The sequence below is a fragment of the Capsicum annuum genome, chromosome 1 (genome assembly GCF_002878395.1).
Source record: "Capsicum annuum cultivar UCD-10X-F1 chromosome 1, UCD10Xv1.1, whole genome shotgun sequence".
NCBI classification, from domain to species: Eukaryota; Viridiplantae; Streptophyta; class Magnoliopsida; order Solanales; family Solanaceae; genus Capsicum; species Capsicum annuum.
The window spans coordinates 17,965,327-18,026,933 of record NC_061111.1 but is presented as its reverse complement, the minus strand read 5'-3'; the positions used below and the strand labels follow the sequence as shown (position 1 = coordinate 18,026,933).

The window sequence follows — 61,607 nt, the reverse complement described above, 5'->3', positions numbered from 1 at the left end:
AAATTTTCATGCCTTAAGGTGGACAAGATTTGTCCGTTTTAACCTTAAGTTGGCCTCTCGCAGGTTTATCCTTAAAAGGATCTCAAAAGTTCCATGCCTTAAGGTGAGCAAAATTTGTCCCTTTGCACCTTAAGTTGGCCTCTTACAGGTTTATCCTTAAAAGGATCTCAAAAGTTTCATGCCTTAAAGTGGAACAAATTTGTCCCTTTGCACCTTAAGTTGGCCTCTCGCGGGTTTATCCTTAAAAGGATCTCAAAAGTTCCATGCCTTAAAGTGGACAAAATTTGTCCCTTTCCACCTTAAGCTGGCCTCTCGCGGGTTTATCCTTAAAAGGATCTAAAAAATTTCATGCCTTAAGATGGACAAAATTTGTCCCTTTGCACCTTAAGCTGGCCTCTCGCGGTTTTATCCTTAAAAGGATTTTAAAATGTCCATGCCTTAAGGTGGACAAAATTTGTCCCTTTGCACCTTAAGCTGGCCTCTTACATTTTTGTCCTTAAAAAGATATAAAAATTTCCATGCCTTAAGGTGGACGAAATTTGTCCCTTTGCACCTTAAGCTAGACTCTTACGTGTTTATCCTTAAAAGGATATAAAAATTTACATGCCTTAAGGTGGATAAAATTTGTCCCTTTGCACCTTTAGCCGGCCTCTTACGTGTTTATCCTTAAAAGGATATAAAAATTTCCATGCTTTAAGATGGACAAAATTTGTCCCTTTTCACCTTAAGCCGGCCTCTCGCGGGTTTATCCTTGAAACAATATCAAAATTTTCATGCCTTAAGGTGGACAAAAATTTGTCCCTTTGCACCTTAAGCTAATCATTGGAAAGGGCCCATAATTAAAGAATACCATTGCATAAGTGCATCAAGTGAAAGGGACCATACTTAAAGAAGACCATTGTATAAGTGCATCGATGAAAGAGCCCATATTTAGAGAAGATCATCGCATAAATGCATCGGTGAAAGGGCCCATACTTAAAGAAAACCATGCCGTCTTCAAAAAAAGTCTTTCGGTCTTAAGGTGAAAGAAGAGAAGTTAAACTCTTACTACCTTAAGCCGGCCAATTATGCGTAACTCTTTCGGTATTAAGGTGATAAAGCTGAAGTTAAACTTCTTACCACCTTAAGCCGGCCAATTATGCATAAGTCTTTGGGTCTTAAGGTGACAGATGCGAAGTTAAACACTTACCACCTTAAGCCGGCCAATTATGCGTAAGTCTTTCGGTCTTAAGGTGACAAAGGCGAAGTTAAACTCTTACCACCTCAAGCCAACCAATGGTTGCATATTGCATATTTGTTTCAACCCTGCAAAAAAAAAGAGGAAATTTAAAAACACAAATAGAAAGGATATTACCTATCAGAGAGTTCGATCTTGAAAATTGTATATCACCAATTTGGATTAAGACAAGATTCCTTGATGAGAATAAAACCCTCAAAATCTAGTTTGAGGCAATCAAATCGCCCTTTGGTGGTGATGGTCCCATATCAAGAAATAATTATTTGGGGAAGCAATGCAAATCTGGAATCCTCTGTCATATAGCATATAAGATCGAATTCGAAAAATCATCTGGAACAATCCAAAAACTGTAAAATAGAAATTTTGGATATATTATACGTGCATGTTTCCTACATCTGTAGGATCAAGCGGATCATAATTTCGATACTCTCACATTGAGATATAATTTTTTGGTGATGTAGCATAAATCTGAAATTGTTGATGCATCAAAACTCAATGTTGATTTTGGGATAACACCTGAAAATATTTAGTGTGTATTAAATTATGAATTTTGGATATTTTATATATCTTTGTATCTAGTTTCATAAGAATTAAGAGGCTTGTGATTTCATCCTTCCTACTTTAAGATATCAAAGTTTTAGTAAAGACGCGCAAATCTGAAATTTTCAGCATGATAAAATTCAGGGCTAACTTAAAAAAATTATCGAGATTTATATTGAAGGAATTTAAAGATGAATTTTGGATATGTTATAGATCTCGAAGTCTAGTTTATGGAATATCAAACGGTTCATAATTTTGATATTTCTATAATTAGATATGAATTTTCTACCACTAATATACTGTGCTGAAAAAAAGTGACGAAAATAAGAAAAAGTAGGAGGGAAAGAAATTACCTCAATATTGTTGATGACTTGAAAACCCCAAAATTGATATTAAAAAGGTGGAGAAACTACCTCCTTTTATAGAATGGTAGGATGGATGTTTTCTTCTCCAATATAAATTCAGATTGGAATAACTTTCATCTCAAATTCAAATTGGAGATTGTTTCTTTCTCCAATATAAATTCAGATTGGGATAGCTTCCATCTCCAAATTCAAATTGAAGATTATTGCCTTTTTCCATACAAATTCAAATTGGAGGTAATTTCCTTTTCCCATACAAATTCAAATTGGGGGTTATTTCCTTCTCCCATACAAATTCCAATTGGAGGTTGATTTCCTTCTAACATACAAATTCAAATTGGAGGTTGTTTTCTTCTCCCACACAAAGTCAAATAGGAGGTTGTTTCCTTATCCAATCTAAGTTTAAATCGGAAGAGTTTTATTCCTGGTTAAGTAAAGCAATGAAAAAGACTTCCAAAACTATTTAAAATTGGATATCATGCCTCACCAACGGGTCTTAAGTATAGAGATTCGTGGAAAAAAAATAAGAGAGCTTTGAGAGACAATGTCAATATGGTTTGACTTTATAGTTTTTTAATGAGGTGTTCTTATGTATGAAAAATCATTGAAGCACGAAGAAAATATGTTTAAATAATCATACTTCAAGTCTAGTCTCCAAAATGTTAAATGTCTCGACAAGTCTTGAAGTAAGGGGCATTTGTGGGCGATGCAATTTTATTAAATTTAAATTCGTACAAAATTTGAATTATATTAAATTCAAAATATATTAGTCCCGAATAAATATTATAGATTAATATAATTGAATTAATTATTTAAGTCTAAATAGGTATGGATTTAAATAAGGTCCGATATTTATTGGGTTAGTCCATTAATTTGGGCTACAAATGATGAGCCCACTTTACTAAGCCCTAAATATTATAATATTCTAGAGGCCCAAATAAGTGTCACGTGTCAAATGACGTGGCATGCGAAGTCAAGTGAAGGAGACAATAGGACTGTGCCACATGTCAAACTGATGTAGCAGGCCCATTAAATAAAAGTCCACAAAAGGCGCCACATCACTTAAATCTGATTGGTCAAAGGAAGTCCATATTCATCATGACTCTTCCTTTCCTATAACTATAAATAGGGGTCTCATAATTCAGAAAAAGGGACCCCCAGAACTCTAACAAGTAGCAAGAGAAAGCTCGTGGATCAAACTCCGCAATTTCTCTAAAAATCTCAAGCATTCAAAGCAAGTTCATCAAGATTCAAGATCAAGACCGCAACATTCAAGAACAAGCTCAAAAGCTCTTGAATTCAAGCACAAGTCAAGATCAAGTCCCTGAAATCAAGAAATTAAGTTCAAATTCAAGATCAAACTTGAAGCCCTTGAATTTATATTTGAAACGGCGAAAATTCAAACTTGAAGCCCTTGAATTTATATTTGAAACGGCGAATCAGAGGATTCATAGAGATTGTAACACTCGCATTGAGATTAATAAAATTGATTGTTGTAATATTTTTTTGTCTCGAATTATTTATTTTCGACCTCAAAAAATTTATTGTCCAACAAATTCTGGCACGCCCAGTGGGACTAAATCTGTCTTTCATCTCTTCTCTCATAAATCAAATATGCAAATTTGTAGCCGCAGGATCATAAACATAGAAGCAGTACTTCAAGACTCGTCTTTGAGTTTCATCAAGTCTACACTCCGATAAGCCTTAAAACAGGGGGCATTTGTAGACATTGAAATTTTGTGGACTCTACAAAAAGAGTTCAATTTTGGTTAGAGTTCTTGGGGGTTACTTTACCCTAAATCTAGCTTGATGGCTACTCAACCTAAACCCTAAATTATGCCTATATAAAGGGGGAAATATCCCTTTAAAGAGGCATCTCCAGTATCCCACAAATTCACGGGATATTCACAATGAGATCAAAAATCTAAAAAGTCCCAACAAATTTATGGGATATTCATAAAGATCAAAACCCTCTCTTCTTGATAATCAAATACATCAACAAGACAAACCCTCCTTTCATGGAGATCAAATTCAAATATTCCTACGTTTGAGAAATACGCCACTAATGGCCCTCGAATTATGAAGAAATTCATATCTAAATCTTCATACATTCAAGAAATATGCTACTGATAGCCCTCGAATTATGGACAAACCCTCCTTTCATGGAGATCAAATTCAAATGTTCCTACGTTTGAGAAATACGCCACTAACAGCCTCGAATTATGAAGAAATTCATATCCAAATCTTCATACATTCGAGAAATATACTACTGACGGCCCTCAAATTACGGATGATCTTTTTATGAATATCCCATAATTTTTTGTGGGATATTGGAGATCCCGATCATTTTACGAATACCCATCAGCTTATGGGATATTCAAGATGCCTGTTTCAGGGAATATGTTACCCTTTAAATAGGCGAGATTTAGGGTAAAGTAGCCTTCTAGAACTCTAACAGAATTTGGATTCTTATTAAAGATTCTACACATTTTAGATGTCTACACATACCCCCTACTTCAAGGCTTGTCGAAGTGTAGATTTGATGACAAGTCTTGAAGTACCAATAGAGCTTCAATCTTTATAAGGTGGCTACAGATTTGCAGATCTGATTTATGAGAGAAGAGATGAAGGGCAGATTTGATCCCACTGTACGTGCCAATTTTTTTGCAACATAATTTAAATTCATGGAAAATAAATTTTAACCACAAATAAAAATATGAAAAAACAACAGTTTTATATTTGAAAAGGTGAAGCAGAGGATTCATAGAGATTGTAACACTCGCATTGAAATTAATAAAATGATTGTTGGGCAGTCTTTACACAAAACCAACTTGGTAAGAATTCCTCTAAAGTCACCGGACGTCGAGGTTTTTGGTGGTGAAGCTCAGTCACCCTCGTCTTCTTTGGGAATTCAGCCAACTTCTGTTTCCTTGGTTTCTTTACCATTCTCCTTCTGGTTGGCTGCTCGGATTACTCCTTTTGCAGACTCATCCTCCTGCGTCTGCGCCTCGTCACCAGAGTCCAACCTTCATCATTGCCTTCGTCAACTGAAGACCTATCAGGCTCTAATATTTTCTCATTATACTCTTCGACACATATTTGGACTGAGTCAAGTGAGCTAAAAGTAATAGAGATTTGATGAGAACTGGCCATCTCATCGTCGAAGAAGATCTTCTTCTCTTTTGCTAGTTGTATGACTTTATATTTAAAGACAGAGCACTTTTCCATAGGATGACTTACGAGCATATGATATTTGCAATAATTAGGGTCATTGGTCCTTCCAGCTTCATTGGGACGCTTCATCTCTGGGAGTTCAATGAGCTTATGCTCAAGGAGTTTATCAAAAATCTAAGAAACATCAGAATCAAGGAAGGGATATTCTTTTTCTTGCATCTCCTTTAAAGTTTTTTGATTCGGACGTGCTCCAGAAGTCGTCTTAACACTTTGCTTCTTGCTTACCTTTGTGGTGACCTTCACAGGAGACACATCAACATTCATGGACTCCTTGTTTTCATTTTTGGGAACAAACTTGCCCCATCTTTTAGGTTCCTGCTTTTTCTTTCACCTTCGAGGGTCATGAATAAGCACTTCTTCGAAAATTTTACTGTCCAACAAATTGGCACGCATAGTGGGACCAAATCTGCCCTTCATCTCTTCTCTCATAAATCAGATCTGCAAATCTGTAGCCACCACAAAAAGATGGAAGCTCTATTGGTACTTTAAGACTCATCATCAAATCTACACTTCAACAAGCCTTGAAATAGACATCTAAAATATGTGAACTCTTCAATAAGAATACAAATTCTGTTAGAGTTCTAGAATGCTACTTTACCCTAAATCTCGCCTATTTAAAGGGTAACATGTTCACTGAAACAGGCATCTTGAATATCCCATAAGCTGATGGGTATTCGTAAAAAGATCGAGATATCTAATATCCCACAAAAAATTATGGGATATTCATAAAAATATCATTCTATATTCGAGAATAAGCCACCAACGGCCCTCGAATTATGGAAAAAATCAAGAGAAAAGAATCAAGGGAGGAACAGATTTGTAACCATAATTGTTTATCAAACTTGATGGGATTTGCCCTAGATACGAGACGGACAACATGAGCTTGAAAGTAGTGTTTCATCTTTTGGATAGAGAAAGCCAATGCCAAACATAACATTTCAATTGGAGAAAACTTCAGCTTATTTGATGTCATCATTCGGCTCAGATAGTAATGTGAGTTTTCTTTGCCTTCACTATTTTCTTATGCCAGTAGTGCTCTAACTAACCTATATTGTGCCGTGACGTAGAGTATCAATGGCTTCCTAGGTATAGGTGCCGCAAGAACTGGTGACTTCATTAAGTATGATTTAATACTCTCAAAGGCATTACTAGAAGCTTGGTCCCATTCGAAGGGAGTGTTCTTCTTCATGAGACGACTAAATAGTTGACATTTTCCAGCCAGGTTTGAGATGAACCTGCTTAAGTATGCAAGCCTTCCTTGAAGTCTTTTTAGCTCATGAATATTTCGAGGTTCGGGCATCTTTAAAATTGTATCGACCTTGTCTTGATCAATTTTAATTCCTCGGTATCGCACAATGAAGTCAAGAAACTTTCCTAAAGTAACTCTAAAGGCACACTTCAATGGATTCATCCTAAGTTGATATCTTTGAAGTAACTCGAATACCATTCTTAGGTCTTTTAAGTGGTCGTCTCTCTTTCTTGACTTCACCACTAGATCATCCATATAGCATTCAATATTTTTATGGAGCAAGCCGTCAAAAATGTTCTGCATAGCCCTTTGATAAGTGGCGCCAGCGTTCATCAAACTAAAAGGCATCACCTTGTAGCACTAAATACCTTTGGGCATATGAAATGCAGTGAGTTCTTCATCCTTTGGCGCCATACGGATTTGATTGTAGTCGGATGAACCATCCATGAAGGACATTGACTCAAAACCAGTGGTGGCATCAATCATTAACTCCGGTATGGGGATTGGAAAATCATCCTTAGGGTATGCATTGTTGAGATCTCGCAAGTCAACACAAACTCGAATTTGGCCATTCCTTTTTCGTAATGGAACAATACTTGAAATCCGCATGAGATATTTGACTTCACGAATAAAGCCAGCTTCAATGAGTTTGTTAACTTTATTTTTTATCAATGGAACCAACTCCAGCCTAAAGCGTCTTTGAGCTTGCTTGACAGGACGGGCACCATTCTTGACTGCCAACTGATGGACCGCTACTTTTGGATCTATGCCAGGCATTTCCTTATAGCTCCAGGCAAAGACATCCATATATTCTTTAAGTATGTCCATATAAGCAATTTCCTCCTCCAATGTCAGTCTTTCTCCTTGGATCTTCTGGAAGTATCCCATAACATAAGTAATCAATGATAGGTTGTCGCCAATCTTCTTTTATAGCTTCAGACACGGCAACGAGGTATTCAACCTTATTTTCTACATCATCATCTGACGGTGGTACTACCCATTCTTGGCAGATAATAACTCGCGTCTGATTTGGAAGAGTTAAGGTTGAGGCCAAAGCAGCTAAGGCATCAGCTTTCTTATTTTCTCTCCTTGGAACATGTTGGAAGGTTACTCCTCCAAGCCACCCCATCAACTTCTATGCATAATCATGATATAGTCGTAGCTCAGGCTTTTTGACTTCATAGCTTCCCAAAAGTTGCTTGATCACCAATTGGGAGTCACCAAAGACTTGTAATTGCAGTTGTTTCATGCTAACTGTCATCTCAAGTCCAAGTATTAAAGTTTGATACTCAGCAACATTATTAGAGCAACGATTTGTTAGGGTAAAAGAATATGGGATAACCTCTTCTTGTGAAGTGACGAACATTACACCGGCACCAGCTCCATCTCAATGCGCGGCACCATCAAAGTACATCTTTCATGGGGATCTAACATTAACTACCATTTCATCTTCATCAGAGAGTTCATCGCTCAGCTCCCAGTCATTAGGTATTGGGTGATCTGCCAAGAAGTCAGCCAATGTTTATCCTTTTACAAGCTTTTGGGGAACTTACACAATCTCAAACTATTGAAACTAAAGGTACCACCTTGCAAGTCAATCACTTAGTACTGGTTTTGACATCACAAGCCTAATGGGATTTTCCCTAGACACGAGATGGACAACATGAGCTTGAAAGTAGTGTTTCATCTTTTGGATAGAGAAAGCCAATGCCAAACATAACATTTCAATTGGAGAATACTTCAGCTCATTTGGTGTCATCATTCTGCTCAGATAGTAAAGTGAGTTTTCTTTACCTTCACTATTTTCTTAACCAATAGTGCTCCAACTGACCTCTCTTGTGCCGTGACGTAGAGTATCAATGGCTTCCCAGGTATGGGTGTCGTAAGAACTGGTGGCTTCATTAAATATAATTTAATACTCAAAGGCATTACTACAAGCTTGGTCCCATTCGAAGGGAGTGTCCTTCTTCATGAGACGACTAAATGGTTGACATTTTCCAGCCAGGTTTGAGATAAACCTCCATAAGTATGCAAGCCTTCCTTGAAGACTTTTTAGCTCATGAATATTTTGAGGTTCGGGCATCTTTAAAATTGCATCGACCTTGGCTTGATCAATTTTAATTCCTCGATGTCGCACAATGAAGTTAAGAAACTTTCCTGAAGTAACTCCAAAGGCACACTTCAATGGATTCACCCTAAGTTGATATCTTCGAAGTAACTCATTCTTAGGTCTTTTAAGTGGTCGTCTCTCTTTATTGACTTCACAACTAGATCATCCACATAGCATTCAATATTTTTATGGAGTAGGCCGTCAAAGATTTTCTACATAGCCCTTTGATAAGTGGCGCCAGCATTCATCAAACTAAAAGGCATCACCTTGTAGCACTAAATACCTTTGGGCGTACGAAATGCAGTGAGTTCTTCATCCTTTGGCACCATACGGATTTGATTGTCGCTGGATGAACCATCCATGAAGGACATTGACTCAAAACTGGGGGTGGCATCAATCATTAACTCCGGTATGGGGATTGGAAAATCATCTTTAGGGCAGGCATTGTTGAGATCTCGAAAGTCAACACAAACTCAAATTTGGCCATTCTTCTTCCGTACTGGAACAATACTTGAAATCCACGTGGGATATTTGACTTCACGAATAAAGCTAGATTCAATGAGTTTTTTAACTTCATTTTCGATCAGTGGAACCAACTCCGTCCTAAAGCGTCTTTGGGCTTACTTAACAAGACGGGCACAATTCTTAACTACCAACTGATAGACCGCTACTTTTGGATCTAAGCCAGGCATTTCCTTATAGATCCAGACAAATACATTCATATATTCTTTGAGCATGCCCATATAAGCAATTTCCCATCCACTTCTAGAAACGCACTCAGGTAAGTTGGTCTTGGTTCTTCATCGGTTCCAAGATTAACTTCTTTCAAGGGATCTATTGCGGCCTTTACTCCTTCTTCAAGTTGCGATGGAGCATCTCCAGCATCTTATCCAATTGAGGATCATCATCGTTGATGGATATATGATAACACCAAAAGGAATCTTTTATCTCTTCATCAACCTTTATTTGAGATGAGACATCTTTCTCGTTCTGGGTCATAACATGATATGAGGAGCCAACACACTCTTCATCTTCTTCGCGTTGCTTGGTATAAACCACAGTATGTGCCTTTGCTTTTAGCACCTCATTGCATGAAACTACCAATTCCGTCTGTCGCTTCATTCTAGAAGGAATCAAATTTTAGAAATCCTTCCGTATTCTTAGTGAAGAGTGCATCATCGTGCTTTGAAGACTCCTCTTATATTTGTTGTTTTTACTCTTATTTAGAGGTCATAACCTTTCGAACACAGAAGTTCTTGTAGTTGATTCTCCAAGTTGGTCAAAGATAGAAGCCCTCTTATTGGATGCAGTGGAATCTTCTTCTACAGTGATGTAATTGCTAACTGCCCTTCTTATGGAGATGCGAATTGGAGTTAGTTGCATATATCCTAGGCCTTCACATTCCTGCCTGGTCGTACCTTCCAATGGAAGTTTGCCCAACTTTGATGGCTCATTTGGATTGTATTTAGCCTTTACAAATAGTTTGTATACATTTGGATCGAAGCCATCCTTCATACGTTTCGTAGGGAGTGTCATATCTTATGGTAGATTTTGATCCACAAACTCTTTAAGAAGTCTTGAGGATGGATTTATTGCATCAATCTTCCTGATAGGTAAATTTAGCCTCTTTAGCACATTATCTTGGGAATCCGATGGGTGATCTTTTTCTTTCCTTACTTTCGGTACGTAATGAAGAATGGGAGTTACCTTTTTTCATAAAAGCGACGTATTCTTTATTTGAAGTGGAGAGAGGCTTCTTGGTGGCAACTTTTTCGACAATCACCGCGACCTTCTTAGATGTAAGATCATCATACTTGGTCTTGCTGACATCTTCAACCTTTTTCTCATCCACAACATGCTTTTTTAAGTAGAATTTTACATCGGCAAAATGTGACTCAGCTTTTGTAAATGGCTTGTCATCGACAACTATCTCTCTTTTCACTCCTTCTTCGAGGTACTTCAAGCATTGATAGTAAGAGGATGAGATAATTTTGTTCCCATGCACCCAAGGCCTACCAAGCAATATATTGTATGAAGTTTTGGCATCGATCACATGCATCAATGGGTTTGATTGAAAATCATCCATACGAATCCCCAACTTGATACATCCCATGGCCCTCTGACCCCTTTGATTGAAGCCTTGGATCATTATATGGTTTTTGTCCAGTTTGCTAGTAGCGATGCTAAGTTCTTTCATCGTGCGGATAGGTAGGATGTTGACTCCAGACCTATCATCTATCAAGATTCTATTGATCTTCTTTCCTAGAATTTAACCCACCATGTATAAGGAATGGTTATGTAGAGCCTCTCCAAGCAGAAGATCATTATTTGTGAACGTGATTTTTGTATCACACACATGTGCCTCTTCGCCAAGAGTTTCAGCAAGCTTTCCTGAAGGTGAAGGAACCTCCATGGGTAGATTCTCGCCCTTTGCCCCCTCTTTGGAGGTATTAAAACAAGACGCCTCAAGGTTGACTTGGATAGTCTTTACATGAAACCAACTCGGTAAGAATTCCTCTAAAGTCACCGGACGCTGAGGTTTTTGGTGGTGAACCTCAGTCACCCTCATCTTCTTTAGGAATTCAACCAACTTCTGTTTCCTTATTTTTTTTACCATTCTTCTTCTGGTTGGATGCTCGGATAACTCCTTTTACAGACTCATCCTCATGCGTCTGCGCCTCATCACCAGAGTCCAACCTTTATCATTGCCTTCGTCAACTGAAGACCTGTCAGGATCTAATATTTTCTCATTATACTCTTCAACACATATTTGGACTGGGTCGAGCGAGACAAAAGTAATAGATATTTGATGAGAACTGGCCGTCTCATCATCGAAGAAGATCTTCTTCTCTTTTGCCAGTTGCATGACTTTATCTTTAAAGACAAAGCACTTTTCCAGAGAATGACTTACGAGCCTATGATATTTGTAATAATTAGGGACATTGGTCCTTCCAGCTTCGTTGGGATGCTTCATCTCTTGGAGTTCAATGATCTTATGCTCAAGGAGTTCATCGAAAATCTTAGAAACATCAGAATCAAGGAAGGGATACTCCTTTTCTTGCATCTCCTTTAAAGTTTTTTGATTCGGACGAGCTCCAGAAGTCGTCTTCACACTTTGCTTCTTGCTTACCTTTGTGGTGACCTTCACAAGAGACACATCAACATTCATGGACTCTTTGTTTTCATTTTTAGGAACAAACTTACCCCATTTTTCGGGTTCCTGCTTTTTCTTTCCCCTTTGAGGGTCATGAATAGGCGCTCCTTACTTTCCAGTAGAAGACATGCTCAACTCCATGTCATGAGCACGAGTGGCTAACTCTTCAAAGGATTTTGGTTTAATTCCTTGCAAGATGTAGAGAAGTCCCCAGTGCATTCCTTGGACGCACATCTCTATTGCAAAAGCTTCACTGAGCCTATCTTTGTAGTTTAGACTCGCATTTCTCCATCGATTGATGAAGTCGATAATTGGCTCATCCTTTCTTTGCCGAGTATTTGCGAGCTTTATCATGCTCACTGTACATCTTATGCTATAAAACTGATTTAGGAACTTGTGTTCCAATTGCTCCCAACTATCGATGGAGTTAGGCTCGAGGTCTGTATACCAATCAAAGGCATTTTCCTTTAGGTAATGAACAAACTGTTTGACAAGATAGTAACCATAAGTTCCAGCATTATTACATGTCTCGACAAAGTGTGCGACATGTTGTTTTGGGTTACCTTTGCCCTCAAATTATTGAAATTTAAGGGGTTGATAGCCAGCAGGCATTTTGAGGCTATCTATTCTTGCAGTGTAAGGCTTGGCATATGCAAGGAAAAACTTGGTGACAACATCATACTTGTCTTTGAGGGTCCCTTTAATAAATTTCCTCAATTGCCCAATCGGGATCATTCCCTCAGCAGAAACTTGCACCTCTTTAGTCGATGGTGTTTTTGTTTCACAAAATTTTCTATCTTATGAACCTCTGGAGCTTTTCCCGGTGGATGGCTAGATTCTCCTTCTATCAAGCCTTCCACCCTATCCACTATCTTATCAATCCTAACTTCTTGATTCTGAATATAGTTAGTCAGGACTTCAATTGCCTTTGTTAGATTCGCAAATTGTTCCTCCATAGACGAGGCATCAGTTACCATTGCTTGCATGATTATCGGAGACATTGGAGAGTAACATGGATTTTCACATAAGTTGATCCTTGAAGTGCTCAGCTTCTGTGGTGTAAGTAGAGATGACGCATTTGTTGAACGATCATCGCTCTTTGCGCCAGAGTATTTGGAACCGGAATGTTCAAGTAGAGCTAGAGTCTTCTTAAGTGATTTTGCCACACTGCTTCCTCCTTCCGAAGCACTTTTATTGGACTTCGTTCCTTTTGGGGTTGAAGATCCAAAAACTGGAGCTGGAGCGGACAACACTGGATGTGTTTGTTGTCCTAGCAAGCCTGCCTTGCTTCTTGTGACAGCTCCCAGGCTTCCGAAAGTAACACCAAGGATGCTTTCTACTTCAGCAGAGAACTTTAAATCTGCATCCTTGGAAGCAGTTGATTGAGAATTGACCTTCTTGGAAGTCATTTTGTTGTTCTTAAACTTTGAAGTATGAAAAGTTGAGATGAGAGGTAGAGATTGTCCCACTGGGCGTGCCAGAATTTGTTGGACAATAAAATTTTTGAGGCCAAAAATAAATAATTCGAGACAAGAAAATATTGCAACAATCAATTTTATTAATTTCAATACGAGTGTTACAATCTCTATGAATCCTCTGATTCGCCTTTTCAAATATAAATTCAAGGGCTTCGAGCTTGATCTTGAATTTGAACTTGATTTCTTGATTTGAGGGACTTGATCTTGACTTGTGCTTGAATTCAAGGGCTTTTGAGCTTGTTCTTGAATATTGCGGTCTTGATCTTGAATCTTGATGAGCTTGATTTGAATGCTTGAGCTTTTTTAGAGAAATTGTGGAGTTTGATCCATGAGTTTTCTCTTGCTACCTGTTAAAATTCTGGGGGTCCCTTTTTCTGAATTATGAGACCCCTATTTATAGTTGTAGGAAAGGAAGAGTCATGATGAATATGGATTTCCTTTGACCAATCAGATTTAAGTGGTGTGGTGCCTTTTATGGGCTTTTATTTCATGGGCTTGCTGCATCAGTTTCACATGTGGCACGATCCTATTGTCTCCTTCACTTGACTTGGCATGCCACGTCATTTGACACGTGGCGCTTATTTGGGCCTCTAGAATATGGCAATATTTTTTGCTTAGTAAAGTGGTTCATCATTTATAACCCAAATTAATGAACTAACCCAATAAATATTGGACCTTATTTAAATCCATACCTATTTGGACTTAAATAATTAATTCAATTATATTAATCCATAATATTTATTCGGGACTAATATATTTTGAATTTAATATAATTCAAATTTTATATAGATTTAAATTTAATAAAATTGCATCGCCCACATGTTATACACTATTATACCTCATTATAACAAGGACGAACATTGTTAATATGTGTGTGTGATTTGTATAAGGTTGTATATACACACTGTTGCGAAAGAAATCACTTTTGCAGTCCCAATTTATGTGAAGATATTTCACACTAAGTTTAAAAATAAAAAGAAGATTTTTGAAACTTATAGTCTAAACTAAGTCATAAATATTTGTATTACTATAAATCATTTTGAACAAAATAGAAATTTAAATTGAGATAGAAAGAATATATGTTTTTTGGTTAATGAAAGAATATATGTTATGGAGATGTAAGCTAATAATATGATTACATGGCTACAAAGTGTTGTGCTTGGAATAATAGAATGTTACATTACATCAAAGCAATGTAGGTTGATGATTGATCTTTCCCTTGCATGTCCATTCAACTTTTTTACATGATTAAATTCTTACAAATTGTACATTTATATTCTTGAGAGAGTGGGAGAGGTCATAAGGAAAGAAAATTATTTAGTCGTGCAATAGTTATGTTTAATTTAAAAGGGAAATTACGTTTGCTTTTTAAAGGATCTTAATGTGGTGATTTAACAGGACCTGTCTCGCCTAGCCTTTTCTAATTGCTCAAGGACGGTCCTTAAAAAGTACAAAAACATCTTTCCCTTTTCTCGGATTTTATTTGATATCTGATATTTGTATTTGAGCTCAACTAAATTTGGATTCGCTCGTTGTATGGCCAATTTCGAGAGCACTGTTGGGACCTCCCAAGATAAATTTTTCATTTCCAACTATTTGAATTCGAGACCTCTAATTAATAAACACCTAGGCAGGTTACTATGATTAAAGTGTTTTGTACTGACATTTGGTTAAATAATTAATAGCGATTGCACATGCTTGGTTTCAGCTTTCTTTAATATTATTTTTGGGGGGAATATCTTGTAATTTAGCCCGTTATAACACTACCATTCTTATTACTTGCTACATTACTATATATACTGTTTCTTCATTAATTATTAAACACAACAACAGTCAACAATGTAGCACATGTATGTTGCTACTAATTAAACTGAAAAAAGATTATCCTTTGTCTAGTTGATAAATGAACAGACAGTATATATACAATATATATTGATTTTCAAATGATGTAACTATATAAAATTGAAAGATTTATGGGAGCGTATGTATTTATTAATGAAATAAGGTAATTGAAATACCAATGCTATTAAAATAGATTCATATTTTAAAATGCTACCAAAACAAAACTAGCTCATTACTGACCTTGCCTGTTTGCTAAGCTTGGTCAGAAGAGAAACCTTGGGGATCTTATCATGAAAACATGAAGTAATTTGGAGTAGATTTTAATTAAATTCCAAATCTGGAGTTTTCGAGTTTGTTAGTTATTTGAATTGGATGTTGTTCCAATTGATTCTAAATATCAAGAGGAGTTCGATCAAAACTTAAATTTGAAGTGATATAAAATAAATTTGAGCTAAATGTGAGTTAATTAGGGAAATGACAGAAACGACACTTCAAATTAAACTATTTCCATGAAAAGACCGTGGAATTTAAATTTCACTTTCTAGTCATTTCAATTTACTGACTTGTTCTATAGCGTTTCTATACACATTCAATACAGTTTTTATACAAATCTTATACATATAAATATTCTATACGAAAATTATACAGCTTTGATACACAATTTATACCATAACTGTACACTTTTTTTACACGTTTTATACAACAATTATATAATTTTCATACACTTTCTATATATTTTTTATATATATATTTTATACATATGCATATTTGATAGAACTATACAATTTCTATACATATACCTTATATAGATACATATTCTATTTAACAATTATATCATTTTTATATAATTTAATTATTATTTCTAAACAATAAAAAATAAAGCAGTATATTTGATCAATTAAAAAATTTACCGCAAAAAAAAATAGAAATATTTTTAAAAGGGTTGAATTGTCCAAGTTGAATATACTGTATCAATATTGTATATAGACTATCAGTATTGTATATGAACTGTATATGGACTACGTAGGCCAAAATGACCCAAATTGGAAAAGAATAGCAAATGGCCAGAAAGTGGCATTTTTTTACCCGATTGGACATTATATGTCCATATGCCCAAACTTGGGCTATTCTTTTTTTAAAAAAAAGCCTATACAATGTCTTTTTCCCTTAAATTTTAGAAGAGGCTCAAGAAAGAAAATGATAGTCATTTTTTATATAATAGGCTTATAAAAAATGTTGTATAGTTGGTGTATAATATTGTATATCAAATTTCTAAACATTATTGTAAGAGAAAAACCAAAATTTTGTATAATACTATATAGGAGTGTATAATGCCTGTATAACAAATTTTCAAACACCCCTATAAGAACATAATGAATTATGCAATTAAAAACTTTAAAAGTTTAACCATGTTAATGTTGTAGGATATACGTTTGCACAATTATTTCGAGGGCGTCCTTTGAAACTTTTTGACATTATAAAAAAATTTCGAGACATATTTTCGTAAGGAAAACATTTTTCTGAGAAAAACGATAGTTTAGTAAAAGGATAAATGGTGATGAATCCAAATTGTCATTGATGCTGCTTTCACAATTTTTGTAACAACTTCTTCTCACCTTAACCTTCATGGGTTAAGGAATCGTCGATAGCTTCTTCTTGTGCTTCGCAGTGGCTCTCCAAAAATATAAAGTATCCAAACATATTGAAGCTATGGAAAGATTCATTTTAGTGTCACTCGTAATAAATTGTTGTTGTTTTAAGATATAGATGGTAAAGTTCATAGTTATACCCTCCTTCATAGAGAAGTTCACCATTTTTTGTGCAATACAAAAGTTTGTTCCATAGTACAAAGCTTCTGCAAGTATTTGGCAAGTTGCAAAGGGTCATTAAACGTTTCCAACCATCTTGTCGAACCTCATTCTTCTGCAGTTGATGTTACGGATTAGCCCCCCTCTTCAAGCCAGCAGCTTTGCTCAGCATTTTCTATCGACTGTCAGCCTGTAGAGATGATTCATACGTCCAATTCTTTACTCAAGTTTTTCCCTCCATATACACTAAGGCACCCTTCCATAGTAGTCTTTGATGTTGGAAGTTTTTTACTTCACCACACCTGAAGATATATCGAAGTATAAGATTGTAGTTGTTGTACATATGAATTGGTTGATTCTGTCATTCTCATTCTGAGACCAATATAAATATTCTTGAGTGGTAATCCCTTGACAGAGAAAATATGTACGCGGTAGTACTGGATAAACGGAACTTATTTTTATTATGTCCAAGAAATTGTTAGACAAAGAGTACACAACATAAAACAAACTATAAATTAATATAACCTTGTAATCATATCATAACACAAATTAAACCGCAAGCATTAGGTTTTTCCTATTATTCTATTTCACTTAAGGACTGTCACGAACCAAATAGTCATAAGTGACACCCACACTAATTTTCCTACGGGAGAACCATCTAAACTGAACCATTACCCAAATACTTAGTCAATATTAGATAATATTATTATAAAACTTAACATAATAACAAATATCCAGGACTAATTATTATTAAGGCGGATTTTCAAACAAACTACTTACTAAAATTCCCAGGACCTGAAAGTCATTGTACAAGAACTACTAACAAAGATCATATCTAAAGTGATATCCAAAAATAAAGTAAATAAAGAATGTTTCATTGCCCGAAAGATGGACAAGAACAAATAAGATGACCCATGGCAGCCTGGAGACGGAGTGCTCACCCTTGGATCAAGATTTAACTCTAGAGATGAGGTCATGTCTGAGCCTAGAATACTTTCTGCACTCAACAAAAGAAGAGTACAGGATAGTATCAGTACAAACCATTATGTACTGGTATGTATCATAGGTCAACTCAATTTAATAGCATGTACACAACATAAATCAAATAACAAGTAGACAGACATCGTCACACAACAAATATTCAATGAATCAACAATACAACAACAACAGGTCAAACAGTGCTCACAAACAAGCCACATAACCATCAAGAGTATCAACCATAGTGTAAAACATCCACAGAAATAACGCAAATATGTACACACATGCTATGGGACTTATTCTTGCCCAAATAGTCATGACCTGGAGCGAACAATCTATGTTCATGAACCATACCGGTGTGGTACCCGATCCAACATAAATATAAACGTACCGGCATGTTACCCAATCCAACATAAATATAAACGTACCGACGTGGTACCCGATCCAACATAAATATAAACAAGTATTATCAATATCAATTTACACAACCTCACAACATACAACACAATGTACCAAGTTTTCAAGTACACTTAAAGTCATAAGACAATTCTATCAAATAAATTTTCAATAAATATTTATACACGAATCAACAATCCAAATATCAACAATTTCAAGCATGTCCGAATACCAATTCACAAGTATCCAATTTAGGAGCATACGCACAATTAAGTTGAGTCTAAACTCCAATTAAACCGTAACCTACCTCAATCAAAGAAACCAAATGCAAGCTACTTTACAATGGTCTCGCCCTTCCGTAAAGTCTCTCAAATGACCAAAATTTGTTCAAATATATAATCTACATAAGAGTATAAACCTAATAACGTATAAACCTAATAACACTCATTTATAAATTCCTACTCTAAAATTTCCTGACCAAAATTTTAATTTCTCTAATACTCAAATCTGAAGCAACGTAATCAATGTACGAAAATTCAGATTCCCTCGTATTCACATGAACCTTAACATTAGTGCCAATGATTGACAATCATTACCTAACATTTTAATATATTAAATTTTTCCACTAATTCCCTAATGATTGTTGTAATCATTACCATGATTTTGCATGATATTTGATTCCACCTAATTCTCAAAATTCATCATTCATTAATATGCTACCCACAACTATTTAATACGAACACAGAAAATCACCTGAAGCTTGTTCTTCATCCCTCGACGCCGCAATAATTTTTGTTTTGCCCCCTTCTTTTTTTTTTTCGTTTTTCTTTATGCCAAAAAGGTTGAACCCTATTAATTGAAAGTCACATAATATCTGATAGTGAAAAATAAAAGAAGATTGTGGTTTTTACTCATTAAACTACTACTTCAACTAATTATTTAAATTACTCAAAACTTTTTAAAATGCTCGAAATTAGTTTTGAGCTTCGTAGAAATAAATTAAATTTATAAATTGACTTAAAAAAAATACATTTCGAACCTATTAAAAATATCAAAATTCTAAATTGAGGTCGTCTTGAAAAAAGGTGACCGTGATCAAGCTTAACCTTTATTAAAGCTCAAGAACCTAAGTAATGACTCAAATCACTTTTGAATACCTCAAGAATTGATACTACTCATTCCGTGAATCATACTTCATGTACACCAACTATGAGGAGAGCCAAAATAGGGAATATAAGAAAATTTAAAAAACGACCGAGAAGTTTGTTACAAGGACATTCAAAAATTTGATATTCTCTAGTGGAGGGATTCGACAAAGCACAAACTTTGTAGGCCACAGGAAATAATTGTTTCTCATCCATCAAAGCTAACTGAGAACTTTCCGGGTCTCTAAATATGAAATTACGAGATAAATTTTGCTGTAACAACAACTTTTTATGGCCTAATGCTCTGGATTATATTGATCACGATGAGCCTTTCTAAATTTTTGATCAACATTATAGCTTTCCATGACGTAGAAACTGATTGATAACGAAATAAACATTTAATTAAAAGCAGGGGTGTCTCGTCCATTAGGCCACTTAGACAATCGTCCAGGGCTCCATATGGAGGCCCAATACTTTCATATTTGTGTAATTTTTAGTATATAAATAGCTAATATACTATATATTTTTAAAAAATATTAAAATTTTTTGTTAGTATAAAAAACAACAACCATCTTTTTCAAACAAAAGAAAAAGAACTAAGTAGACATGGAATGTTCCTTAGTATAAATTCAAGAGAGATTGAATGTATTAGCTAGTTTTTCAATTGGAAAAGAATTATTAAAAAATACGGATATCGACTACAAAAAATTTATCAATAATTTTGCATCTTAAAAAGCTAAAAAATCTTTCTTAGCGTTCGTTCGCGCGCACATACACACAGATATATATAGACGCCTTATTAGAATTTAGCTTTAAACCCCTAATATGATTGAGACGCAACTAATGGGAAAATAGAATATGGCATGACCTGGAAGAATGCATGGACTTATCATCTCAAATGACTTTCGTAGTTTCTTCTTTGTTGGCGTTATTTCGGCCGATGTTTTGTTTGCCTCCGTTTGGAGAAAAGTGGCAACTTTTATTAGGGTTTATAAATAATTATGTTATATGTATGTAAAAATAAAGTTAACATTCAATTAGGTCACTCAAAATAAAAAGGTGATTGTAAGTTGATTTCTATAACGAGTATTGATTGTAATTTACCTAGAATTAAAAATAAGTGACCAACTTCTTTTTTTATAGCCAGTAACCAACTTGTTATATAAAGTCGACTATGTATGTAAAAACAATATTATTTATAAACTTAAAATTTGGACAAAATACAGTACTACGACCGACCTCAAACTTGTATTACAAATTTTGCTATTGTATAAATATTATTTTTCATGAGAAAATTGTTACGATATTAGTAGAAGTTAGAGGCCTAAAGAACAAACAAATTAATGGAAACTTTTCTTTCTATAATTACGAGACTAATATTGAAGTCCATTGCTGCTAGGAAGTATAATTATAACAAGTAATCGTACTTCTTCTTTTTTTTTCAGAAAGTTAATACTTCCTCCGTTCATTTATAGTTGTTATATTTTTATTTTTTTTAAGAGTCAAATGATATAAAGTTTGGACAGTGATGTTAATAGACCCCCTTTAGGACATTAGCTAAAGAAATTAATAAATAGTCATTTTTAAGAACTTTAATTAAATTTCAGTAATATACATGCAATGTAATGTTGTGGGATGTACCTTAATTTCAAAGTTCGTTGACATTATAAAGAAACCCCGAGACATATTTTTAGAAGGAAAACATTTCTGAAAAAACTAAATATTTAGTAAATAAAGGTAAAAAAATAAAATAAATAGAAAGAACAAGGATCAATATAATGATGATGAATCCAAATTGCTGTTGATGCTGGCTTTCATACTTTTTGTTCCAACTTCTTCTGGCCTTGACCTTCATGTTTTGTTAAAGGGATCGTCGATCGCTTCCTTTTGCGCATCGCGGTGGCTCTCCAAAAATATAAAGTATCCAAACATATTGAAGCTATGGAAAAACTCACTTTAGCGTCACATACTGTGACAAATTGTTGTTGTTTAGGATAAAAGATGGAAAGTCCATTGTTAAACCCTTCAAAGAGAAATTCACCATTTTTGTGCAGTACAAAAGCCTGTTAAATACTACAAACAGGCTGCAAATATTGGGCAAGTTGCAAAGGGTCACTAACCGTTTCCAACCATCTTGTTGCATAATCCATACATGCAATTCTTTGCTCTTGTTTTTCCCTCCATACAAAATCTAAATTCGATATTGGAAGTTTTTTCACTTCATTTAAAGTCAGATCAAAGTATAAGATTGTAGAAGTTGTGCATACGAATCGGTTGAATATGATTCTATCCTCTTCTAGAGACCAAAACAAACAATCTTGAGTGGTAATCCCTTCAGAGGGCCAATATCTAGTCCGTAGTTCTGGATAAGCGGAACTTACTTTTCGTGTCCAAGAATTGATAGACAAAGAGTATACAGCATAAAACAAGCTATAAATTAATATAATCTTGTAATCGTCAACCTTAGAATCATAACACAAACCACAAGCACTTGGAGGTTTTTCTTTGAAACATAAGGACATTCAATAATTCGATATTCTCTTGTGGATGGATTCCACAAGGCAAAAACTTTGTAGGCCCTAACGTTCTTTAAAAGCACCAAGCCATCACAGGAGCCTACAACTAAAGAATTCGTAGGAAACAATTGTTTCTCATCCATCATAACTAACTGGGCACTTTCGGGATCTCTAAACACAAAATCACAAGAAAACCTTTGTCGTAACAACAACTTTTCACGGCCCAATGCTCTGGATTGATTACGGTGAGCCTTTCTAAAATTTTTGTCGAATATTATAGTTTTCCATGACATAGAAACTGATTGAAATCGAAATAAAGCTTTAACTGGAAGTCTAACCAGAATGGAAAATAGAATACCACCAGGAAGAATGGACGTATCATCTTCAAAGGACTTTTGTAATTTCTTCTTTGGCATGATATGATCTGCCTATATGCTCTTTGCTGTCTTTTGGTGAAAAGTGGTAGTAACTTTTATTAGGGTTTAATTTATCTAAAAATTACACAAATACACAACTTATGTTTTCAATTTTACAACAAATCTCAATTCTCTAAACATATTACAAAAATCCCAACATATACATAGAATGTTATGTATATGTTATGTATATTAATAGGGAGAGAGTAAAGTAATTAAAAAAATGAAAGAGAATGAAATTACTTCCAAAAGAGTTAGTATTTATGTTATTTATACTCAATTTATAGATGATTATGTATGTAAAAGTAGTGTTAACATTCGATTAGGTCACTTAAAATTATAAGGTAATTGCAGGTTAATTTATATAACAAGTAGTGATTGTAATTACTTACTAGAATAAATAGTAACTAACTTTTTCTTTAAGTAATAAGTAACCAACTTGTTATAAGAGACTATATTTATATATGTAAAGAATATACATAAAACTTAAAATTTGGGAAAAAAAAACTGTAGTACTGCGCCGACCTCAAACCTTGTATAATAATTTTTGCTACTGTAATATAATTATTATTTTTCTTGAGAAAATTTTTGTGAGACTCATAGAAGCTAGAGACCAAAAGAACAAATAAATAATGGAGCTAATTTTACTACAATAACGAAATTATTGAAGTCCATTGCTGCTAGGAAAATTATAGCAAGTAATCGTTTTCTTTTTCAGGAAGTTAGTTGGAGATTATTTATTCATTTTAAACAAGCATCCAATTAATTGTTACAACTTATTGTGCATCCTGACCTGTGGTTTTCCTTGCTCTGATTTTGCACAGATATTAGTTAGCAGTCTTTTTTACAAAAAGTCAGCGCGGTGCACTATCTAAAGCTATCGCTATACGCGGTGTCCGAGGAAGAGCCCCATCACAAGGGTGTATCATACGGAAGGATGTATCAAACAGAGTCTTACCTTGTATTTCTGCCAGAGGCTGTTTCCAAGGCTTGAACCCATGACCTCCTGGTCACATGACAGCAACTTTATCAGTTACTCCAATGCTTCCATTCGCAACAATCATTTTTAAGTTTGCTAATTAAATTTTAGTCGCAGTTTCAAATCTTTTTAAACTTCAGTCAATTTTTAATAGGGAAATAAAAAAAGCATCTCTTAATTAACACGGAAAACCTCTAGCACCGTGTGATGGAATTCAAAACTTTCACCAATGCATTGTATTGGTGTTCGAAAACTTCCAACATGTGAAACTTCAGCATATTGTGTTTGTGTTGGACGGAGGGAGTATCATTTTTCAATTTTATTTTAATCGATGGCAAATAGTACAACATTGCCCCAAAAATTACAGTGAAATTTCTTCCAAAAGCTTTCTATTTTGGGCCCATCTTTTGGAAATTTATAGCGTGAAGGCCCAACTAATTTTGTGAGCTAAAGGCCCAATATAATTCAGATACGACTAAGGCTGGGCATAAAATACCAGAAACCGAATTACCGAACCGAATCGAAGAATTTGGTATTCGGTATTTGGTAATTTAGTATTTGGTATGGTAACTGGAAGTAAAATTTTAAAATTACGGTATTTGGATTCGGAATTGATAAAAGATATTACTACCATTTGGTATTTGGTATTTACCGAATACCAAATTATTGTTAACTGACCGTAGTCTATACTCCATAGGCCACGAGTCCAAATTAATATTCTACAAAAGGTCAAAAAAAGCCCAAAACCTAAAAGTCTATAATACTATATTAATTTTAAAATTTTAAAATGAAAATCACTTTTAAAATTTTTATTGTTAGTAGCAGTGGACAACATGTTCAAATATGAAGTTATTGTTTCATATTACTCGTGTTTTCTTCATTCTGATTCTATCTATCAAGACAATCTAAACGTGTCTAGTCTTGATGCAACTTGTAGATATATCTAAGTTATGTCTAGTGAGAGAGTTGATGCAGAGATACTCATTTCCTGCCATATCTAAGTTATCAAAAAGGTTTGACATTATGTTGTATGATTTTAAATATCTCATAAGTTATTCTTGATGAAAGAGTTGATGCATAGATACTCATTTCCTGCCATATCTAAGTTAGTGAATTCTTTTATTTAAACTCACTCACTAGTCACTACGAGGCAAATATTTGAGGAACAGATATGACTATTATCTTTTGAAGTCATTTCTGCATTAAACAGTTATTATGTTAAATCAGCAAATGATGAATGAGCTATAAAGCATCACTGATGAAGTGTTAAAAAGTGTTGTTTCCATAAGGCATAGAGCAGAAACTTTATCTTGTGTTTTGATTCAGTTCTAAAGTAAACTGTTATCATTGGCCTAGAGTAGACTCTACCAAATTTAACTTTAATATGGTATTATCAAATACCGTACCAAACCGAAGTTTAATTTACCGATTACCGAATTACCAAACCAAAGTTTAATGGTATGGTATTTGGCATGTACTTTCATTTACCGATTTTCGAATTACCGAATTCGAATTATGATAATACCGAGCTGAATACCGAACGCCCACCCCTAGATACGACGACGATAATCATCACTTTTTTTTGGTTGTTCTTTCATCAACTGCAATCCAACTGCTAAATCATATTATCATATTGAAATGATACATTATACTTGAACTTGTTTTTTCTTTAACTTGGTAAGCACAAAATGATATCAAAGAAACACATTATAGGTAGAGAGGACAAATGCAAAAGAAAGAACAAAATTAGAAGATGAGCTGACTAACACACAAAAATCTCAACAACTTAAAGTAGAAACCTATTCAAACTTTTTTTACTTTATATGATATGAACTCTTTATCTAATGGCATGAATGCACAAATCCTCCTAATCTTGGCATAATTTTTTTTTCTTCAAGGGAGCAGCCCTCGACAAGATCATACATTTTGCTCCGATAGACATGCGTGGTTCTGTAGTCAAAGAAATTTTACAACGGGATGATCATGTTTTGTCCTCTTCCGCGCTTATGAAACATGAATCTTCCACTGGAAAAAGATCTCTTTATCCCTATAGGACTTGGTAAACAATGTGGTAATGTGCTTACTTCTTCTTCCCCTACTTGTTGTCTTGATGTTCCAACATCTCTCTCATGAAACGGGCAATTTCCCATTTCACAATCTTCATCGTGATCAATCTTTAGTATATCAGCTATAGATAAAGCATCTCGCGATACTTGATCCATTGATACTGATCTTCTAATTAGTAGATTCATATTTTCTGTTATTAGCCTTTTGGGAGGAGCTCTACTATCTACAGCGTCTTCTTCATCTTCCTCTCTGACCCCCATTTCTATATCGTTTTCAGGTTGGTTTCCAGAAGTTCTTTCATTCGTCAGAGGAGCTTCGATAACTGGAGGAGGTAGCGGAGGTGGTGAAGCATTTACAAACACTATATTAGCACGACATAGAGGGCAATTGGTGTGAGATTTTAGCCATGTATCGATGCACGTAACATGAAAAGCATGACTGCATTTTGGTAAAAGTCTAAGGCTTTCATCATCTTGAAATTCACTCAGGCAAACAGAACAATCTGTTCCCTCGGCTAATCCACTTCCTTTCTTGTACTTAAACACCATAATCGACTTGATCAGAGATTCGTCTAAACCTGTTGTGTTCACATTCCATGCCTCGTGATTTGAAGGGTCATTCTCTTCTTGTTCTGAATCATTATGATGATTCTCCCTTCTACCTAAAGCAATCCTGTGTCCGCAGCACTTCGACATTATGACATAGTAGCTAACTAGAAGGAAAGCACTGGTAAGAATTCCAATGATTCCGATAACTAGAGGAGAGAAATTTGGACCAGAATCATCATCATCTGGGAAGTCAAATGGAGGTGGAGGTGGCAAACACCATAGTGGGCAGTACAAACTGCAGAATCCTTGAGAACAATCCCTTGTGCTCATATGTGGTGCCCAAGTTCTTGAACTATTTACAAGCACCATTTATCGAACTCAAGAAAAAAAGATGAGAAAAAGAAACTTACCATCACACTTTCAAGGACAGTAATCTTGACAGACTAATCAAACCAAATTAGAGAAATGAGAGGAATTATAGTGAGCACTGTCCCTAATATACTGAGAGATTAGATAGAAGTGAAAAGCAATGGAACAGGGAGAAATCTGAGTGTTGCGTCGAGGTGAAGGTGAACGAGGGGGCCAGAGATAGAGTAGTTAAATGGAAAGCAAAGAGAATAATAAGCCAGGGAGTGAGAATGCTTTGTGATAGGTATTTTTACCTTTAGTTTTCTTCTCTTCTTCTTTCGTTTTGTTTCTCTTTTCCTTTGTTCTTCCTTTTTCCCTATTCCTTATTTAACTTGCTTTATTATTGATAGTGGTCTGTTGACTAATCATGTTGGTAGGGAACTCATTAAAGTAGGCAATACTTTGATTATGGTTTAAGCCACTTAAGCTAAACTTAAAAACAGTATATATTATATGTTATCACATGAAATTCTGTGGTTTTTATATTAAGATAACTAGTTCACAAAGTTGACCTTCCAAGTATCTTCATCTTTGGGCAGATCCATTCCAATCACTTCCATCAAGAAAGTAAAGAAATCTAGTTATACTAGCCATTAAATTCGATCCTATGTACAATTTGTTAGTTTTTAATTGTTTCATTAACTTAATGAGTACCCAAAGTAAGCACTATTAGAGTGACCATACTTATAAAATCAACCAAAAGTATTCCTCATTATCTTTGTGACTTTGACATGGGAAATGGGAATCTTGGCTATATAACCACTTGATAGAAGGAAGTATATATTCTCATTTTGGTTCTTGATAACATTTTGTCCAACAAACACTACTTTTTTAAAGTTTGATGTTGTTCTTTTTTCATTTTTTGTATATGGTTCTAAATCCTGGCAGTGGATAAGGAAAATGTAATGGAGTAAATGAAGTGGGATAAGCTTACGGCGCGAAGAGAATGTAACTGAACTGAATTTACCAGTAATGAGGTTTTCCTGGATCGTGTGGGTGATTGAACTCCAAATTGCAATACCAAGGAATACCTTCCTCTCACACTCCTTTAGTTAAACACATTAGTTTCAATAAGCCGTAAAACCTCAAGTCTCTTCCTATCAAGGCTAATGTGTATAGTTAAAAGGATATGTCAATATTTTATGAGATTAACTTATCTACATAATGAAGTGTGAGAAGGCTCAAAAGATTTTTCAAAATTTGAATCAGAAATATCTAATAGGGACACTTTATCATGTGTTCAGGTGCTCAATTGAAATAGGTTGTAGTACAAATGCCTAAATGAAACTCATTGGCAAGTTCAAGGGGCCATCAATGTATTCCACCTTTTTAAATCCATTCAGGTATATATTAACCCGTTTGGCCATGAAACTCATAAGTTTCCAGAGTTGGAGTTGTGTGTGACCATGAATATAAATTAAAGTTGTTTTGGAAATTTTGTGAGATAAGTATGGATGAAAAAAGTGAAAACAAGTAAAATTTATTTTCACTTTTCCAAATACAATTCCGGAATTGTATTTGGAATTTTCATGGCCAAACGCATCTCGTTTTCACTTTTTTCACTAAAGTGAAATAATTTCCTTGTATAATTGCAATAAACACTCATTAGACAATGGAATGAAGGATGAAAGTTCGGAGTTTTCTCAAGACCAGCAAAAAAACCTCTCTTCTCCTCCACCACTTATTAACTTACCAGGGCATCATTAATCACATTAACCCTCCACGATAAACATGAACACGGACTATCCTCGATGTTTCCAATTCTGCTCAGACGTCAGAATAGAACTTTAACTCACTTTTCAGGTTTCGGTGTTGGATCTCTCATTGGTAACACGATTTATATAACATGTTGAAGAAGATCAAAAAAAGCAGAAGATTACAGAAAAAAGCAGAAGATTACAGAAAATGTAAGTGAAAGTCATATAAAGGGTGTATTCTGTATGTGAAAATCATATAAGCTAATGCAACTTGATCAATGATATCTATGCTTCTTTTACTCATGAAAATGGACCAATGATAGCAACAACATCGGATACACTTTAGAAACCAATAAACGAGGAAACAAGATAAAAGGTCACCATAGTATGACCTAACAAACACGTCAAACAAAATAGATTTGGAATCTACAAAAAATATGGTTATCATGTGACAGTCATCAACTATGTGCATAAGTAAAAGAAAAGTCTGGTTTAAACAGGACCTTGATGATCCATAGAAGTGTAATCAAGGGAGTCATCTATGGCTCTTCAGAATTTTCCTGAGTCGGTGTTTCTTCTTTGTTTTCAGATCCATCAGCATCCCTTTCACTGAATTTCAAGCGAATTGGCCGGCCCATCAGTTCCTGCATTTTAAAATTGAGATGTCAAACATACATCAGTCTGACGTGGATTTCAAAAATAATAGTATATATTTTCCACAAGTTTCTCTACATATGCACTGACAACACTTCCCGCAAGTATGAATTGTTCTTATGATCAATTACCATACTAGTGTTCCAGTATGTATACATCTAATGGAAGGGAATTCCCCGGGAACATCGGATAAAATCAGTGGAAACTCAAGATTTATAGCCATTGGCAATTCTAATATCTTCAAGACTACTGGTTAAGGCATGTGAGACGTGACCCAAAGGAAAAAAAAAGTTAAATAATGGAATCTTCAATAGATGACTAAACAATTTTTCCGTCAAATATCTCAAAGAGATAATTTATGTTACTACAACCCCAAAAGAAACTGTTTCCTTATCCTTGCTACTTACATTGTTGTATTACTGGGATCCACTTTCACTTCAACATAACGAAACATCAAGATTCACCTTAATCTTTTTTTTTTTGGGTAAGTCATCAAGTTTCACCTTAATAATCATTGCTTAAACAACATGAGACACCTAAGCTAAACAAAAGGAAAAGTTTGTAGTAAATGATTGAAATCATACATCCAAATGACCAAACTTGATATCAAGATCCAATTAACTCAAGTACTATTTAATTTGGAGGTCAAATTTCCACATTCAGGCTGCAATTTATTACATTTTTAAAAAAAAAAGAGTGTTTTAACAATCATCTAAACATTTTTCCTTGGGTTGTTTCAGCGTAATACCATGTTTCTGCGTGATCCAAACAAAACCCAAGAACTATATATGCATTTGTAATGCAACGCAGTTTAGTGAAATGTTTATAAAGAAACTACACTACTTGAAAATTACTTAGAGAACCAGTACTAAGCTATCCAACCCATGCACCTCAAAGATACTCCACGCTCACTTTATGCCTTGAATCCGAACCAATATAACCCAAGGCATTTTCTTTTCCAAATTTCCTAAATTTCCTACAAGTGCTCGACTATATCTTGTCAAATTTTGCACTATGACCAATGCTGCGTACAACATGGCTCTGACAGTAAGTCCCAGTTTCAACGAAGTCTCTGACAAATTTCAACTAACATTTGAACAATAAAATGATATTGTGTAGCTTATTTAAAAAACTTGACTAGTTGAAAGATACTCCTCTAAAATACTGAAAACGGAATAGTACAATAGAGAATGTTAAACAAGAGAGAAGAATTATACTGGAAAAAGACACCAAACTATTAATGGAATGTGGTTTGTTTAGGTGTACCTTTCCATCTAAAGCAGATATTGCAGCCTCTGCTTGTTCTTTTGTGTCAAATGATACAAAACCATACCCAGCAGCTCTTCCTGAAGCATTGTCAAAAACAACCCTAGCTGAAACTGGATTGTAGTCCGCAGAGAAGAATTCTCTCAGTTGGGTAGACCTCACTTTCCATGCAAGATTAGAAACATAAAGTTTATGTCGTGTTTCCCCTTGTGCAGGAGTTGGAGGCGGAGTTCCTGGAGGTTTCTTAAAACGCTTTGAAAATTCTACCCTGATGATTCTTCCTGATAATTCCTGTACCACCAAAACATGGACAAAGAAGGTTGAAGAAACAAACAGGAAAAGGATAAAATGAAAATAATAATGCAAAGAAGCATAGAAAACAACTAATTAAGGATCCTTTCACATTAAAAGCAAGCAGGAGGTGCATTATGAAACCAGTAATCCCTTAAGACAGACAAACGGAAATCTAAGCACTAATTTTTTCTTGCATAGGTACTTAGATTAAGAAGTGAGATTTCATCCAGGTCATTGTTCTATGAATTAGCTTTTGTTAGTGACATTAGGTGTCGGTGAGATACAAGTTCCTCGTCTTCAAATCAAACGGATCCATGTCTTGACCTCTGAATTTGCATTCCTATAAGTGTGATATCAAGCATGATTTCTTTTTCTTTTTTTTTTTCGAGAACGGATGTGATGGCAAGTGTGCTCTACTACTAAAAGGGCAGCCCGGTGCACTAAAGCTCCAGGGAAGGACCCCACCACAAGGGTGTATTGTATGCAGTCTTACCTTGTATTTCTGCCAAAGGCTATTTCCAAAGCTTGAACCCATGACCTCCTGGTCACATGACAGCAACTTTACCAGTTACTCCAAGGCTCCCCTTCAAGTGTGCTCTACTACTATGTAATGAAAAGCAGCATACAGTCCAACCAAACAAGAATAGAACCTCATCAGGTTCCAACTCTATTTGACTTGAGTAGGCTAGAATGCAAAGAATGCTTGGTTGAAACATGCACCAAAAGGCAGATGTAACTCCCACTCCTTTAGGTTCCTTAAATTCATTAGTAGCCAGGGTGGCCAACCTACCAAGATCAATAAAGTCAAATATGTCCCTCCTCATCCCTTAGGGGAAAGTCGGTAATCCCTCCTTAGATGTTATCTCCCTCTCATTTTGCTCTAGGATTCTTCTTCATCAGCCATTTTTTTTTTCACAAAAAGAGCCTCAGCTACAACAGCATTTTGAGAAGGAATTGTTTGTGGTTCTAAAACAGTTCTTATGCTAACATCCCTTAATTAAGATGAGACAAAATACGACTGTAATGGCAGTATTCTAGAAATCTAGCTGGTATGGCACCTTATATATTCTTTAGGAAGATCTTATGATGGAGCTCTCTTATCAGATGTTATTAATAACCTTCTGTGCACCAAAAGGAATTGTTATCCTTCAGTAAGCATTGCCATGAAACGCCAAAGAAAATTTTGCGCCAAATTTTCTAACAAGCCAAAAATTTCAGCTAAGGAAGCCGAAAAGATAGAAAATAATGCAGGTCAAAGAAAAATGTGTTCTAACGTATCCTCTTCTCTCAGATTCACAACTGAGTACTCCAGTAGATTTTTAATGCTTCTCAATCACTAACAAGAAGTTAATACCATGTCTAAAAATATTAACTCTTCTTCCTTTAGGTAAAATACATTATGCTAGATCTTTAACTATCCGAGAGCATTTTCGCATTCACCAACTTATTCTCTAAACAAGCTGCACAAAAAAAAAAAAAATCAAATTGTACAGATTTTTATAATTAATTAAACGTCCAAAGAAGTACTTTAGCTTAAGCAGCACTAAACAGGTACATTATCAATCAACCCCTGAATTATTGTGGCTGCTCAATTAAGTATTTATCAAGGCATAATACATAAACAGACGATCAAACTTGGTCTCAGCTGGAAAGTAAGCACTCCAGAGTGCGCATCTAGACACCTCAACTTGGTCTCAACTAGCAACTAAACACTCCAACTAGTTCCCGTTGTGTTTCGTGGACATCCGATGCTGATTTGACACATAAATTTAGGAAGTGTCCAGATGATAATTTTAGTAACTTAAGAGCGTTCAACTGACACAGCGGACACAATGGAGACGAGTTGACGTGTATACATGTGCATACTCAAAGTTGCGTGTTTAGCTGCTAGCTGAGGCGAAATTTGAGAGTCTATTTGTGTATTATGTCAATTATCAATGTTTACCACAAACTATTTCTTAATGTTTTAACACAAGGTACCTCATGTTTCTATATTGTCCTTTGCTAGACATCTTTCCTTTGCTCTCACCCTCAAAATTAGTTCTTGGAAAAATTTAAACAATATCTTCCACTACAAAGATAATCTCACAGGAATATTACTGTTATAGTCATCTCAGAGAAATATACAAATAATGCAAACTACAAACAAACATCAATTTTTTCTTTCTAACATAACTGAATAACCTACACAACAACCAATTAATTATCAAATGTCATTTTCCAACTTCATGTTTTACCACATAACAGAAAATTTAGCCAGAATGCCAAGAACAACTTACATAAGCATCCAATTTGTCAATTGCAGCTTGAGCTTCTTCCCCAGAAGACATTGTCACAAAGGCGAACCCTCTACTCTTTCCTTCTTTAGTTTTTATAATCTACTAAATTCAACACCCAAAAGGTGAAAAAGTTAACATCTTTTGTTCAACAAACATATAAACATACACAAACACGTACACACAAGTACAGTCCGCACTAAAGCTCCTGCACAACAGTCCGCACTAAAGCTCCTGCACAAGGCCCACGAAAGGATCAGACCACAAGGGTCTGTTGTTGGCAGCCTTACCCTGCATCTTGCAATGTGCCCAGTCCAGGAAAGGAAAGGGCTGGACCATGTGTGTTTGGATGGTTCTTACCCATTGTATTGTATGGTCTTGTTAGTTTAAATAACATGTTTGTCAAAAAGTCTCATTTTATCTAACGACCAATTTGATGGAATCACATCATTACCTATATATATTTCTATTTTACCTTTCTTATTATTTAACAATCTTATTTTATCTTTTATCCTACCATTTTGTAACAGCTCTACCTCATACACTATTTTTCTCATAGGTTCGTTCTTCAAACTATTGATGTGTGGAATTGTGTAACGATGAAAAAGCAACAAATCCATTCAAACCTTGTATTCATTTAACCGATACGCTAATTCCACCTTTTGACGGTCACACCTTAACAACAACTTTACCAACTGTGCCAAAATTAACCTTCATAAACATATTTAAAAGAAAGTACCTCAACATCATCAACAATGCCATACTGAGCAAAGAGATTCTTGATATCAGGAACAGTGAAAGACCACGGTAAATTAAGAACAAAAAGCTTTCTTCTTTGATTATTCTTCTGGGGTTTCTCTTTTTCATCTTCTTGTTGTACTGTTACAGGCTCGGCGACTTCAACTGTTGAGCAATGAAGTTGCTGTTTTCTTGAAGGAACATTAAGGGGATAAATAATGGATTTGAGAGAAATAGTACATGAATGAGTGGAATTTTGGAGTTTAATTGAATTGGGAAGTGATGGGAATTTTTTGAGATAAGAAGAAGGAGGTGGAGGGGAAGAGAAAATTGAGGATGGTGATAATTCAATTGCAGCCATTGTTTGTGTAACCGCTAGTTTCCACCTAAGGAAGAATCAATAGATACTGCAAGGTTATAATGGTCATTTCATCACCCTTTTCTGCTCTTTGTTTCAAAAAAAAAAAAAAAACTTTTCTACTCCATCCTCTTCTCAAACTAGGTACTGAAAGCCAGTGTCCGCACGTGCCCAATATATATTATTTTTAAATTATTAATTATTATAATTTATAATATATTTTTAATATCATAATTTACTATTTTAAATTATTTGTTATTGAAATTTATAATACTCTTCTTGTTCAAACTTTTATAATATTGATAGTCAATTTGTATTTTAAAAGTAATTTAATTTTTTAATTATTGTGATTTATAATTTTTTTTCTATTTCAATTTAAGAGACACCAATGTAATTTCGAGAGTCAATCAAATATCACGATTGAAGTAGTGAAATTGGCATGTCTTGAATGACTCATAATAATTAATTAGAAATAATATAGCAAAATTGGTATAAAAATACTTGTGAAATTTTTTTAAGTAGCCTCATATAAGATATCAAATTAATTTAAAATATCAAAAGTTAACTTATCATTTTATTTTATTTTACCTTTTTTATTAAATATTATTAATTTTTTAATGCTTAAATGACTTATAATAATTACTTAGAGGTGATATAGTAAAATTAATATTGAAGCAACTGAAGCAGACATGTCATAAATATCTATTTTACATTTTTTAAAAAAATATTAATTCTCTAATCCGTAAATATCATATAATAATTAATTAAGGGTGATGTAGTAAAATTACGGAGCAAGCAGGTAGTTGGAAACAAGCATGACAACCGTCAGCTGCCTGCTTCCAGAAACTGCTACTCACACTTATATATAGAACTTGTGGTGACAGGGTCGTGCTGAGCACGAGCCCAACATGCTAAGCTTCAGTTTTTAAAATTATTATAAAAGTAGTGAAATAAATTGTTATTATTAAATAATTTTAAATAATTAAAGTTTTTAATTATTTTAATTTATAATAGTTTTTCTTTCACTCTATTTTAAGTGACACCAATATAATTTCGAGAGGTAAGCAAATATCACGATTGAAGTAGCGAATCAGACATGTCTTAAATGACTTATAATAACTAATTAGAAGTGATATAGAAAAATTGCTATAAAAATACTTGTAAAAATAATTTAAGTGGGTCTCATATAAGATGTCAAGTTAATTTAAAACATCATGAGTTAATTAATTATTTTATGTCTATTTTACTTTTTTTGTATCCAATTTATTAACTTTTTAATACTTAAATGATTTATAATTAGAGGTGATGTAGTAAATTATGGTTGAAGCAGCTGAAACAGACATGTTATAAATGTTTATTTTACTTATTTATTTTATTAGTTATTATTAATTCTCTAATAAGTAAATGACATATAATAATTAAGGGTGATATAGTAAAATTAGGGAGCAAATAGTGGTCGACAAGCATGTCGATCACCGAAACGAAAAGGTTGTTAAAAAAATAAAATTTAATTTCCTTGTTTATGTATTTTATGCTTAATTTAATTACACCTAATAAAAATTGATATTTTAATCACTCAGATCTACATCGTAACTATGTATTTAATGTTTTGTTTGAATCTAATTATTTAGCTCTCAATAGGTGTACTACTTTTATATCTTTTTTTGATACAGATATTACTATTGCAAAGTACTTTATCCAATCATTTTTTATTTATTTTTTATCTATTTTATACTTGTTATTAAATATTACTTATAATTTAATACTTAAATGACTTATAATGACTATTTAGAATTGATTTAATAAAATTACTATAAAAGTTACTTCTGAATTTTTTTTAAGTGAACCCCGTATAAGTCGTCAAATTAATTTAAAACATCAATGATTAACTAATTAGAAGCGATATAATAAAATTACTATAAAAAGTATTTGTTGGAAAAAATTTAAGTGGACTCCATATAAGTCGTCCAATTAAATTAAAACATCAAGTGTTAACTTATAATTTTGTGTCTATTTTTTCTTTTTAATGAAATATTATGAATTTTCTAATACTTAGATGATCTATAATAATTAATTAGGTGTGATATAGTAAAATCACGATTGAAGTAGCTGAAGCAGACATGTCATAAATGTCTATTGTATTTTTTAATTAAATATTATTAATTTTTTAACACGGAAATGACTTATAACTATTAATTAGGAATGTTATAGTAAAATCACGGTTGAAGCAGCTGAAGCAGACATGTTATAAATATTTACTATACTTTTTTCATTGTATATTATTAATTTTCTGATACGTAAATGACTTATATAATTAATTAGGGACGATATAGTAAAATCACAATTGAAGCAGCTGAAGCATATATGACATAAATATCTATTTTAATTTTTTAATTTAATAATATTAATTTTTTTAATAGGTAAATGACTTATAATAATTAATTATCTAATACTTCAATGACTTACAATAACTATCTAGAAGTGATATAATAACATTACTATAAAAGTTACTTGTGATTATTTCTTAAAGTGAACCCCGTATAAGTCGTCAAGTTAATTTAAAATATCAACGACTAACTAATTAGAAGCGATATAATAAAATTACCATAAAAAGTACTTGTGGTTTTTTTTTAAGTGGACTGCATATAAGTCATCAAATCAATTTAAAACATCAGAAGTTAACTTAGAATTTTGTGTCTATTTTACCTTTTTTTTAATGGTTAAATGATTTATAATAATTAATTAGGGGTAATATAATAAAATCATGATTGAAGCAATTGAAGCAGACATGTCATGAATGTTTATTATATTTTTAAATTAAATATTATTAATTTTTTAATACGTACATGACTTATAATAATTAATTAAGAATGATGTAGTAAAATCACGGTTGAAGTAACTGAAGCAAGCATGTCATAAATATCTATTTACTTTTTTTTAATTATTTATTATTAATTTTCTAATACGTAAATAACTTATAATAATTAATTAAGAATGATATAGTAAAATCACGATTGAAGCAGCTGAGGCAGTCTTGGCATAAATGTTTATTTTAAATTTTTTCTTATTTTATTTTAATTTTTAATACATAAATGACTTATAATAATTAATTAAGTGTAATATAGTAAAATCACGGTTAAAGCTGCTGAAGCAGGCATGTCGTCCACAAGTTGCCTGCTTCAGCAGCTTATTATCACTTATATATTTTTTAATTAAATATTATTAATTTTTCAATACGTAAATGACTTATAATAATTAATTAGGAATGATATATTAAAATCACGGTTGAAGTAGCTGAAGCAAGCATGTTATAAATATCTATTTACTTTTTTTAATTATATATTATTAATTTTTTAATACGTAAATAAATTATAATAATTAATTAAGAATGATACAGTAAAATCACGGTTGAAGCAGCTGAAGCAGTCTTGTCATAAATGTCTAATTTAATTTTTTTTTAATATATAAATGACTTATAATAATTAATTAGGGGTAATATAGTAAAATCAAGATTGAAGCTGCTGAAGCAGGCATGTCGTCCATAAGCTGTCTGCTTCAACAGCTTATAGTCACTTATATATTAATAGTAGGTACGATTGAAGTAGCGAAATCAGTATGTCTTGAATGACTCATAATAACTAATTAGAAGTGATATAGTAAAGTTGCTATAAAAAATACTTGTGAGAATTTTTTAAGCGAGTCACATATAAGATGTCAAATTAATTTAAAACATCAGGAGTTAATATATCATTTTATGTTTATTTTAATTTTTTATTAAATATTATTAATTTTTTAATACTTAGATGACCTATAATAATTACTTAGGGTCGATAGAGAAAAATTACGGTTAAAGGAGCTGAAGCGGACATGTAATAAATATCTATTTTACTTTTTTCAAAATTAAATTTTATTAATTTTCTAATACGTAAATGTCATATAATAATTAATTAGAGTTGATATAGTAAAATCACAGTGCAAGCTGACAGCTGGAAGCAGGCATGTAGACCGTCAATTGCCTGCTTCCAAGAGCTGCTACTCACTGTAATTGATTATTTTGGGGATACTTATCCACACATTTTTTGGCCTAGACGCTAATAAGACGAAAACCCAAGACTCAAGCGTTCTTAAGACTAGGTGTTTGGCCATGATTTTTTTTTTTTTTTTTTTTTTTGCTTCTTTGAAAAAAACTATTTTATTTTAGTGAAGATTATAACTTCAAAAATAACTTCAATTTATATTTATGATCAAACAAAACACTAAACTTCAATTTCAATTTCAAATCCAAAAAGAAAAATGATTTCCATAACCAAACACCTATAGTTTGGAGCATTATTGGCCACACTATAATTATGATAACAATTTGTTACTTTTGGTATTTATATTAATTCAATGAATGACACATATTTTTATAATTAAGTTAAATTTATCAACTATAAACTTTTATTTAAATTTATAATTTAATAATAATATATTAAATAAAATTTATTATAAATATGAAAAATAGGTAAAAATACTCTTGAACTATTTGAGCAGAAATATTCTCCTCAATATTTTGATTTAAAAATATCTCTTCATTAATTTTTGGGATAAAAAATAGTCACATCTCTAACAAAATGCACCAAGCACACTACATGAACAAAAAATATCACTTTAATAGTCCACGTCAGTATTTACATGTAAAATTTCTCATTTAATATGTCGCGACTCGAACCGAGGTCCTGACCGCGACAGACATTCCAAGCCACGAAGGTCCGAGAGACCCTATAATATGCTATCATGAACATAATTCATATGAAATAAAGGTGCCGAAGATAAAACATAAATCCAAGTTGATTTTATGATCAAAATATGACAATGAAGTTGTGACAATACAATACTCAAATCCCATCTATGAAGCCTCTACTGAAAACCTATTGTCTAGGCCGGGACAAGGCCCTCGACCGGGTTATAAAACTGAAAGGAAACAACATAAATGGAGTGTCTTCCTAAGTAAGTGAGGCTCACCAATTCTAGAAGTCTGGAAACAACCTACTGCTGATCTGGACCTCGGGACTGAACCTCAGAACTTGTAATGAAGGGGTCAATACTCGAAAGTACTGGTATGTAGAACAATCCCAAAAAATGTATAATTCTTGAAAATTAGTGTTGACACCTAATTTTTTTCCCTCCACAACTAAGTTTAATTTCGAGCTTCTTCGGTTTTTAATAAAATCGAAATATTTATTTCGTCTGAATAGAAAATTTTCAAAAATATTCATCTGGGCAAGCTTGTCATTTTAAGTGACGATTATATATTATCGTATTCAATTATACAAAATTATATAGTTATGTTACTTAAATATCTATTTTTTTTTATAAAGTATTAGATTTTAATCAAGGTTTGTCTTGAAATTTAAAAGATTAAAATCTTTATTTAAATATAATCTACTCTCAAAAGTAATTTATTCGGATAAATATGTATTGGATTTTATAGAATCAAGAAGCTTGAGGTTGAGAAAGGTATTAATTCGTTTAGAACTTTGATCCAATTTAGCCAATCTATTAGATTTAGCCCTAATTGAAATCAATGGCTACAATTATAATTCAATTGGCCAAAACCTAAATAGAGTTGGTTAAATCCCTAATTCCCAAAACTAACCCAATTAATACCCAACTTTTCCATCTCAAAACAACCAAACCAGCCCTTCTATTTAATCAAATAATCAGCAGTCCAAATATAAAATTTCTGGGCCCCTTCCTTTCTTCTCCAAAAGCCAGCCCAAAATAAAGTAACATCAGCCCACTCCCAGGCCCAAGGAACGGCCGATCCGGCCCAATTCACTTCCCTTCCTCCTTAATCATCAACATCAACAACCAGCTCTCAACAGGCTCCCATCAGCCAATCTAAAAAACATCGCAACACACCAACAATCTCAACTAGACCCCAGACCCGGCATCAATGAAACCCGAATCGACCTGTAACCTACTCGTCCTTGATCTTCATCACGCGTCCCACGCTGATTTGTACGACGAAAATGCTAAGAAACTTCTAGAAATCGATGCGTTGGCCTCTCCAACGGTTCAATCCCTCGTTTCTCGAATAATATTGTACGATTTCGTACGTATTTGGCTGATTTCCATTGGTTTGGGGGAAAATTCGTTTTACCGTATTTTAATTGGTCCACCCATTGCAATCCCTCGGAAGAAATCCAAAAAATAGGTACGAATTGAAGACGAAAACGGGCTGTGGGGGAGGGGTTTTCGAATTTCAAATTCAAATATCCTTCTTTCAAATCACAAAAAGGACCCCAACTCAGTCTTCTATAAAAAGACCTCTTGGGTCACTGTTTGGGGGGATTTTTTTTCTCTCTTCTTCCCTCCTGGGTTCGAAATTTCGGGTTGAGAATTCGGGAGTTTTCAGAGAAATGCTGAGAAAGAGAAAGAGTTGGAACATTTTCTGAGAGAAAATTCCGGTTCAGAATTACTGAGGGAGAAAGAAAAGAGGGAGACTTTTTGGAGAAAACTCAGTCTTTCAATAGAAATTCTGTTCCTTCTTGGAGAGTTCATCGGCTAGGAAAGAAATTCCGAGTTGACGACAATATTCTCTGGTGGTGGCAAATCCGACGTTAGTTCGAAATTCTTATTTTGCTGCTCAATATCCGGTTAGTCTACGAATCTCCCTTATTTGTACAGTTGCAATGTAATAGTAGTAGTGGTAGTTTAGGAGTGGAATTCGGTGCTTGGTTGTGGTGTTAAGCTGGCTGCTACTTATACGTTGCTCTGTGTATATGATGGGGTGATGCGTGAATACGCGGTGATGCTGTCTTTATTTTAGTTAAATAAAAATGAAGGAGGTCCTCATTGCTGAATGTTTGTTGCGTTCCTCTGTGTCTATGCTGTCTTTATGGTTTTTCTGTTTTGTTGGTTCTTTTAGTTATTATGTGGCCTAACCTGCGGCTTTGATCATTTTTATAGCTAATGTTATAGATGCTTGCATATTGTTTAAAGAAGATTTATGCCTGCCTTGTTTTAAAAGGATAAAAGATGCCGCTTAGTTTATTTATTGTGTCTAAGTTACCTAAATGAAGTCTTTCCTTCTATTTTCATCGACTCTTATAGTTATTGGCTTTGCTCAACCTTGCTATATTGGTGTTTTTCGGTCCCGAGCTCTTCATCATGATTCGAATAAAATTTGGGTAAACTAGCTATCTTGGTGATATCTGATTAAGAAGTAAAAAGAGTTGTCTATTCTTGTTTTGAGTTTAAAATGTGAAGTCCACTTGCCTAATATCTCGGTTGTCTCTGGGTCGTCCCTAATTTTATCACTACTGCCTCAATACACGTATAAGGAGCTTAATGGTATGCCTATCTTGTGAAACACTCAATTTGTTCCATCTCAAAAGTGCGTTAAACCTTTTCATTTAAATCTTATTTTGACATGTTATTTTGAACCTGCTTCCATCTTCATAAAAGGTGTTCAACGTTGAAATTTTTATTTTCTATTTGGTGTGTGATGGTTTACAGTGCCTTAGTTGTCAAACTTGCGCATAGAGTCCTCTGTTCTTTCTAGTTCAATCCGATTAGTTGAGGTGCTTTGATTGTAAAGATCCATATGCTTTATTAAACCTTCTTCAAATGAAATGCGTTATAATTACTTTCTTCTTACCCAATCAATGACTCTTATCACATTCTGAATTAGTTGGGTTTTAATCTTCCTGTTTTGATTCATTTTTGTTGTCTCATTCTGTTCGAATAGTAGTTCTCTAGTGTGTCGCGCGAATTTAATGTTTCTTTTGTTAATTGGTTTAATTCATGTGCTGACTGTTAGCCTGTTCGATTAAACGAGAAAAATCGTAGCTTTGTGACTTTGCCGGTTTAATTTAAGCTAGAATTGTCTTTCCAATTGTATGGCTTATCATATTGAACGTGTCCATTTTCTTGGCGTCTCTATATTCAGTTACTGTCTCCTATTTATTTTTGTATTATCACAATTGTTTGATCATCAACCAACTTGTTATATTATTTATCCATGTAGCATTTCATAGTTGGGATGCATATTAATTTCTTTCCTTTCCTCCTCCTTTTGGATGTGAATTCGTTGGAGTCCAAATGGACTCTTTGCATTCCCTAATGGGCCAATAAGGCCCATCCGTTGAGTCAAGCCGAAAAGAGAGTAAGTTTACATGGAGCATGAATACGAAAAGTCGAACGAAGAAGAAAAATGAATTAAAGTCCTACGGTTGAAGCGGCTAAGAGACTCAAAAATCTCATTTGTTGTTTTATTTAGTTAAGTATCGTTGTCTTTATTTATTTTGTTTATTTATTTATTCATTCGTTTATTCGGGCCACAAAGCCAAAGTTGTATTTAATACAGGTGGAACAAGATTCAAGCCAAAGCCTCGAAAACTAGATTAGGACAGGTGAAACGGGTCAAAGACCCATTTAGACTAGGACAGGTTTTGTTGGTTTGGGCCCAATGGCCTAAATCATTTACTTTCTCCTCCCTTTCCCCGTTTATGTGTTTACTTACTTATTTCATTTGTGTAGACTTAGTTAAAATCCCTGTTAAGTCGTCTAAAATTGTTTTACACAAATCCTTTCTAAAAATCAATCACTTTTCAATAATTTAATCTTTTAGAAGTTAATCAAAGATGTTTTCAAACAATTCGGATAATCGCAAGTTAGCGGACGTTTTAGGTGCATAACATCTTCCTAAAACGTTAATAGGAGCCGCTTATTCAGAATCTCTAACTTAAACGATTTTCTGTTTTGAATCATTTAAAATATCTTATAAAGGTTTTTTAATTTTTTTTCAAAATTAAGTGATGGCTCTTCTCAAACGTTAAAATTTCTCTGCAAAACAATTAGCTGAGAGCAGTATTAAGTCAATTTAACATAATATAAGTGAAACACATGGGCGTAACATAACAAAAAGGACTTCAACCACTGTTGGAAAGATATTGGCTCAACTCTTGGTTTTAATTCTATGCTAAAGGGCATACTCTATAATTCTGATTTTACCCACGGGTTATATGGGTCCGCCTTTGACTCGGCAGCCAAGCCCTTAATCAAGTTTGCCGCAAGGGCTGGAGTTTCTAATTTCTACTATGCCACAAGACCGTCGTCAGCATACTATCTCTTGCTTTAGGGCAAAATAAAACTCCTGTCGGCAAAATGCAATTTTGGGCAATGAGGTATCGAAACTCGTGCCTTCTTTGGGTAACAATTTAACTCTCTTTAAGTATAATTTTAGCCTTTTAAAAACATAGTTCATGCTTATAAACAGCTATTTTTTTATTCTGTTAAGAGCATATCATAATAGGGTATCATCATACCCAGACTTGCAAGTTATTCATCTCATACCACATTATATCTGTAGCCCTTCTTATTTAAAAACACATTAATGACTACCAACCGATTTAAACATTTGAAAATTCCTATATCAAATAACATATGAAATTTATGCAAGACACTCTCCTTTTCATACTAAAACATACAGTGGTCAATTCTTACATAAGATATATGAAATCTTCTATTTAACACAACTGAACAAATTGGAAGTAAGGAAAGTACCCTCTCTTGAAATTCAAAAGAACATACCAATTCAACATGAATAGTAAAACCTTTAACCCAAGCTTTTAATCATGCAGTTGAACAACCCACAATATGTATAAATAATGGATTTCACAATAAGAGAAGAAATTTTGTAAGGCATGCTCTTGTATCAATTTTCAAAAACTCAAAACCCATGTATAAATAAAAGTAAGTCAAGTTTATGGAGAAATTTTGTGAGAAACACCTGCTTTCATAAGGATGGGTTCATAATACATTCCCTTCAAACGATTTTAGAAACCCTTTTTCATATATACATAATCATATATTCTTAAAACTTGTTAAAAATGATAAATTAAGTCCATAAGGTTTAGGATAGTCCCACATAACTTTTCGATGAATAAAAATTCGAGATTTCTTAATCTATGCCATGAAAGCATGAGTTTTTGAAAGAAACCCTAATTTTTCTCTCTTGAGAGTGGAGAGGAGAAGGAGCAATGAGAAACTGACGTATAATGGGCAAATAGCGTTTAAAGTGTATTTTAAATCGTGGGAGTAAGGTTTGAAGCGAGGAAAACATCAAAATACCCGTAAAGAAACTGAATAAAAATTATCATAATTTTTAATTGATGACGTAGGTGATAGCTTATCACCTAGTTGATGACTTATCAGCCTAGTCGTTACCCTCTGGTTGGACTTGGACACTTTCTGGTTAAGGGTGACGACTTAGTTGATAGCTTATCACTTAGGTGATGGCTTATCAACCTAATCGTCACCTTTCCTAAGTGATTTAAGGTATTTTCTGTTAGTGCTGACGACTAAGTTGATAGCTCGTCACTTAGTTGACAGCTTATCAACTCAAGTCGTGACCTTCTCTCAGACAATCACTCCGAGGTAGAAATGAGCGTAACTTTGTACTCCGATATCGGATTAAAGTGAAACTAGATGCATTGGAAAGAAGACTCAAAGATCTTTCATTTGACATATTGTATGTCACCTAACTCGTTATATTCTAGGAGTAATATTCATTGGAAGTTGACCCAAGTTGAAACATTCACTAAAACTCAATCAGTAGAAAAATTCTCAACTCGTTTTTGAGTTAGGAGATTTTTATGATCTCATTCGACCTTCAAATATGTTACCACACTTTAGATTTGATCATTACACTTACATTAACATAGAATTATTGGATTTTGGTCTATACAAGTAGGAACGACGGTTCAAATTCTAGCAAAAAAATGTGGGGTGTTACATAGTACCATTAACATTAGTCCCCTTTTTGTCCATTTAAAACCCGACCTATCCCATCTTCAAATTATTAAAGATACATCTTAGAGGTATTGTATATGATTTTTCCTCTTTATTTACAGATTTAGTTTTCCGTTTTTAGCATATTCATAACTGGAAAGATTTTTATTTATGTTGATTGATTGTACAAATCTCTTTCCTGATCCTTATGGATCCAACCTCTTGCATAAATACCTTACTCATTATTCATAAAAACATCAACAATCTCTTCTGTAAATTACTTTATGATATCATAGTTATTGTGTTTCACAGCCAACAAGTTTTCTGGGCAGTAACTTTGTTTTTTCGGCAGCCATGGCTCCCTCAAATGGCACCTTTAATTCTCACACAACCCCAACAAACCAAACCCCGACACATGAAAATCAAACTACTCCATCGAATAACTATCAAACCATTCCTTCTCCACAAAATATTGTGGCATCTTCTAACATCATCTCTTTGAACAACAATGACCGAACAAGCCCCATTGAAACTCACCACCATTAATTACCAATCTCGTTAATATCAGTGGAAAACACTTCTTACTGCCTATGATTTTCTTTCATTCATAAATGAACCACCATCCACCACATCTACCTCTAATTATAAACGGCAAGTCCATCTAATTAGAAGTGCCATGGTTGCATTTCTTTCACAAAAAATTATACCCTTTGTTACGGATGATAAAACTTCTTTTGCGCTTTGGCAAAATCTCGTCAAGACCTATGCCAAGCCATCGCGTGCTCATATAATGAGCATGAGAGAAGAATTGAATATTATTCAAAAGAAAAATCTCTCTATCACTGTGTATTTGCAGAAAATCAAAGAGATATGTGCCAAGTTCGATTAAGTTGGTGTTCATATTTTCAGTGATGAAGTTTTTCTTCATGCCACACATGTCCTTCCTTCAGAGTATGATAACATTGCCTCTGCACTTCGTGCTCGTGAAAAAACCATAACCTTTTCAGAGCTTCATGAAAAGTTGATTGACTTTGAAGCTTATTTGACTCGTCGTTCATCACAAACTGTAGTGCTAATCATGGTGAACTTTGCTACTAAACCTCCTGCATCCACTAACCAGAATTATAATTGAAATACCAATAACTCACGTTCCAATCTAAGGAATTTCCCTCCTTCCAATAGGAATGGAAATGGCTGCAATCAAGGAGGCCATTCTGGTGGCCAAAACAATCGACCCAGGGTCAGTTGTCAATTATGAGACAAACGTAGCCACCATGTTAAGCAATGCAGAAAATTACTTTCCATTCTTTCTGCTGTTATAGGTACCAAATCTAGTGGTTCTTCTAGTAACTTCAACCGATTCGGTGATCAGCAGCCCAAAGCCAACTTTGCTTCACAGTCTACCAACACGGATCTAAATTGGCTTGTTGATTCTGGTGCCTCGCACCATGTTACACAAGACTTATAAAACCTTTCTCTTCACTTTGAATATGATGGTACTGAGAATGTCATGCTTGGCGATGGTAAATTTTACAAGATTACCCATACAGGATCTACTCTTCTACCCTCTTTATCTACCCCTTTCAATTTAACTAATGTTTTATATGTGCCTCATATGAAAAAAAATCTCATATCTATTTATAAATTGTGTTATGATAATCATGTCTCTATTAAGTTCTCACCTTACTCATTTTTTGTGAAGTATTATTGTATGGGGACACCACTGGTAGCAGGGAAGCCTAATGGTGATGTATACTCATGGCCATCCAAGTCAACCCTACAAGCTATATCTAATTCTCAAGCCAACACTACTGCTCCCACTGGCGTCGACGTCTCAGGATCCCTCCACTCCTACTCTTCATCATATTTTGAAGTTTTTGAATATTTCTTCATCTTTAGAGAAAAATTCTTTTTACAATTCTTGTAAATGCAATAAAATGCATAAGACTCCTTTTTATAAATCCTCGATACAAAGTTCTTCTCCTTTGGAATATAATTATTCGAATGTTTGGGGTGGTGCACCAGAAGTGTCTATTGATGATTTTCAATAGTACTTAATATTTGTGGATCATTATATGGAATATATCTGGTTGTTTCCTCTAAAGAGAAAATCTGATGTTTCAATTGTGTTTCCAAAATTCAAACGAATTGTTAAGAAATTATTTCAAAAGCCCATAATATGCTTTTACTCTAAAAACGGTAGAGAATTTCTTCATCTCTGTTCATTCTTTGGAGAGAATAGGATATCCCATTTTCTCATTCCTTTCTACACACCTGAACATAGGCTACTGCCGAGTGTCGTCATCGCTATGTTGTGGAGATAGATATCATATTATTACATAATATATATCTTCCTCTATGGTTTTGGTCTTATGCTTTCACTACTACTGCCTACTTAATTAACAGGTTGCCCATCCAAACTTTAAATAGTGATTCACCTTATTTTAGATTATATGGTACTCCAGCAGACTATGACAAACTCTGGGACTTTAGTTGTTAATGTTATCTATGGTTGCGCTCTTATAATAAGAATAAATTACAACCTCACTCTACTCCTTGTCTTTTCTTAGGCTATTCACAAAATTAGAGTGCTTATAAGTGTTATGATCCTGTAAAGTATCATCTTTATTTATCTCGTCATGTTGATTTTCTGGAACACTCTTTTCCTTATATGTCTCTTAAACTAATAGAAAGTAGGCCACAAAATGACATTATTGACTCTTGGGTTCCCGACCACTTTGTAATTCCTCGTACACGTGGCCAACCTTCATCTATCACCTTTCCTACACCGACCCTTGGTCCCACATCTTCCAGTGGTGATTCTGGCAATGCTTCTTTATCAAACGAGACTGTGAATTCATCCAATATTCACTAATTAGGTATGTCTCTTTCTCCTTCTTCATTCTCTATTAGTTCTACCTCTTTACCTTCTTTACCTAATAACACCAATATGTCAGATCAAAATCTGATTATTCAACCCTCTCATCCCATGACTACTCGGTCAAAGAATAACATTCATAAACTCGTTCAGAAATTATGCCTAAGTGTTACTGTTTATGATGATGCTAATGTTAACGTATCCCTGAACTCACCATTAACCAAACTATCTCCAACAACCAAAACCTCTTCCAAAATAATATAACCCTCTTTCTTACCTGAGATGATAGAACCTCGTACTGTTCATCAAGCCTTAAAAGATCCAAATTGATGTGCTGATATGAACACAAAGGTTTTAACATTGCAAAGTCAAGACACTTGGTCTCTTGTGCCATCTGTTTCTCATGCCAAACTAGTGGGTTGCAAATGGGTATTTCGTGTTAAGTATAATTCGGATGGCAGCATTGGACGTTATAAAGATCGATTGGTTGCTAAAGGTTATCTTCAACGACCTGGTGTGGATTAATTTGAGACATACTCTCTTGTTGCCAAACATACTACAGTGAGGGTTGTTCTTTCTCTCGCAGTTTCTAAAGACTGACCACTTAGGCAATTGGATGTTAATAATGCATTTCTATATGGGCATCTATTTGAAGAATTTTACATGTCTCAACCACCTGTATTTGTCAATGAGAAGTTTTCTAGTCATATTTGTCGATCACACAAGGCTATATATGGCTTGAAGCAGGCTCCACGTGCCTGATATGATGAACTGAAAACTTATCTTGTGTCTCTTGGCTTTCATCGCTCTCAGTATGATCATTGTCTTTTTATTTGTGCAAAACTTAGAGTTATTATCTATCTTGTTGTTTATGTTGACGATCTTATAATTACTGGTAATTAGTCATACCATGTTTAAGAATTTAGCAAGCAACTTGGTACTCGGTTCTCCATAAAAGATCTTGGTGATCTGAATTTTTTCTTGGGTGTTGAAGTCATTCGGTCCCTTATTGGTCTATTTCTTAACCAACAAAAATATATATGTGAACTACATAAAAGAACCAACATGGCAGATGCAAAACCAGTGAGAACACCTACGACTTGTGGTTCATGTCTAGGTTTTAAAGATGGTTCTCCTCTTGAAGATCCCACACAATACAAGAATATAGTTGGAAGCTTGCAGTACTTGCAGTTTACTCGCTCAGATGTTGCTTTTATAGTAAACAAGTTATTTCAGTTTATAAGTTGTCCCACGAAAACTCATTGGACCATGGTAAAATGTGTCTTGCACTATCTAGTTGGGACTTCGGATCGTAGTTTATTTCTTTAAAAAAACACTTCTCTCTTGCTTCATGCATTTTCTGACTCTGATTGGGCTGGTGATTGCGATGTTTGCTCGTCTACCACAGGCTATGTTATGTTTCTTGGCAGTCATCAAATCTCATGGAGTTATAAGAAATAATGAGTTGTAGCTCGCATTTCAATAGAGGAAAAATATAGGGTTATTGCCTCTAATATTTCTGAACTTTGATGGGTGTGTAACCTTCTTAAGGAGTTATCGAGTACTCCAGCTCAGCCACGATTCATCTACTGCGACAATCTTGGTGCTACATATGTTTGTGCTAACCTTGTGTTCCACTCTCGCATGAAACACCTTAAACTTGATTATTATTTCCATAAATTAGTCCAACAAGGTCTCCTTCGGGTTTCACATGTTTCATCGAAGGACCAACTAGTTGATATGCTCACAAATCTCTTCCCAGCAGTTCTTTTGAGTTGTTACGTTCCAAGATTGGTATCTCTACCTACCATCTTACAGGGTCATATTAGAGATATATCTTAGAGGAATTGTGAATGATTTTCCCTCTTTATTTACAGATTTAGTTTTTCATTTTTAGCATATACATAACGGTAAAGATTCTCATTTATGTTGATTTATTGTATCGATCTCTTTCCTGATCCTTATGGATTCACCCTCTTGTATTACCTTACTCATTATTAATACAAACATCAACTATCTCTGTTGTAAATTGCTTTACAAATAACCCGACCCAAGAGGCAAAAGTAAAGATATATCGTTGTTTTAAGCAGTAAACTCTCTTCTTCTTCTTCTTCTTCTTCCTTGTAATAGTTGTGAAGTAACAATAGCTAATTAAGTTTTCTACATACGATGTATGGACCCTATGGAAATGGACTGAAGACGACATTGCATGTAAGTTGGGAAATTCCTTTAATCGTATCTCAAAATAAGTTACCAATAGAATAATTTAACGATCTACGTGATCATTAAAGGAAATAAAGATGACTAGATAAAGCACTACATCAGTATGATTAGTCTTAAACAATAATGGAATACAAGTAACACAATTCCAACATGAATAGATGTTGGGTTCAATTAGTGTAAATGGAAAATGGTGGGAAAAAAATCTTGGAGGGAAAGTATACTCATTAAGGAAAGTATACTTCTCCCACATCGGTAGGAGAAAACAACTTTAGTGTGTTTTTATTGAGTAACACTTCCTCAAGTGGATAGTGAGACAAGAACCAAGAGGTGTCTTGCGCCGTCGTCGTCGTTGCTCACTCGGCTTCGGCTTCGAATTTGTCAAATGATCAATGAAATTAATTTTTTAGACAAATTTCATTGATTGGCCGTCACTTAGTTGACAATAAGGAGTGACGACTTGGCTTAGTCGTCAACCTTCGGCTTAGTCGTCAGCCTTCGGTAGTGTTGGTTGACGACTAGCCTGATGGCTTGGCCTAATCATCAGCCTTTGGCAGTGTTGTTGATGACTAGCCTGATGGCCTATCAACCGATTGACGACAATATTGACGGCAAGGTGAAGATGTTAACTTGAGGCAGTGGCTTGACGACTTGTTGATCACTTGTCTCTTGCTTCCAACCCATTTTAATGCAGAAATCCAATGGGAAAAAAATTCTCCATGAATGTGCATGAACATGCATGCTGAAATGCTGAAAGTTGCTTGAAAAGGACACAATTCGAGTAAAAGACACACTATTTCGGAAAAAAGTATGACTGTTCAGAAAAAACATAATGAACAGACATGACTATTCCGAAAATATACACCTTTCTGATGAACCATTGTCTCCTTTCCGAAGAGGCACTTCATGGCTATATAAACCTGCATTTTTTCACAGGTTTGGGACGAAAAAAATTCTCTGCAGTAAAACACTTCTTGTCTTCTTAAAATTCCGTGTGATCATCTCCCGTTGAGTGAGTTCGAGGAAAACATGAAAGTTTGAGGTACCACTATTTTCTGGTTGTGAAGCCATTTTATCCTGGGAGGAAAATTTCGCAACCTCGGGTACTTGAGGGGAGTTATTACCTTAAGGACACTTTGTGAATTCAAAGGACTTGGCTTATTCTGTTTCATCTTTTTTCCGAATAAAATAACACACTTCTTTGATAGTTCACATTAAACTTGTGTTGAAGGTGTTGGAAAACTTTATAAGTGTTCTTGAAAAGTCTTGAACTTGTGTTGAAGTTTAGTGAACTAACATACAGATTTTGTGTACCCAAAACAACAATAGATAAATGATGTCAAGCTGAAAAGTAGGGGTGGCTCAATAAATATGAGTGCCTAAAGCAAAACTTTAATGAGAGGCTTCAAAATTTTATTAAAAAATAAAATTATATATGGTGTTTATTGTATATAACATCATTTGAAGTTTGTTTTTCTAATTTCATATATACAAAATTTTAATTACTTTCTCCATTTTAATTTATATGATAATTTTTTCTTTTCGAAATTCAATTTCTTTGTCCACTAATTAACTAAGGTGATATTAAGTGAAGGATTTTTCATATGGACGTTGACATGAATTGTTCGAGTGGTGCTTTTTGTTTACCTGGCATGTTTGGTGTCATTTCATAAGATAGGGGCATTTTTGAGCAAAAAAATTAACGAATGAGTATATTTTAACCAAAAAATTAACGAAATATTTTTGCTCCATTTCAAATAGTTCAAATTTTTTTTATTTTTTTTTACCCTTTTCCATTGTAAATAATATTAGATTTCAATGAATTATCACAAGAAGAGTGACGGAACAACAGAGGCAAGAAATGTAAGGGAGGAAGAGAAAGTTTTCTTTCATATATTTCACGTATTCAAGTATCTTTTAAGTATATATAAGTGTATCCACAATATGACTTTTCATTCATCATGAGGATGAAATAAAGATAGACAGAGAATGCCATAAGGGATATATCATAGAGGAGAAGGGAGACAGACAGCATTGAGAATTTGAGGTCATGAGAAAGGTGGAACATCATATATATTAATATATTATTATATAGTGAAGAGTAGTGGGAAAATTAAATGTCCGAGTACGTATTATTTTTTATCAACAATTTATTCGACTTCACTATTACCATTTAATTAAACAAGTATTATCCAAAAGGGATTTGCTTTTATTAACTACAACAAAAATGTAAAACTGATTATTTTATGCTAACAAGTGATCTTGGACAAGTATGGGATTAAATCAGTGAAATGAGAAATTTAGGGTCGTGACCTACTATTCTGTGGAGTATGCATCTGAATTTACGTAATGATTTATATATTTTACTGATTAACAAGATTAGAATCATATTACGATTAAGAATTTTTCAGTCCTTGATCACTCATATTACTTTCATATATATATCATCTGAATTTATATATATATATATATATATATCATCTGAATTTACGTAATGATTTATATATTTTACTGATTAACAGGATTAGAATCATATTACGATTAAGAATTTTTCAGTCCTTGATCACTCATATTACTTTCATATATATATATATATATATATATATATAGGGTTAGGAAACTTAACACGAATGCATTTACAACTCATGTATATCATCAAACAGGGCAACTTAGGCATATGTTTGTCCTAAGTGCAATTTCACCTCCCAATGCTCAAAGGTTAAGATCTTACTCTATTTAACCTTATTGCTACTTTGAATTTCCACTTTCGGATTCAGTTCATATTTCATATATAGGAAGTAAACGATACCACTAAATATAGATGTTGGTATGTGCCAAATATCATGAGACACAAAATAGAGTTTTTTTCCTTATCGCTACACGCTATTTCTGTCACTAAAAAATAATTCTTCTAGAATGAATTAGGAAAAATAAATTAAAAAAAAAAACAAAAAAAAACGAAAAGTTCCATTGAAGGATCTCAGTGTAGATGAAACCATGGAATATTTAGAAATTTGAGACACCCCAACCCTATGCACTTACACAGCTCTCTATTTCAGGAGGTGGGACATGAATTTTGATTCTGCTCCATGTAGCAACGAATTCCTTCTTGCCCTTCACTTTTGTTTTCTTTACAACCTGTTCCCCTTTTGGAAAAGTTGCACTAAAGTGATTAGACATTTCTATCCCAAAAAAAATAATAAAATCAAAACTCACTACTTAGTTTTTTCTTTTTTTTTTCAATTTATTCATATTGAAATTTGATTAAATTAAATTTACACATACAAAACTTATTTCTAGGAGTGATCCTTCTAATAAGGTTTGGTCTACACTCAAGACTCGAATATAAGACCTCTATTAAGGACGGAAGAATTTCTACCATCCCAACACAATCAGTGTTAGTATCCCATCAGCTTCCTTATTAAAAAACCTTTCTTTTACTTTAGTAATTTCATGGATCCAAAGTAAGGAACAAAAAGTGTCTAATTAGATATCAAGAACTCTTTTCTCTCAATCTCCATCTCTCTCAATCTTTCAAATTTCTTAAGAGAAGAAAAAGCTCAAGAAAATCAAGAATGGCATTAAGTAGTAATGTCATAGGGTGCATTAACTTTGTAGCCATGCTTCTTTCAATTCCAGTAATTGGTGCTGGAATTTGGCTAGCAATGGAACCTGACAATTCTTGTGTCAAGATTCTACAATGGCCAGTTATTATATTGGGTGTTCTCATTTTGGTTGTAGCACTTGCTGGTTTTATCGGTGGATTTTGGAGGATTCCAGCACTATTAATTTTCTACCTCATTGCTATGCTTATTCTAATAATTTTGCTAGCATGTTTGGTAGTATTTATTTATATGGTTACTATTAGAGGTTCTGGTCATATGGAACCAAGTAGGACATATTTGGAATATCATCTTGAGGATTATTCTGGTTGGCTTAGAAGAAGAGTTCAAAGTCCATTCAAGTGGGATAGAATTAGAAGTTGTCTTAGCTCTACATCAATGTGTGCTCAATTGAATCAGAGTTATAAGATGGCTCAAGATTTCTTTAATGCCCCTTTAACCCCTTTGCAGGTATGTTTTTCTTCTTCTTTTACTAGTGTTTATGTTTTAATAATCATCGGCTACCAAACACCAGATGGAAATCAAAAATAAAAATAAAAATCATCTTTGCATTATGAGTTCATGGTTTTATGATTTTTCAACTCGTATAGAATGTAGCACATGAGATTTCTTGGTTTAATATTAAAGGGAAAATGCAAAACAATATTCTAAAGGACTCGTTTGGATATGGAGTAATATTGTCTTTTTCAATAAAAGAAAAACTATTTGGTTATACATTCATGTATTCCATTTTCACTTCAACTTTGAAGTTGAGTTCTTCAAGTTAGAAAAGAAAAAATGGTCCTCACCACTTTTTTCAAGTTCTTTTTTTTTTTTTTTTGAAAAAAAAACTGTTGCAAAACTTCTAAAGTTTTTAAAAATGAAATGCATGTCCAAATACAACTCCTATTTCAGATACTCCTTTATCAATTTAACTTGAGATACTACTATTTTTAAATATCACAATTTCGTGTCCAAATGCTTACTAAGAAACTTTTTTTTTCAAGAAATTTTATGGAGATTTTATATATTTGTTTGTCATTTATTTTGATCGTTAAAGATGAACTTGAAAAAATAATGTAGTATGTTTACTTTAGAGCCAATATCTCTGACCACCAAAGATGTTGTGCTCTAGAGGTTTCGGTTCGAGTTCTGGATATGAAAAAATCTTTGCCAGGAAACGCTACCCGACTGGGGCCGTATCCGGCGCGAATCCAAATTAGTCAGGCTCCAATTAGGATATCGGACACCGGATGAGAAATAAAACAAATTATGTGCAAGTGAAAAATGTAGAAAATCCCTAATGCTAATAGTATATTTTCTTAATAATATTATGCTGAGGAAGACGTAAATAAAGCATGTGAAAAGTAAGATTTGTTAAAGCGGATTCCAATTTGTTTCTAATGGAAGTTAGTTTAGTTGTTGTTCATGTATTTTAAAAAGATTAAAAATGCTTTTAAAAGTAAAAACTTTTCTTCCTTAGAGAAAAACCTCTTTTTAAAACTTGTGAATTGTGATTATACCTAGAGTGATTCCCACATCAAAACAAGTACATCTAAAACATAGACAAGAATTAACATTAGCAAATATGCTTTTATCAAAAGACAAGAATCTTATTCCTTTCCATGTGGTAATATGCCTTGGATTAACTTCTTTTCATGAGGTGTTACTCTCTCCGTCCCAAAATAGGTATTGCGTTGAGGGGGAAAATCGTCTAAAATAATTGTCGCTTTAAGCAGTCAAGACAAAAAACATCAAGTGTTTTCTGAATAGACGTAAAATGAGCTAAAACGACATTTATTTTGTGACTCGTAGAGTTTTTATTTTTACATTTATCTTCTCTAATACTTTTTTTTTTTTTTTTTTTTTTTTTTTTTTTACAGTCAGGGTGTTGTAAGCCGCCAACACAATGTGGGTACACATTTGTGAACCCAACATATTGGATTAGTCCAATTAACAATGCAGCAGACATGGATTGCCTTAATTGGAACAATGACCAAACACAACTTTGCTACTCTTGTGATTCTTGCAAAGCTGGATTATTGGCTAATTTAAAGAAAGAATGGAGAAGGGCTGATATTATTCTGCTTATAACTCTTGTTGGTTTGATTTGGGTTTATTTGATTGGGTGTTGTGCTTTTAGAAATGCTAAAACTGAAGAAATATTCCGCAAGTACAAGCAAGGTTATGCTGATACTTGATTAGGTTATATTATGAACAGCGACAGATTCAAGATCTTGACTCGTGATGTGATCATAATATAATATATGTATGCTGCTTTAATATTTTTCATTTTGTTATTAGTATACATATATTGAATCGAAAATAGTGGGTTCAGCTGAACATGCCCTAGACACCTCTGCTTATTGTTTTGCTAATTTAGTTTGATGTTTTAGAAGGATAGCTATTTGCAATATCTGAACTTCTGGAGGGTGATTCTGGTTTTTAGTGAATTTGTAAAACAGAAGATTTCGTATCTGTTTAGACATAAATTGTTTCTATTTTTTAATAAAATCTGTTTGCTTATGTACATTGCATCTATTCATCACTCAAAACTTTTTAAAAAGAAAATTAAGTTTGAAAAACTGGCTCACCAATTTCCAAGGAAAAAAAAGAAACTCCCTCACAAAATTTCAGCCCGTTTGAATAAACTTATTTATGCCTTTTTAGCTTACAATTTATCCAAAAACATTATTTTTAATTTAAAATAAATCCATTCAAACGGGCACAATTATCAAACTGATGCATCTACAGGTACAATTTCAACCTCTGAAATATCTTCTTTTGTAAAAAAAGAAAATCAACTTTTAAATATTATTTTTTAAAAGAATATTACTCCATTCATGTTCAAACGTCTAGTCATCTTTGGATTCCCTTAGATATAATTCATTCATGTTTGGAAAATTAACCCCAAAAATAAAAAATTAAAGAAAACACTCGTACCATGTACTTGTGTTGAAATGTTCCCTTGTTATTATGGGGCATTGGGATTGATGAGTTTGACTATTTGGTCTGAAAATTTGACTTTAGTGGGTGTTGGAGAAACGATAAAAGCACGAATTACGAATAAGAACAGTTTAACATCATTTACGGAATTAAGGCGCCGAAAGTAGATCTTTTTAACTACTATTCCCTCCAAAAATCCATTAAAAAAGAGTAGTCTTGTGGGTCATTCTTTTTACTCTCTCAATTTTTTTTAAAAAAAATCTATTTTGACTTAATATAAAATTAAAAAAAAATAAAAATAAAATTTAAATTTTATAATTTTAAATTAAAATTATGTTAAATGTATCAAAATGTCCTTTAACCTTTTAGTTTTAAAAATATCATGTGAAAAATTTGAATTAAAAATATTATCAGAAAAGGAATTTTTTTTGACATAAATTAAAAAGGAAAGTAATTTATTTTTTTTTTTAAACGGAGGGGTAACTAACAATTATCATAGGATGTTGCTCCAGAACTATATTTTGTTAAGATTAACCTATGGTAACTCTTCCAGTTAATGCATTGCAAATGGCTGCAAATTTTGACATAGTAAATCAATTTAACACAAATACTTTCTCCTCTACCTGCAACTTGTCTTGCCCCAACTATAATTTTTTCGAAAGATGAGGGTAGGCGTTCTAAACATTAAAATTTTATGGATTCTGCGACAAGAGAATTTAGTTTTTGTTAGAGTTTTTGGCAGTTATTTTACCCTAAACCTAACTTGGTGGTTTTTCTACTCTAAATTCTAAATACACCTATTTAAAGGGCAAAAGATTACCTAAAGAGATATCCCCAATATCTCATAAATTCATGATATATTTATAAATCTTGAATATCTCTTGATAATTCCATAAACTCATGGAATATCACAAAGGGATCAATCCTCCTTCTTAATAATCAAATACATCAAGAAGATTCACAAATCCTCCTTTCATGGAGATCAAACTCAAATTTTCTACGTTCGAGAAATATGTCACTAATGGTCCTTGAATTACGAAAAAATCAATATCAAATTCAAATATTACTACATTCGAGAAAGACGCTACTAACGATCCTCGAATCACTGACAAAATCAAGAGAGAAGAATCAACGGAAGGATAAATTTATTCCCACATCGTTTATCAAGAAAAAGTTATGTTTCTTCATATTTTTATTTGTGATTACGATTGATTTCTGTCACTATAAGGCCCAGTGGGACGACCTATACCTCTCATCTCGACTTTTTCAACTTTAAAGATTAAGAACACTGAAATGACCTCCAAATAGGTTAATTCCCAATCAACAGTCTCTAAGGCCGCTAATTTCAAATTCTTTGCCGAAGTAGAAAACATCTTTGGTGTTACTTTCGGAAGCTTTATAGCTATCACAAGGAGTAAGGCCAGCATGCTAGGACAACAAACACATCAAGTATCATACTCGTCAACTCCAATTTTCAGATCTTCAATCCCAAAAGGAGTAAAGTCCTATGCAAGTGCTTCGGAAGAAGGAAACAATGTGACAAAAACACTTAAGGAGACTCTAGCTCTACTTGAGCACTCTGGTTCAAAATGCTCAAGTATAAAGAATGATGGTTGTTCAACTAACGCATCGTCTCCACTTACACCGAGTAAGTTAAGCACTTTGAAGATCAACTTATGCGGCGATCCGCGTTACGCTTCAGCATCTCCAATAATTATGCAAGCAATGATGACTAACGCCTCATCCGTAAAGGAGCAGCTTGCAACCCTCACGAAGGCAATTAAAGGTCTCACTAAGTATGTGCAAAATCAAAATGTTCGGACTGATAAGTTGGTGAATAGGATGGATGGCTTAATAGACGAAAAGTCTAGCCATGCACTTGAGAAAGCTCCAGAATTTCAAGAGACCGAACATCTTCGAAAACAAACACCACTAGCTAAAGAGGTACAAGTTTCTTCTAAGGGATTGATTCCGATTGATCAATTAAAAGAGTTCATCGAAGAGACTCTCAAAGACAAGTATGATATTGTCATTAAGTCTTTCTTGACATATGCCAAGCCCTACACATCAAGAATTCATAGCCTCAAAATGCCTGTCGGCTATCAACCGCCCAAATTTCAACAATTTAAGGACAAAGGGAACCTAAAACAACATATTGCATACTTTGTTGAGACATGTAATAATGTTGGCACTTACGGTGACTATATTATCAACTAATTTATTCGTTTCCTAAAGAAAAACGCCTTCGATTGGTATACGGACCTTGAGCCTAACTCTATCAATATATAGTAGGGAGTAATTAGAGCAGGAGTTCCTAAATCGATTTTATAGCCCAAGGCGTACACTGCACTGAGCATGATAGAGCTCACAAATACTCGGTAAAGAAAAGATGAGTCAGTCATTAACTTCATCAATCGATTGGGAAATGTGAGTTTAAACTACAAAGACAGGCTCAACGAAACATCTGCAATAGAGATATGTATCAACGGAATGCACTAGGAGCTTCTCTATATCTTGCAAAACATTAAGCCAAAATCCTTTGAAGAGTTAGCTACTCGTGCTCACGATATGGAGTTAAGCATGTCTTCTGCTGGAAAGGGAGTAACGCTTATCCATGACCTTCGAAGGAGAAAAGATAAACAAGAACTCAAAATATGGAAAAGTTTGTCCCCAAAATTGACAATAAGGAATCTATGAATATTGACGTAACTTTTATGAAGGTCACCATGAAGGAAATTCTAGCAAAAAGCAAGAGAGAGCTCGTGGATCAAACGTTGTAAATTTCTCTACAAATTCAAGCATTTAAGATCAGTTCATTAAGATTCAAGAACAAGCTCAAAGGCCCTTGAATTCAAGTACAAATCAAGATCAAGTTCATCAAATCCGATCAAGATTCAAGATCAAGACCACGAGATTCAAGAACACGCACAAAAGCCCTTGAATTTAAGTATAAGTCAAGATCAAATCCATAAAGTTCAAATTTAAAATCAAGATCGAAGCCCTTGAATTTATATTTGAAAAGGCGAATCGGAGGATTCATAAAGATTGTAACACTCACATATTGAAATCAATAAAAACGATTGTTGAATATTTTTCGTGTCCGATTATTTATTTTTTTCGATTCAAAATTTTACTGTCCAACAAATTTTGACACACCCAGTGGGATATTTGTACTTCAAGACTCATCTTTGAGTTTCATCAAGTCTACACACCGACAAGCCTTGAAGTAGGGACATTTATAGCCAACGAAACCTTGTAGACTTTACAAGAAGAACTCAATTTATGTTAGAGTTCTTAGAGGCTACTCTACCCTAAACCCTAAATCATGGCTATTTAAAGGATAACATATTCCTAAGAGAGACATCTTGAATATCCTATAAAATCATGGGTATTCGTACAAAGATCGAGATCTGCAATATCCCACAAAATTAATGGTATATTCATAAAGATATTAAACATCTCAAATATCTCTTGATAATTTCATAAATTCATGGAATATCGCATAGGTATTAAAATCCCCATTTCTTGATAATCAAATAATCAAGAAGATCCACATACCCTTTTTTCATGAAAAAAAAATTCAAATAGTTCTACATTCGAGAAATACGTCACTAGCAGCCCTCAAATTACGGAGAAAATTCATATCCAAATCTTTCTACTTTCAAGAAATACGCCACTAACAACCCTCGAATTACGGAGAAAATTCATTTCTAAATCTTCCTACATTCGAGAAATACATGACTAACAACCCTCAAATTACAGAGAAAATCAAGAGAGAAGAATCAAGGGAGGAACAGAATTGTACCCATATTGTTTATCAATAAAATTCTTATTTTCTCATATTTTATTTGTGATTGCAATTTATTTCTGTCACTATAAGAAATTTGTTGGAAACAAACTGGCACGCTCAGTGGAACCAAATCTGCTATTCATCTCTTTTCTCATAAATCATACGAAAAAGGGACAAATATATCCTTAAACTATGATAATGGTACATATATATCTTCCGTCATACTTTAGGTACAAATACACTTATCGTTAATGAAATGGTACATATATGTCCCTTACGCTAACAGTAGGGGCATATGTGTACCTTAAAGTATGACGAAGGGTATATACGTACCATGTATCATAGTTCGGCGGTATATTTATCCCTTTTCTCTTTTAATTTTTTATCCCAAATAATTAATCCAGACCCACTACCTGACCCAATTAACTCATCGAACTTGATTTTAAACCAACTCGATCGATCTCTATTTTTTACTTCAAGCCCGATATTCCCTCAGTTTTTCTCTTAAATATGAATCCCGTCAAATTACAGTAATTGATCGCTACTACTAGTTTGTGTTTACTGGTTGGAGGAGTAGAGATTAGGTCGGAGGTGGCCGAAGCTAGGGGTGGGACGATGATTCATCGGTGGGATATTTTCGGTTCGATAGAGATGATGGTTATATGATGTTCACCGATAGTAGGTGGTGTTTTTCCCATGAAATTTCACTGAAAATTGAAACGTGGGGGGTTTAATATATTTGGTGTTGTTTTTGGGTGTTATGGGTTATTGATTTTTTTTTTTTTTGAAATTGATAGTAGTAAATGTTATTGTATTGTGTGTGTATATCGTCATAAGAATGAGAAAAATGCGTGTTAGCGGAGGTGAACCCAGGATTTGAAGTCTGTGGGTGCACCAGTGTTGTCAAAGACTCGCTTAAGCCTCGCAGTAAGACTCAAAATGTGTCGAGCGCTCGCTTTACTTAACGTGCATCTTAGGTTCTAATTTCTGATACATACTTTCCCTTGTCAATGAGGCTATCTGAAGAAACGAACACTAAACAATTGATATTTCATTTTATAAAAAAAATAATAATTTTTTTGTTCATATATTTGTCATTCATGCTTATATTATTAATTCGAGGGTATGTTTGTCCCTTTTTCATAAATCATATATGCAAATCTATAGTCGCAAGACGTAAAGATGGAAGCTCTATGGGTACTTCAAGACTCGTCTTTGAGTTTTATCAAGTCTACACTCTGACAAGCTTTGAAGTAGAGAACATTTATAGACATTGAAATTTTGTGGTCTCTACAAAAAGAAAATTCAATTTCTGTTAGAGTTCTTGAATGTTACTTTACCGTAAACCTAGCTTGGTGGCTACTCTATTCTAAAGCCTAAATACGGCTATTCAAAGGACAAAAGATTTTCTTAAAGAGGCATCCTGAATATTCCACAAATTCATGAGATATTCATAAATCTCGAATATTTCTAGATAATTCCATAAACTCATGGAATATCATAAAAGGGATCAAAATCCTCTCTTCTTGATAATCAAATACACCAAGAAGATCCACAAATCATCCTTTCATGGATATCAAACTCAAATATCTCTACGTTTCGAAAAATAAGTCACTAATGACCCTCGAATTATGAAGAAAAT

General features: G+C 33.9%; 3 protein-coding genes and 1 long non-coding RNA gene across 4 annotated transcripts; 1 reads left to right on the top strand and 3 right to left on the bottom strand.

Annotated features, from left to right (window-relative positions):
• Positions 1 to 16,989: 16,989 nt before the first annotated feature.
• Positions 16,990 to 19,253, bottom strand: LOC124886445. Its single transcript, XR_007043619.1, has 2 exons — positions 19,142 to 19,253; positions 16,990 to 17,316 (listed from the first exon to the last, which is right to left on the bottom strand). It is a non-coding gene; the product is annotated as an uncharacterized LOC124886445 (long non-coding RNA).
• Positions 19,254 to 25,095: 5,842 nt separating this feature from the next.
• On the bottom strand, positions 25,096 to 28,285 carry LOC107853713 (RING-H2 finger protein ATL52). Its single transcript, XM_016698694.2, has one exon. The coding sequence runs from the start codon at positions 26,426 to 26,428 to the stop codon at positions 25,412 to 25,414; it is 1,017 nt and encodes a 338-aa protein (XP_016554180.2). The 5' UTR covers positions 26,429 to 28,285; the 3' UTR covers positions 25,096 to 25,411.
• Positions 28,286 to 28,435: 150 nt separating this feature from the next.
• Positions 28,436 to 33,859, bottom strand: LOC107870808 (28 kDa ribonucleoprotein, chloroplastic). The gene is made up of 4 exons (XM_016717460.2): positions 33,394 to 33,859; positions 32,658 to 32,756; positions 30,085 to 30,375; positions 28,436 to 28,808 (listed from the first exon to the last, which is right to left on the bottom strand). The coding sequence occupies exons 1-4, from the start codon at positions 33,751 to 33,753 to the stop codon at positions 28,704 to 28,706; spliced, it is 855 nt and encodes a 284-aa protein (XP_016572946.2). The 5' UTR covers positions 33,754 to 33,859; the 3' UTR covers positions 28,436 to 28,703.
• An 18,857-nt stretch (positions 33,860 to 52,716) lies between these two features.
• LOC107870813 (protein TORNADO 2) lies at positions 52,717 to 55,583 on the top strand. The gene is made up of 2 exons (XM_016717471.2): positions 52,717 to 53,700; positions 55,113 to 55,583. The coding sequence occupies exons 1-2, from the start codon at positions 53,203 to 53,205 to the stop codon at positions 55,428 to 55,430; spliced, it is 816 nt and encodes a 271-aa protein (XP_016572957.1). The 5' UTR covers positions 52,717 to 53,202; the 3' UTR covers positions 55,431 to 55,583.
• The last annotated feature ends 6,024 nt before the right edge of the window (positions 55,584 to 61,607 follow it).

Bases quoted from the DNA above. Each gene is read 5' to 3' on its own strand.
- LOC107870808 (XM_016717460.2), bottom strand. From the start codon at position 33,753: ATGGCTGCAATTGAATTATCACCATCCTCAATTTTCTCTTCCCCTCCA. The intron at 32,757-33,393 runs GTACTTTCTTTT...TGAATTTAGTAG, and splicing joins GCATTGTTGATGATGTTGAG to ATTATAAAAACTAAAGAAGG. The intron at 30,376-32,657 runs GTAAGTTGTTCT...TTGGTGGTACAG, and splicing joins TTGACAAATTGGATGCTTAT to GAATTATCAGGAAGAATCAT.
- LOC107853713 (XM_016698694.2), bottom strand. From the start codon at position 26,428: ATGGTGCTTGTAAATAGTTCAAGAACTTGGGCACCACATATGAGCACA.
- LOC107870813 (XM_016717471.2), top strand. From the start codon at position 53,203: ATGGCATTAAGTAGTAATGTCATAGGGTGCATTAACTTTGTAGCCATG. The intron at 53,701-55,112 runs GTATGTTTTTCT...TTTTTTTTACAG, and splicing joins CCCCTTTAACCCCTTTGCAG to TCAGGGTGTTGTAAGCCGCC.